Genomic DNA, 68,678 nt, shown 5'->3' on the forward strand with positions numbered 1-68,678 from the left:
CACATCTACTCGTTCAAGACCTCTCATGATTTTAAACACCTCTATCATATCCCCCCCTCAGCCATCTCTTCTCCAAGCTGAACAGCCCTAACCTCTTTAGTCTTTCCTCATAGGGGAGTTGTTCCATTCCCTTTATCATTTTGGTTGCCCTTCTCTGTGCCTTCTCCATCGCAATTATATCTTTTTTGAGATGCGGCGTCCAGAATTGTACACAGTATTCAAGGTGCGGTCTCACCATGGAGCTATACAGAGGCATTATTTATTTATTTGCAGTTTTTATATACCAACATTTGTTTAGTAACCTCACATCAGTTCACAGATAACATAATAAAATATGACATTTTCCGTTTTATTCACCATTCCCTTTCTAATAATTCCTAACATTCTGTTTGCTTTTTTGACTGCTGCAGCACACTACACCGATTTCAATGTGTTATCCACTATGACACCTAGATCTTTCTTGGGTGGTAGCTCCTAATATGGAACCTAACATTGTGTAACTACAGCAAGGGTTATTTTTCCCTAATATGCATCACCTTGCACTTATCCACATTAAATTTCATCTACCATTTAGCCCAATCTTCCAGTCTTGCAAGGTACAAAGGGACAGTGAGGGAGGAGTTTCAGCAGGAGATTAATTGGTAGCTGGTGAGTCCTCTCTAGCTAAAGTAAGCTGTCCTAACATTGATCTGTAAAAGGTATGTACATAAAACCTTCAGGGCAGATGCTGGGGCAAGCATAGCCTGCTGTATACCTGATGCAGAAAATGTATGCACACGTCAGCTATTTGAATATGGACCTATTTGAAATGAAAATGGTTTGTCATTGGCCTGAACAATTGTTTATTTGAAGAATGCAAAAAATAAATGAGCATAAAAACTATTTATTGCACATCTGCATGGTTTATAGAGTTGGTAGAAAGCAGGCTCTGGGTGTAAAAATTCCATAGTCCATTTTCCATCTGGGCACCCTATGAAAATCTGAAAGCAAAAGAAAAAAAAAACCCAATTATATACTAGGACTTCAATGTTCACAGCAGATGTCAGTATGAATCACACAAAGCTGTCAAACACGAGCCTGAAAACCGAGTTGAGCTTCCAGGATGACACCAGCATTAAGCAGGCACAACAAAAATCAGGCCCTAGCATGCAACAAATTGCCTAGCATATGCTCCTTATTCCTGCCTACACCTTGCAGGTTACAAGCTCAGTGCAACATCTCTCAGCTTGCAGAGTACCACATCCACTATTTCCTGCAGTAGTCAGTTGAGATCTCACAGCCAGATCATACCCAGCACTGAATCCACTTTCAGCCTCTAAATTTCAGACGCTCAGAATTCAAGACAAACTGATGTATATATTTTCACACTATCTAAGAGATACAACTTCAAGAAGAGTATATTGCCAGTGTGAAAAGAGTGAAAAAGCCGAGCATGATGAAGTAGAGACATCCCGAGGACTGTGGAGTGCAAAGTGCCACCTGCATCACCATTGCAGGAAATATACAGTGCATTCAGAAAGTATTCAGACCCCTTCACTGTTTCCACATTTAAGGCTGAATTTTAGAACAGCCACACACGTGTAAAAAAAAACCAGGACTTACATGTGTGGCTACGTGCTGTGCGCATTTTCAAAAGGGCCAGGGACGTGGTCTGGAGGCCATTAGCTGCTGTCCCGGGGAAGCACACGCTGGCTCTGCTCGAGGGGAACAGTAAGAAAAAAAAATAAAATGTTTTCTGGTAGCGGACTGGAGAAGGCCTGATTGCGTCGCTGCACATAATTTACTAAAATTCACCCCCCTCCCCCTGCCATATGCACCGCCTGCACACGTGCGTGGCCAACATGCACGCGCCGGGAACCGCGCACACATGGACGCACAGGCACTTAAAATCTAGCTCTGTTACTTTATAAGCCTTATTCTAAAATTAATATGCATTTTTTCCCTTCTCAGTCTACACCCAATACCCCATAATGACAAAACAAAATCAGGTTTGTAAAAATGAGTTCAAATTTAAAAAATTGAAATATCACAGTTACATAAGTATTTGAGTTGAGCTCAGGTGCATCCTGTTTCCACTGAGCATCCTTGAGATGTTTCTCCAACTTGGAGTCCTCCTGTGGTAAATTCCACTGATTGGACAGGATTTGGAAGGGCACTCACCTGTCTATATACAGTAAGGTCCCACAATTAACAGTGCACATCAGAGCAAAATCAAAGCCATGAACGTGAAGAAATTATCTGTAGACCTCTGGGACAGGTTTATGTCGAGGCACAGATCTGGAGAAGGTACAAAAAACAAATTGCTGCAGGTCCCGAACAACACAGAGGCCTCCATGATTCTTAAATGAAAGAAGTTCAGGACCTTTCCGAGAGCTGGCCACCTGCCCAAACTGAGCAATCTGTGGAGGAGAACGGCCTTGGTCAGGGAGGTGACCGAGAACTCGATGGTCACTCTGACAAAGCCCCAGAGTTCCGTTGTGGCAACAGGAGAACCTTCATGAAGGACAAGCATCTCTGCAGCGTTCCTTTATGGTAGAGCGGCCAGACAGAAGCCTCTCCTCAGTGAAAGGCACAGGACATCCTGTTTGGAGGTCGCCAAAAGGCACTTAAAGGACTCAGAACATGAGAAATAAGATTCCCTGGTCTGATGAAACCAAGACTGAACTCTTTGCTCTGAATGGCAAGTGTCGTGTCTTGAGGAAGCCAGGTACTGCTAATCACCTAGCAAATGCCAACCCTACGGTGAAGCATGGTGGTGGTTTTCAGCTGCAGGAACTAAGAGGCTAGTCAGGATCAGGAGAAAGATCAAGAGAGCAAAGTACGGAGATCCTTAATTAAAACCTGCTCCAGAGTGCTCTGGACCTCAGACTGGGGCAAAGATTCACCTTCCAACAGGACAATGCCCCTAAGCACGGAGCCAAGACAATGCAGGAGTGGCTTCAGGATAACGCTGTGAATGACATTCAGTGGCCCAGCCAGAGCCCAAGTCAAACATCTCTGGAGAGACCTGAAAATAGCTGTGCATCAATGCTCCCCATCCAACCTGACAGAGGTTGAGAGGACCTGCAGAGAAGAATGAGAGAAAATCCCCAAATCCAGGTGTGCCAAGATTGTAGCATCACACCCAAGAAGTCTTGAGGATGTAATTGCTGCAAAAGGTCTTCAATAAAGTAGTGAGTAAAGGGTCTGAATACTTATGTAAATGTGATAGTTCAGGTTTTTTTTTTTATTTTTTTAATTTGCACAAATTTCTACAAACCTGATTCTGTTTTGCCATTATGGTGTATTATGTGTAGATCAAGGAAGGAAAAAGTGCACATTCATTTTAGAATAAGGCTATAATGTAACAGAATGTGGAAAAAGTGGTCTGAATACTTTCTGAATGCACTGTAAGTCTCAGAATAGCTATTCCTAGGACCCAGGTACCATTCTAGATCCAACTTTTCTCTGCAGAATGTGCATTATCCAACCTTTCGTCATTACGTCAAACTAAAACAACTGTATCCAAAGGAACATGAACTGCTGTTAGAAAAACACGTCTTACCCAAAGAAGCCAATCAGCTCAGCGTAACCTTCTGGCCTCACGCTCTGATTCCAGCAGTGTCAGGACATCCCCCTCACGCACAGGGCCCTTCACATTCCGGATAATCGATCGGTTACTGTCATCCATGAACTCTACGCGTACCTACAGGAAATGAAGCAATTCATTATCTGCAGGAAAAATGCCCCAATGAATCAATCACTCCACAGATTATAAAAAAAACAAAGGATCATACAAAGCGGCAAAACTACCAGGAACCTCCTATTCTACAATCCAATAAGGTAGGAAAGGGTGCCCCAAGGAAAGAGCTGAATGCATTGTCCATATAGCATTCTAGGGTTATTTTCTATATTTGCTCTTTAAAAGAAGTTTCCTTAAAATGCTGTAGTGTCAATTTTCACAAGTTTAAAAAAAAAAAAAGCACCAGTTACATTACAGCCAGCAAAGGTACTCAGATACCTGATCCATATAAAGCTGTGGACCCAAAAAGCATATCGGAAGCCGATCCAAGATTGCTGTGTAGCAGTAAAACACAGGAGGAGATCGGTGTATGTAAGAGACCTTTACTGAAATCTGCCAGACTCTGGCTGAGTTTCGCTCTTTGTCAAGAGCTGCCTCAGGGGCTATGCATGTCTGCAGGGTGGATATTGTGAAGTTATTCTCCCGCTCTGCCTTTTGAGCTGTACGATTCAAGTGTTTGTGCTCCAATTTGATCCTTCTCAATACTACAGCTGCCTGTGTGATCCGGATCATGTCACTGCGTTAGCCAGCTTGAACTGTATTGATCACAACTCCTTACTCAAATCTGAATTCCATCCGACTGTTTAGAAAAGATCTGTGTGATGGAAACCCTCTTACTGGATGCGATCTTTTTCAATTTGAGGAAAAAACCTACGGTGTGTGTCCATTAGGTAATGCCGCTTTCAGATTGAAAAAGATCGCATCCAGTAAGAGGGTTTCCATCACACAGATCTTTTTTCTAAACAGTCCGATGGAATTCAGATTTGAATAAGGAGTTGTGACCCTAGCATGCCACTAACATGAAGGCCTCGGCGCGCCACAGCACATGCTCTGCTCGCCGCGAAAATGAAGGCCCCCAGTGCAGCGGGATGTGCGCCACTCGCAGCTAAAATGAAGGCCCCTGTGAGAATGTGTGAGAACGGGGCGGGTGAGAGAGCAGGAAGAGGGGATGCTTGAGTGGGTTTCAGAGAGAGGGAGCCTATATGAGGAGATTGGGAGCACGTATATGAAAAACGGATCATGTGGACGTGAAGGTGCTGGCCTGTGTGAAGGGATTGTGTATGTGCGAGACAGAGCCTGTGTGAAGGGGTGCGTGAGAGAGAGACATAGGTAGCCTGTGTGAGGATGTATGTGTGAGAGAGAAAGGGAGCTTGTGTGGGTGTGTATGCAAAAGAGAGGGCCCTGTATGAGGGGGATGTGTGTGAGAGAGTGAGGGAGCCTGTATGAGGGTGTGTGTATGTGTATTAGAGAGAGGGAGCATGTGTGTGACAGAGGGAGCCTGTGTGAGGATGGATGTGAGAGAGAAAGGGAGCTTGTGTGGGTGTGTATGCAAGAGAGAGGGACCCTGTATGCGGGGATGTGTGAGAGTGTGGGAGCCTGTATGAGGGTGTGTGTATGTGTATTAGAGAGAGGGAGCATGTGTGTGACAGAGGGAGCCTGTGTGAGGATGGATGTGAGAGAGAAAGGGAGCTTGTGTGGGTGTGTATGCAAGAGAGAGGGACCCTGTATGAGGGGGATGTGTGAGAGAGTGAGGGAGCCTGTATGAGGGTGTGTGTATGTGTATTAGAGAGAGGGAGCATGTGTGTGACAGAGGGAGCCTGTGTGAGGATGGATGTGAGAGAGAAAGGGAGCTTGTGTGGGTGTGTATGCAAGAGAGAGGGACCCTGTATGCGGGGATGTGTGAGAGTGTGGGAGCCTGTATGAGGGGGTGTGTATGTGTACTAGAGAGAGGGAGCATATGTGTGTGAGAGAGGGAGGGACAGAGAGGGAGCCTGTGTGAGGGGTAGTACTGAGAACGGGGTCAAACTCTGGGACTGGTGATAGAGTGGAAGGGGTTGAGCCTAGAGGTGGAGAGGAGAGATACTGGCAGGTGGAGGAGTTGGGGCCTGAGAGGGCAAAGTGGCCAGGGGAGTAGGGAGAGCGAGTGGAAGGGACACTCTTACAGTGAATTTCTAGGGAAATTCTGCTCAAAATATTTTTTAAAAATCCTCTTTAAGTAATAATTTTCTTGTATTCATTTAAAATGTAATTACTTAAACTGTCCAGTAAATTGTGCTATTTTAACCAATATTTGAAGTTTTTGTGCCCAGAATCCCCCCCCCCCCCCCTCCGGGAGCAAATAGTGCACAAGGAGCACTATCCGGGAAGGCACTAGGAAACGCTTAGGGAGGAGTCCCCAGCAGTACCCGCCATCCCCCATGGCCGGGCACACATGGGTAGGGGCCCCCATGAGCCGCAATCCCAAAAGGGGCAAAGAGGAGCCTGCAGGTCAGGAAGTGGAAAGTGCAATACGCATCCAGGGAGGCCCACTAAAGGGGCTTTACCAGCCTTCATCTGCCGCCCTCTCTTTTATCTCCAGGAAACAAAAAGTGTCATTTGCAATCGCTAACGAACCGCCTGGGAGCAATTAGGCAGGCGCGGGCAGAACTTATCCTGCGTAAGCTCGGACGGCCCAGCCGCGATGCCAAGCCCAATGCTGCGCGGGTGCTACAAAACCCCACAACCCCGGGCCCCCGGCCCCGCCACATCCCAGAGCAGAGCCGGTCCCCAGCCCGGCCCAGGGCGCGGGATCTTACCTGGGTGCACTGGCCCTGGGAGCCAGTCCTGCCCAGCACCTTGGTGACCTGCGGAGGGAAGACAACGGCGTTAGGAGAGACAGAAGCCCGAGCTCCGCCACATCACCACCACCTCCTCCTACCTGCCGGGGGCCTGGCCTGGCCTAGTCCCCGGCTTCCTCGCGGCCTCCCCTTACTCTCCCGCCGCCTTCTCACAGTTCGACGCGGTTATAACCCCCCGGCCTCGTGACTTGCAAAGCCCGCGCGCACTCACTCGCGCCAGCTTGATGGGTTGCACGCGACTCGCTTCCATGATGGCGGTTTCAGCGGAAAAAGAGAGTCACGTGGTGCGAGAGGCCTCTTATGTACCGTTACGTGAGGCATGGGTGGGGCGACGTCGACGGCCGCCGTTTATTACGTAGGCGCTGTAGCCACGTGACTACATTCTGACCTCCTCTCCCCAACGGCGTTGCCGCCATTTTTGACGCGGGATTAAAAAAAAAAAAAAAAAAAAGTAAAACGAGGAGACCACCATGCAGAGATAAAAACAGTCAGAAGATCCTTTATTATAAATGACCCAGCTTAAAATTGTATTTTAACGTAACAAAACTGACCTGGCGTTCTGTGTTTTTCAGTGGGTCACAGACTTCGCCATGAACATTTCAAACATTTTCTCTTGACGATCTCACAGGTGTTAGTTTTTTTTTTCTTTGCCAGACTCAAAGATGGCGTGGTCACGTGGTCTCCATTATAGACGTATCCGTGCCCTTTCGCGTCAGGGCTCGGAGTTCCTCCAGGCCAGCCTCCTTCCCAGGCTGCACCGCGGCTCCTCCTGCCCTTGACAACAAAGATGGCGTCGGCCACCAAATTCATCCAGCGACTGCGGAACTGGGCTTCGGGGGTAAGAGACTCGCGCAGCGGGGGCGCGGGGAGGCCGCAGGGGTTTTCCTGGGAAGAGGATGTCGGGGGTTAGCGGTTAACCTGGAGCTGGGACACGCCGGACAGGTGCAGCCGAGCCGCCACTCATCCTCTGGGCCAGTCCCGGTTTTAGAGCTTCCATCGAGTGCATTGCGGGGGGGGGGGGGTTTGTAATCCCTGCGCCTTTCTGGAGCGAGCACAGCAGGCATCGCGCTGGCCTGGGGCTGGGATGCTGGAAATCCAGATTTGGCCTTGAGATAACGTGGCAACGTGTGACCCACTCCTGTGGCTCTTCTCTGGGCGAGCCGCGCGACTCCAGGATGCAAGAAATCTGCGAGACGCTCCTGCTGTTTTTACACGGGTTAAGGTCGGGATGAGGTGTGATGGAGGTCTATGAAATCTGGAGTGGGGTGGAACAGGTAAACACGGAATGGTTATTTCCCTGTAGGTATCCAGATCAGTCCAGACTCCCGGGTTTTGCCTCCCTTCCTGCAGATGAAGACAGAGAAAGTTTTACAGGCACCGCCTTATAACCCGGTGTGTCACCGGCAGCTCCTCGGTATTTCTCTGTTTCCAGCAGATGGAGGTGGTGCAAAACCTGCAGTTCTGAACCCAAGACACGCTAAGGCAGTTTTTCAGTGGCTTCTGGCCTCCCAGGGGGTTGGCACTTGGCAGGTTCTGGTGGGACCACCCCCCCTGGTCGTAGGCTCATGGAACCCCAAATTTGCTCTTCAGGACACCAGGGGTGACAGCCGGTTGTCCAGCTCCCTCCCCTTCAGTGAGGGTTTTGAGCAGCCTTTGTTCCTTCTTCAGGGAAGTATCCTTTGACTTTTGCCTTCTTAGTAAAGTTAAAAAAAAAAAACCAAACAGCCGAGCGGAGGCTGTTTTTCTGACTGCCAGCCCAATCGAGTTTCTCAGTGAGTTGGTCTTCTCTCAAACTTTTATTTCTCTGCTCTCATTCTCAGCGCGCTTCCCTCCCTCCCCGCAGTTTCCGGCACCTGCCCCGTGGCCCGAGTCGGCTGTGTCATGCCTTGTGCGAGCCATTGCTCGCGTTGCGGTGAGCATTCCCTGAGCCTTGTGCAGGCCGGCCAATGTCTCTGCTGCCTTCCCGGCAGGGGAAGGATATTCGGGGGGATGCCGCAGTGGCAGCCCAGCCCTAGACGGTTGCCGGCTGCAATGGAGCATCAGGCCGACACGTTCCCTCTCAGTGCAGGAACGGCAGCCATTTTGGGAGCTTTTTGCGCCACGTAATTTAGAGAGCACCACCACCAATTTAGAGAGCAGCGCCGTATCTGCATTCAAGTGAACGTCCAGCTCAATTAGGGGTAGCAACCACTGTAACAAGCAGGCCACACCCTTACCCCATACTCTTACCCACCCCGGTTTTGTTTTTTTTTGAGATAGCAGCCCTCCATCCTTCCGCTCCGTGAAGGTAGAACACCAACTACTGGCCACTGGCATCCCGCTCCACCTTCACGGAGCGGAAGGATGGAGGGCTGCTATCTCAAAAAAATAAAAACAGGGGTGGGTAAGAGTATGGGGTAAGGGTGTGGCCTGCTTGTTACAGCGGTTGCTACCCCTAATTGAGCTGGACGTTCACTTGAATGCAGATACGGCGCTGCTCTCTAAATTGGTGGTGGGGTGGAGGGGAATTAGGGCTGGAGGGTACTGGAAGCCAATAGTAACAGGTGGGAGAGAAAAAAAAGGGGAAAAAATGGATAAAGTGCGTAGCATGCTGGGCAGACTAGATGGGCCGTTTGGTCTTCTTCTGCCGTCATTTCTATGTTTCTATGTAGGAAAAAGCAGTCAGTGCAGGCGGGAGATCCCTGTCCTCTTCTCCTGCTGATTTCGACCCTGATGATGTCTGGGGGGCCTCAAGGGACCCGTCTGGGGACGATTCTGACACCCAGGAGGGGGATCTCGGGGGCCCTTCAGGTTTTTCCGCCAACTTCATACTCCTGATGCACCAGGCCTTCTTGGCCAATAAGAGGGGTGCTTCCTTACGTTTCTTGAGGTCTGCCTAAGAAAGCGCCCAGAGGGTTGGATCTGCCAGTGGCTACCAGGATTTGTAAGGTGCAAGCCCTTGTGGTGCGGTGGGTCATGCAGGGTATCTCCTCGGAGGTGTCTGACCATGGAGATTGTCATCAAGAGGTTCCTCCTCCCTCAGATGGTCCTGATCAGGCAGATGAGCCCGGCCAGCTTCCTTCTGTCGCAGAGGATGATGCCAAGGTGATTCGCTTGTTTCAGCATAAGGAGCCGGCTATCTGATCCTGCATGGGATTGCGGATAAGCTAGCGGAGCCGAGCCAGGACACGGTGGGGCTGGTCATGGCAGGCTTACGGGATCCGGCCAAAACCTTTCCCTTTCATGAGATGGTGAAGCAGCTGATAGTATGGGAGTGGGATACTTCTGAGACAGGGCGAAGGGCAGGCTCTGTCCCTTGCCTCAAGACACTCTGGAGCTGCTGGAGATCCCTAAGTTGGATGCGTCCATCTCAGCAGTCACAAAGCGCACCTAATCATTGGCCCAATCTGATCAAAATCCTTCTTTAAGCCTAGATTTATCATTTTGCTATAAATGTAGCGGAATGATGAGCTGCGGCCAGAAAAGGGGGGGGGGGGGGGGGCGGTGGTGTGCACCTAGCCGCATTGCGGCAGTGCATTTTTGCCTGCCGCGGTTGTGGCCACAGTGCACACTATCGCCCCTGTACTGCCAGTGGGAAAGATGGTGTTATTTCCAGTGCTACTGCTGGCAATAATGTCTAAAACATTATCGCCCGCAGCGGTACTGTAATCAAAGTTTTTCTAACCCCGCCCTAACTCCACCTCTTTCCCTCATATAAATCTTAACGTTGCGATGCAGTAGTTATCGCGTTTTAATGAGTGACCCTGTTAAATAGATAGGCAGCAATGAAAAGGTTACAGTCGCTTTAGAAGACTCATCGCACGGAGGAAATGTAATTTCCCTGTTAATTACAGTAGAAATTCTGACCAGGTTTTGCAAGAGCATCTGTTGTAATTATGTTAATACGTAGCTTTACTTTATTTTTTTCAGCATAACCTTCAGGCCAAATTACAGCTTCGGTATACAGAGATATCTAAAAGGTAATTTGTAGTTTTGATGTTCACAAACAACCTATTATAAAGAGATGCATGCTCTCAGCTGAGCTCGAAAACACGAAGTGCAATTCTGTATACGTGCTCTAGTCCAGATTCAGAAAGGTAAACGCGCTCAGTGGTACAGCACACGTTTGTGCCACGGAGATTCTGTCTGAAATCCATTAAGAATATAAGAACTGAACTGATGTGCAAATCCCGGCTGTTCCAGCATATGGAATACATACATCATCTTCACTAGAAGCCAGCTATAATAAGCATTTTCCCGTAGATACAAAATGGGAAAAACCTTTTAGTACATCTGGCCCCTAGATCAGGGTTAGGCAATTCCAGGCCTGGTCTGCCAGGATATTCACAATGAATATGCATAAGGTATATTTGCATGCATTCCCTCCATTATAGGCAACTATACACATTCATTACAGATGTCCTGAAAAACAAGACCGGTTTGTGGCACGCCAAGACTGGAATTGCCTACCTATACCCTAGATCTTGCATATGAGGGATTCTTCCAGACCTGAGATTCTCCAGGATCAGTTTGCCCAGCTGCTCTTCTGCAGATTGGCCCAAGAGATCATATGAGATTTCATACATGGTTTGTGCTTCCAGAGTTCAAACATCAAGGCCCTGCAGGAGACCAGAAAGAATTCTGGTCACCGCATCTCAAAAAAGATATAATTGCGATGGAGAGGGTACAGAGAAGGGCAACCAAAATGATAAAGGGGATGGAAAGCTCCCCTATGAGGAAAGACTAAAGAGGTTAGGACTTTTCAGCTTGGAGAAGATACGACTGAGGGGGGGGATATGATAGAGGTGTTTAAAATCATGAGAGGTCTAGAACGGGTAGATGTGAATCGGTTATTTACTCTTTTGGATAGTAGAAAGACTAGGGGGCACTCCATGAAGTTAGCATGGGGCACATTTAAAACTAATCGGAGAAAGTTCTTTTTTACTCAACGCACAATTAAACTCTGGAATTTGTTGCCAGAGGATGTGGTTAGTGCAGTTAGTATAGCTGTGTTTAAAAAAGGATTGGATAAGTTCTTGGAGGAGAAGTCCATTACCTGCTATTAATTAAGTTCACTTAGAGAATAGCCACTGCTATTACTAGCAACGGTAACATGGAATAGACTTAGTTTTTGGGTGCTTGCCAGGTTCTTATGGCCTGGATTGGCCACTGTTGGAAACAGGATGCTGGGCTTGATGGACCCCCGGTCTGACCCAGTATGACATGTTCTTATCAGACGAGGCTCTGGAGTATGACAAGGGCCCAGCAGGGATCTGAGAGCAGCTCCCAAAGCACAAATGCTTTGATAAGGCCCAACCAAAGGTCAGACGACAGTTCTGAGATCAGAGCACAAGCCCTCTGATAGGGCCCAGATGGGTTTATACACTTCACCTAACTGGGGGATCAAACAACAGGTGACAGAGCACAGACATCTCATTAGGCCCAGAAGGGATCAGAGAACAGCTGAAAGCAGCACATCATGGTAACATATGGGAGGGGTTAGAGAGCTGTAGTGAGATAAAACACTTTGCATTACTTTTATTCTCAGAGGTAGAAGTAAGTGCCCTCTCTACCCTCATGGACTCATTTATCAGTAAAGCAGCCTTCGAGATGGCTATTAATGTTGCTTCTCCCCTCCCATTTTCCCTCTTTAATCACCACACCCCAGATGGCACCAGGATCTCTTGCTGAATTTGGGGTCTGGAGGGATGTCTCTTGATCCCTCAGCACCACTCTTTTAGGTCGATATTCAGTGCCACTTAGCCGGTTAAGTTCCTGCTTAGTTAGCTAAGTGGCACTGTTTGAATATTAAGCTGTGTCTATTTATCCAGCTAAGTTAGTCAAATAAGTGCGGATTTTCAGTCTCATCTCGTTTAGTTTGCTGGATAAGCCTAGGACAGCTATTTGGCTCTCCTATAGTTAGCCAGATAAACTTATCCTACTGACTATAATAAAGTCATGGTGCAGCCCCTGATTATCCGGTCAGCTTGCTCAGCTGATTATTGGCCTCTTTATGGTTAGCAGCAGAGGCCACAACGGTAATATCGGCTGCCTTCCCTCCTCCTAGGGAGTAAGAGTGTCACTTCTCAAACCTATCCCGCCTTAACAGACTGCAGACCAGAGCCTGATCCATGGGGCTGCCCCAGTGTCACTTTAATGTCTATTGAAGACCTACAGTCAGACCCGGTTTCTTATTCCACTCATTTAATTTCATACCATTGTGTCTCATTCTAAGTATTGATGTTTGCTTAGGACTCAGTCTCCACCCAAGCTTCCTCTGGGCCCCAGTCACAAGTTTGCCGACAATTATTACTGCACACGTGATGGCCGGCGGGAGACGTACCCACCTATCGTTGTAATGTCGCCACAGAAAGCGCTCGCTTCTGGAGCCCCCGCAGCCAGGTACGTGCCCTCCGCAGACCCTCTAGCAGGAAGAGAACTGTGCTCTTTCTTAGTTGTTGCAGATTAAAGGTGTGAGCGAAGTGCACTTGTTCTGGTGAGCCCGTGCAGGGCAAGGAGCAATGTGCTCTGCCACTGGATAGAAAGCATTAGCCTCAGAAACATTTTGAGCCAGATAAATAAGATTCTGGAGGAATGGACGATCTTCCTCTCTCTGTTCCTTCTGTTCACCGTGGAGCACTATTGCAGAGGTGGGCGGTGTTTGCGTGAAATAACAAGATGTTCCTGATGGTGCAGAGTTAATTTGGATGAGTGATCCATAGCAAGGGGTGACCTAGTCAGCCTTCAAAGAGCTCATCAAACGTTGCTCCATTCCTGGAACAAAACCGACGTTTTGGGAGGGGGTCAGTGTCTGCCTTACCCCTGCAGCACTGAAAGTTGCTAGCTGGCATCTTGTTTCTGAGACAGGGGGTTCTTGAAATAGGAAATGTGTTTCTGAATATAACCTCCTCGCCTGCACGATGGACGAGAGCCCTTGGACTAGAACCTGCCCCGATGCCCATGGCAGAAGCTGCTGGTGAAAGCCCCTTCTTGAACATACCCAGATCAGACCAGACCAGTGGGTTGTGCGTTCCTACCAGCAGATGGAGACAGAGAACAAAGACGTTTGGACACTGCTACATAACCGAGAGCGCCCCCTGCAGCCCCTCAGTATTTCTCTGACTCCAGCAGATGGTAGAGATGCAAATCTGCAGTCTTGTTAGTTAATAAAAAAAAAAAGGTATTAGGGGAAGGTTTTTTTCCTAGGTTAGGCTAGTTAGTAGTTAGTAATGCAGCTTCCTGAGGTGTTAGGCACCTTCGTGGGCCATCCCTCAGTTGAAGCCGGGCGTCCAGGGGGATTGGATACCCCTGCCTGCGTCTCGCCCGCAGCGGTCCAGTGTCTCGATAGCCAGGGGCTCCTGGTTTCCTCGACCACTGAGGAGGCTCCTCCTTTCCTCAGGCTCCAGCAGGGCCAGTATAAAGTTTCAAAAAGGAAAAGGAGCTGAAGTCTTTCAAGGTAGGCGGAGTTGCTTCGGGGGACGGGCCATGCCGTTTCATCGGCAGGCCGGTCGGAGTGGGGAGCTCGACCTCCGCGGGTCCTAACGACGGCCCGGGGCTCCGGGTAGGTCCTGGGGAGGAAGGCCTTCGCGCACGTAGTAGGCCGCATTTTTTTTTTGCGCCGGCAGCTCTCCTCAGAGCAGTTTCGCGCCTGCAGGGAGTTTGCTATTTTTAGCTCCTGCAGTTGTGCAAAGGCTTCCCGGCCTGACTTTTTTTTCTTTTTTCTGATGACCGCGTGGCTGCTCGGTCTGGTGTATGGCACTCAGACCCAAGATGGGGACTTGCTGTGTGTGTGGGACGCCAGGGCAGGCCCTAAACGCTGGTTCCCTTTGTTCTGCCTGTTCCATAGGGCAGGAGGGAACTTCCTCGGGCGGAGCAGCAGGCAGACAAGGGCTCCGGGCCGAGGTCCTCCTTGGTGGGGGAGGGTGGCTCGCGGCGGGTGCTGCAGGAGGAGGAGGAGGCCCCTCCCATTCTATCCCCGGTGGACCAGATTCCCATTTTTGGGGGTGACCCTGGGCTACTGGACCCTCCTGCGGGGGGGGGGAGGGGGGTTGATTCGGGGGAGTTCTGGCCTGAATTTGTGCTGCACCAGGCGTTCCTGGCTAGGAAACAGGAGATCCTGAAGAGAGCAGCGCAGCCAGACCCTTTGGTGGTCCCCAGACCACCATCAATCTGCAGGAGCTCGACAAGGGGCTCCAGGTGAGGACAGGCTGCCAGCCCCACTCGGGGATCCCTCGGACCCTGGGGACGGATCAGGATCCGGGTCCCGGTTAGGTCAGTTAACTTTGGGGAAGATGTTTCCAGTAAGGCCCACCCAGTGGATCTGAGCATTGATCCTAGGGGATTCAGGATTATTAATTAGTTTATGGACGAGCAATGCAAGCTGAAATTTGATTTGCCAACGTATCGGGAGCCAATGCAAGGACTGCAGTACAGGGGAGAGATGCTGGCGCAAACCCATGTCCAGAAAAGAATATAAGCTGCTGAGTTCTGCATGATCTGCAGGGAACAACGTGAACCAGCTGGAAGGCCAATGAGAGGAGAACTCTTATAATCCAGAGGGGAACATCAATGCTTGTAACATGGTTCTAAACATCTACCTGCTTATGAAATTTGTGAAATGCTGATTTTTATCAGGGCTTTAAAGTGGCCTCACATTGACAGATGCAAATCTGGGATAACTCTAAATTTCACACTTGAGATTGTAATCGTAGCTCACAGCTTTCAAAGATGAAGGCTTCAGGATTGTTCGGTGATGGAGGCCTACTTCAGGTTTGTCAGTGTTGAGAGCTTAGCTTATTATGGAATAGCCAGCGTTTAACTGAAGATAAGCAAACTGAAATAAACTCAATAAAAGTGGAATCCCATGACACATCACTGGAATGAAAAACTGAATTCCTGGAATCGTAACTAGCTTACGTAATGCGGTGAGGTAGATGTGAAATGGAGCTGCAGGGAGCGCCGATCTCTGCGGGACGCCAGAAGCAAAGGGTACACCAAGCGGAAGCCATTTTCCCTGTTGTGTATGCCCTGAAAGGAACGACTTTAAACCAGCATAATACTTACCCTGCAAGTCGGGAGGTTAGGAGATGGAGATCAATGGTGTCTAATGCCGCCGAGGTTGAGTAAAGCCATTAGGTATTGTGTCATGCTGTGGAAAGCGCCTTATGTTAGTGCTAGAGAGAAGCAAGATTTCATTCAGTGCTATAATATGTGAGGAAACCAAAGTATTGAGGATCAGAAATACCATTCTCTTCCACGGATTCAATGAGTTGTTGGTAAACAGCTTTGACGGAAGAGAAAGTGATGAGCTGGGGAAGTAATTATCCAGTTCTGTGTTTATTTTAAAGATGCCCGTTTTAAAGTGCTGCACAAGAATCCTTGCTGGAGGGAACATATTTACCAAATTGGTGTCTCTCTTCTTTCTGACACTGTGGCGGGAATAAAGGGAGGCTTGTTCTTTTAAGAGCTCTGTCCATGCATCATATTTATGCCATGAGAACGGAGAGTGTTGGCTTACATCAGATATGTGTTTAGTGCCACAACTATCATGGTTTCTGGGAGGATTTTCCATAGTTTAAATGTTTCATTTGTTCTCTTTTGTTTATGTCTCTCTTCATGCTGGTCTCTCTGTTACGGTTTTCTTTTTCTTTTCTCTCTCTCCCCATCTCCTGTCTCTCTTGCTTGCTGCGCCCATTCCTGTCTCAGCCCCAGCGTTACAAGAGGGTCTTCCAGAACGGCAGCCCCTTCTCAGAGGGGTCCCGTGCTGCCTGGTACTCTGAATCTTCAGGCGAGCGCAGGACTCTGACTAAATGCGGATCTGATGAGGTCATTAAGTAAACGGGACCGAGGGATGAAGAGGGGACCAGCTTTTTTCTGTTTGGGACCCATTCTGGAGCTGCAGTAGGACCAAATCACAGCGCGCAGTTACGAATGAAATCATTAAATCGCTGTTTTATCTTTTTATGTTGGAAAATTCAGAATGCTCAGTTTTGCTGACAGGTTTTGATTACGTCCTTCTGCCAAAATTTGCCAAATCCTAAATTTGAGGCCTGAGCTACATCGTAGAAGCCACTGGGTAATTTGATTGGGGTAGATGATTCACACAGTGACACGAAAGGAACTGTTCTGTACAAAACCACAAGGCTATGACTAATACACAAGAGGCAAAAATAAAAGGTGGAAATTTAAATTTGAGAATGAGGGGTCTGGGGGGACTCTGGAGCAGTAGTGTGCAGTTTCTGGATTCAGTTCCTCAGGTCTTCTGCTCCCTGGCAATGACTGGTGGCCAGATTTAGGGTCCTTGAGTGCAGGGTTTGGGAAGGCACCCTGGTGCATGGCTTCTGTCCTGGACTGGCACTGGGAGGGATATAAAATAGGGGGAAAAAAAAAACCTCTTGGTAGTTACAAATGAAGGCTCATGTCATCAGGATGAGCTTGAGAACCCAAAGAAGCAGGAGCAAACTGCTGGGTCAAAAAAAACAAAACGGAATAACGCAAGGAAATATTTCTTCGCAGAGAGGGCAGAAATAGTATTGGGAATTCAAGAAATCCAGGGAGTGGCAAAGAAGATCATAAAGCATGGGAAGAACCAGAGACAGATGATGTAGGATTTGTGGTATTTCACTAGATGGAGAAAGAGGGCCTGTGAGATGGACCTGCTGCTGCCATATTCCAGGTTTCTCGGTTTAAACTGACCTAATGCCTTTTTTTGTTTCCTTTTCCTTTCAGCTCAGAAACCGCTGTGGCCACATCAGCAAAAAAGCCTGTTACTCCAGGAATGCCTCCACCAAAGTGGGAATTGTCAAAGGACGAGCCATATCTGTGAGTGGATCAGAGGAGAAGAAGGGTCATAAAAATCCTCTTTAAACTTGGAGTCTTGATTGAGAATACATGGGACTTTCACCTTGGAAAGAAAAATGTTCTGCTGTGTTACTGTTTAAATATATTGTTAATAAGTCTCTCTGGCCTGGTTTGCGTTCATTACTATAAGTGTTTCATGTCAGAATTCTGGCTAGCCTTCGAATCACATATGAAAGGTCTAGCAAAAGGGAGTAGACTTCAGAACTCAAATGTAATATCCCTTTTTGTGTTGGGGAGCAGAATGATCCTTTACATGACCCTCAAGATGCAATCCCGCCTAGGCATAACAGAAGGAGATGCAAATGCTAGCTAATTGGATAGTGTCTGTTTGGCAATGCCCAACCTATTGCTATCAAAAGAAATAAAAAGTTGGGTGGACTGTCTATGTGCTTCTGTCTATTCCAGATAGAAGGCTGAAGCTTGCAGTCCAAATGGTGCGGTGCTCATTCACCTTGGTGGGAATGGGGCCTGGGAAAAAAATATTGGCAGGATGATTGACTGATTAAGATGGAAATCCATCAACACCTTAGGCAGGAACTTAGGCTGTGTATGGAAGACCATCCCGTCATGATAAAACTTAGTGTAAGTTGGATAAATCACTAAGGCCTGGAGCTTGCTGACCCTGCACACTGAAGTAACTGCTACCAAAAATATGACCTTTCAGGTCAGGTATTTGAGGTCACAGGACTGCAGTGACTCAAAAGGAGATTTCATCAGCTGAGCTAACACCATGTTGAGGTGTCAAGACACAGTGGGAGGCCTTAGGGGAGTCTTTGACACAGACTCCACATGAAACATACAACTATAGGCTGTACAGAGATGGGTGTACCATCTACACCTTGGTGGTATGAGCCAGTTGCACTAAGATGAACTCTAATGAAACTGGTTTTCAAGTCAGCTTCTGGTAGTTGTAGAAGGTAGTCAAGCATTTTTTGTGTGGGGCAGAACGGATCTAGGGCCTTCTGCTCACACCACATGGAAAACCTCCTCCACTTCAGTCCCTCAGACTTTCTAGTGGAAGGTTTCAAGAAGCTACCAGGTCTCGAGACACATCCTCTGAAAGATCAAGTGGCTGCAGAATTAACCTCTCAACATCTGTGAGCGACAAAGTATGGAGGTTGGGATGCTGCTGCCTGCCTTGGTCTTGTGTGATGAGATCTATGGAAGTCCCCAGACTGATCGGTCTCCAGATGGACAACTCCCATAGGAGTGGAAACCAGACCTGTCTCGGCCAGCGACGGGGCTATGAGAATCATAGTCCCTCTGTCCTCGCGAAGCTTCAAGGGTGTCTTTGTCACTAAAGGAATCAAAGGACAAACTTACAGAAAACCCTTGCCTCAATGACAGTCAAGGGTGTCTGAGGCTGATTTGCCATCTGACCTGTGTAAGGAGCAAAACAGAGGCACCTTCCTGTTGCTGGGGGACGTGAACAGATCTACATCTAAGCTCTCCCAGAGGCGGAATATCTGATTCGCTATCCCCTGGTCCAGGGACCACTCGTGGGGTCTGAAGGCTTGACTCAGCCTGTCCACTACCACTTTCTCCATCTGGCCAGGTACATGGCCCCGAACACTGTCCCTTGGGACAGGGCCCAAAACCATATCTGGACCGCTTCCTGACACAAGAGGTAAAATCCCCGTGCCTCCCTGCTTGTTGACATACCGCATGGCTACCTGATTGTCGGTCTGGATCAGGACAACTTTGATGGACAGTCGCTCTCTGAAAGCCCATAACGTGTACTTGATCGTCCAAAGCTCCAGGAAGTTGATTTGACAAGAGTGTTCCTGAGCGGTCCAGAGTCCTTGAGTACCAAGGCCATCTATATGAGCTCCCCACCACAGGGTGGATGCATCCATGTTTAGTACAATTTAAGTAGGGCAACTCCAAAAAGGGATCCTCCTTTTCCAGATTTGAAAGTACCCGCCCCCAGGCAAGGAGTCCCGGAGAGACGGGGTGATGCCGATGCAAACCTGGAGGCTCTGAGTGGCCTGGCACCACCGCAACCTCGGGATCCATTGGGCTCTGCACGATTGTAAATGTGCCAAGGGAATAACTTGGACAGTTGCGGCCATATGGTCCAAAAGCCTCAACGAGTGCCAGGCTGACACCTGCTGGCGCTGTTGAATCTCTGTTGCAAAGGCTACCAAGGTGATGGCCCTCTGGTGAGGCAGAAAAGCCTTGGCTTGAGCCTTGTCTTGCAGGGCTCCTATGAAATCCAATTGAGGTAATGGGCTGAGTTTGGATCGGGTAGTTGAGAACAAATCCTAGGGACTCCGATACCTGCATGTTCAAGTGCATGGACCTGACGGCCGCAGCCTGAGATGTGCTCTTGACCAGCCAATCGTCCAGATATGGGAAAACATGCATGCACTCCCAGCCTGTGGAGGTGCACGCCACTACAGACGCATTTTGTGAAGACCTGTGGGGCAAGTGCAAGCCTGAATGGCAACACCTGGTACTGGAAATGCTAATTTCCCACCACAAATTGGAGATACCTCCTGTGACCGGAGAAGATCTCGATATGAGTGTATGTATCCTTTAGGTCGAGGGAGCATAGCCAGTCTCCTTTTTGTAAAAAGGGGATCAAGGTGCTCAGGGAAACCATCTTGAACTTTTCTTAGAAACTTAAGTCTAGGATGGGACAGAGTCCTTCTGTTCTCTTTAGAATCAGGAAGTACCTGAAGTATAATCCCTGCCCTCTTTGCCCTGCTGGTATGGGCTTGACCGCTCTGGCCATTAAGAGAGCTCCGCTAATAGTACCTCCTGATATGCTACCAGCCCTCAATATGGGCACGGAGGGCAATTTGGCCAGACACCCAATAGATTCAATTGGTACCCTTGGCATGCGACGGACAGAACTCACTGGTCCGAGAATATATTGGGACAGTGCTTTGCAAAGAACCGCAGCCTGCCCCTAACCCGAGGATCCATCATTCCTGTATGGGCAACTGGCTTATGCTCCCTGCAGCCCAGTAAAAACCCTGTCCCTGGAGTTGACTGAGAAGCTGGCTGGGACATGGGGGCGCTTTGTTGCTTGGGACGGCTGCAGGAGCCTTGCTGGTGTTGGCAGGAGCGAGGAGTCAGAGGATAGTATTTCCTTTTGGTGGGTACCTTCATACCTCGCTGACTTTCTAGTGCACACAGGAAAATGGAGAGTATGCATGTATTTTTAATAATGAGATACACACACATTCTCCATTTCTGCACAAGTATTTCCATGTTCCAGGTCGCGCCATCCTCTTGGATGAGGAGGATGGGTCCAGAGTACGGGCGGCGAATTGTTGGAGGGTTTCATGGTGGTTCCGAAGTTGGGCCACAGCATTCTTCACCTTAATTCCGAAGAGATTCTCTCCAGTACACGTCAAGTCAGCAAGAGATCCGAGATCCTCAGCCATGCCATTCTGTGGGCCCCGATTCCTGCTACAGAGACTCTCAATGCCGTCTCAAAAACCTATTAGGTTGCATGGACCTCATGTCTTCCGCACTCCAGGCCCTTAAGCACCAGCAGCATGAGTGAGTCCTGCTGCTGTTGAGGCAGATGCTCTTCCACCTGCTTCCAGATGTCCCACGAGTACTGGCTCATATAGAGCTGGTAAGGACATAAGAAATTGCCATACTGGGTCAGACCAAGGGTCCATCAAACCCAACATCCTGTTTCCAACAGAGGCCAAACCAGGCCACAAGAACCTGACAAGTAACCAAACACCAAGAAGATCCCATGCTACTGATGCAAATAATAGCAGTGGCTATTCCCTAAGTAAACTTGATTAATAGCAGTTAATGGATTTCTCCTCCAAGAACTTATCCAAACCTTTTTTTGAACCCAGCTACACTAACTGCACTAACCACATCCTCTGGCAACAAATTCCAGGGCTTAATTGTGTGTTGAGATGTGGTGACCAGAATTGTACACAGAATTCACGGTGTGGTCTCACCATGGAGTGATACAGAGGCATTATGACATTTTCTGTTTTATTAACCATTCCCTTCCTAATAATTCTTAACATTCTGTTTGCTTTTTTGACTGCTGCAGCACACTGCGCCGATGATTTTAAAGTATTATCCACTATGATGCCTAGATCTTTTTTCCTGGGTGGTAGCTCCTAATATGGAACCTAACATCGTATAACTACAGCAAGCTACACTTGCGGTAGGCGGTAATGTGGGCAGTGAGCATGGCGCTTTGAAATACTTTCCTCCCAAGAATGGCCATTGCTCTATGGTTCTTCCCTGTGGGTGCCCAGGAATGAGTCCGAGAGAGCTTGGTCATCTTGAGGGCAGATTCAACCACCACTGACTGGTGGGGCAGCTGATGCTTATCAAATCCAGTAGCCTTCTCTTCGAGGTTAATCCCTTTTGCCGCATGATTGACGGGAGGCACTGTGAGGGGATGTTTGCATATCTTCAGTAGCAGCTTCCTAAGGATTTCATGTACGGGGACCGCCACGATCTCCTTAGGAGGCGCCACAAACTGGAGGATATCAAGCATTTTGTGCCTGGCATCCTCCGTCAATAACTGAAAAGGGATGGGTGGCTTCCGCCATAACCATCACAAACCCTGCAATGGTTAAGTCCTCAGGCAGATACTTCGTTTGCTCTTCAGGAGAAGGGTCTGAAGGGAGGCCCTTGGAGAACTCTGAGGAGGACTCTAAAACATCATCCCTCTAGAGGTCATAGGGTTCTTCATCATCACTGTAGGTGACAGGGGATGGGTCCCTAGGTGCTCGGCCTACGTCCAGAGGCGCAAGCACCGGTAGAACTGGATGGGGGGAAGCACCGACGTAGAAACATGCAGATTTCAACTCATTTGAAGGAACAATTGAATCAAGTTGTTCTTATAGTTTATGCTGTGCTGCATAATTATATGCTGCTACTTACAAATCTACACCTAACCAGGACCAAACGTTCATATGCAAAGTGGACACACAACCAGTGTGACATCAGCTTTGCAGCCATGCAATAAGTCCTGCTAATATCTTTTGCCCCTGAGGCAGCTCTCCACTAAAGAGCGAAACTCGGCCAGAGTCGGGCTAATTTCAATAAAGGGCAATTACACACACCGATCTACGCTTTCTTTCTTTCTTTATTTAAAGGCTTTTATATACCGGAGTTCATGCACTTGTGCATACCACTTCGGTTTACACAGAACAAGGAACAGAAAATTACATCAAACAGATTGAACAATTAAACAAATATACAATTACATCCAACAATTGGGTATAAATAACATGGCTAACTTAGTAGGAACTTAGAGTTTGAGGTAAAGGAGAGAAATAGTACCAAGTGGTAACAGAACAATGTTAATGGCTAAATAATAAATATAAATAGTAAATACAAATTCTTATAATACACAGCTAACTGGATCGGCTTCCGATTTGTTTTCTGGGTCCATTATTATTTGATATACAGGACCGAAGTCAGTGCTCTTTTTTGGTGTTTTGAAAATCTGGAGCCAGTTGACCACTCTACTGCCACTCTAGCCTCCAGCGAGCTACTAACAATCAGCTATGCAATCGCCCAACCCTGACAAAAATATTTTCCCAGCACAACAGGGAAATAAAGTAGCTCAGTCCGACAACACTGGACCAAGCAGCGCCAAGGGACCGAGTCTGCAATGAATTAGCCAATCAAACCGCTCCTTTCGCCCTTTTGTAACAATAATGCGCGCCAGTTTCATCTGCACCCAATAGGCATTCAGCGACAGCGGCCACGTGAGACCAGGGAGGCGGGCGCGCGCCTGGCGACGTCATGACGCTCAGCGGCCGCGCTCCAGCAGTGACAGCGGGGCGGGTCCTAGGCGCGCACGTGCGGAGGTCAGCATGGACGCGCTGCCCGCTTGCTGGCTCCTCGCCGAGTTCTTGTGCGCCCTGTTAGCCTCGGAGCGAGGGGTTTCCGGTAAGTGCGGCCCTGACCTTTCCGTCCCCCCTTTCTGTGAGCGCTGCCCTCCGCCCCCCGCTTTTAGTGGCCCGACGAGCTCCATTCATTGCGGCCACCATGCGGACTCCTTGGCGCCCCGCCTCCCGGGATCCGCTATTGGCCGGAAGCGGAATTCTGCCCGTCCCCCCTCTTACCCGCTAACGGGGCTGCTGATTGGCTTTTGTCTTGTGAGCTGATGCTAATTGGACGGCCCATGGGTCAGTCTGACAACGCCCCCGTGCTGTCTTTGCTGGGCCGGCGGAGGTCACTGCCTGGAAGGGGGAGGGGGGCTGTTACCGCGTTGGAGCCGGAGTTTAGTCCCGGGAAAGGCACGGATTACTAGATCCACGGGTTGGAGGGACGGTTACCTTTGTGGCTCGGCTTGGGTTAGATGGGTGGTGATGATGACCTCCTGTGATGGGCTCAGGAATGAAAACTTCACTTTCTTTTGAATGTGAACTTTCGTTATAATTCTAATGTGAAATCTTGTAAATAAGTTCTGCATGCACCATGGTTGGATAGGCTTATAAAAAAAAAAAAAACCCAACCCAACCCTGAATATTTTCCTGAGTGTGTGATATATTAATGGATGTGGCAATGTCATCTGCTGCTGAATAGATCAGCAGCAGACAGTCCCAGAAGGCGGCTTTCTTTGGGACTGAACATAGTGGAGACACATTATATGACTGTCAAACAAAGGCAGGGTAGTATCTCGGTGAAGAGGTGGGCATTCCCTGCCATATCTCAGCCTATCCTTTATACCTGCACCTGATAAAATGTAATGAAAGATGATTATAGAAGCACCTGCCCCATCCCAGTTCTGGCCACTGCTGCCTTTGAATCAGCAAACTGTTGCACATAAAACTTTTTATATTCCTCAAATTCCAAGACAAAGGTGAAGACTGAATTAAAGCAGCATGATGACCTTGCAGCACTGCAGTTTGTATGGAAGAGCCACTGCCAGTGCTGCAGGATTGACACATTCAGACTTCCAACCAGGCTGTGCTCATCAGAATTTGTTAAGATATTGATTTTGATAACATGGAATAGCTCTTGCATATATGCTTTTATCTTTATCAAATCAGCCTAATTCTTTCTGTTGAAATTCAGGCTGATTTGATAAAGATAAAAGCATATATGCAAGAGCTATTCCATGTTATCAAAATCAATATCTTAACAAATTCTGATGAGCACAGCCTGGTTGGAAGTCTGAATGTGTCAATCCTGCAGCACTGGCAGTGGCTCTTCCATACAAACTGCAGTGCTGCAAGGTCATCATGCTGCTTTAATTCAGTCTTCACCTTTGTCTTGGAATTTGAGGAATATAAAAAGTTTTATGTGCAACAGTTTGCTGATTCACAGGCAGCAGTGACTGACAGGCAGCAGTCACTTTGGGTCACACCAAAGGTCCTTCCAACACAGTATCCCATTTTCTATAGCAGCAAGCACTGAGTGCTTAGAGGTCATATATAAGAAACAAGGCATGTGCAACGTGATCATCCTTATCTTGCCATCTCTTTTCTTGCAGCCATTGTTTAGGATTGCCCTGAACCTTGGGAATACCTCTGACTGTTTTAATAGCCTCTGATTGATGATTGGCCTGGCTTCCATGACGTTGTCTAATATTTTTTTACTCTATGTTTTGTTTTCATAATATAAAACAGCAGCAAGATAATTGGTTTCCAAATAACAGGTGTTGGAAGGCAGCTAAACAAACAACCTTTATAAGCAATGAGTTTTAATGTATCAAGGCAATCCTCGGCTTTAAGGGAGTGGAGGAGTGGTTAGAGTAGCAGGCTGAGAACTCACCTTGAACTCCTTTGGAAAGGCAAACAATGAAATCTAAAATCCAAGTAAAAACTGTAAAGCCCATTCAGTTTCCATTTTCCCTGCCTACTGAAATGCAGCTGACCCTGCTCGAATCCTCTGGGCTTATTTCAGGCTTTATTGAAATTTGCTACTGCTGCAAAGAACTCTGGCCCTGTGTTATGTCTGAGTCTGCCTTTATTTCTGGATTTGTTTTGATATTGTGGCACCTCATGGACATTTCAGCATTATCCGGTACTTAGGCGTGGAAGTGATGATGGTGGATGATGTGCCTTCTGTTTTTTGTCTATTACCCTCAGCCTACTTGTCCTTTTCTTGTTTCTTGGATTTGGTGTAGTAAAGCTGATCTTTCTCTTTGCTGCTTTTTTTCACGAATGCTCCTAAATCATATGGCATTTTGTCTCCGTAATCCTGTTTTGTTGAATAGGCCCAAGCATTCCTTGTTTGCTTTTTTTTAAATCTATGACATTTCTCGTCCCCTTGTTAGTTCATCTCCCACTCCACAATTTGTAATCAAAGAATCAAAATAGTAAAACAAATTGTAGTAAAACAAATAAATAAGTAAAACATACCATTGTGCATGTAATAATGTTTACTTGGAGTATAGTGTTCATGCCTTAGATGTGTCATAATGACCTTTAGGCCTTGAGTTGCTGAGTTTTGTGGTCCTCCTTTGATTTCAGCTGTTTGTTTGCCACAGTGTGCTGTGACATTGAATTGTGCATATTCCGTCAAGAAGAGAGATTTGTGTTCTGGCCGGCCCGCCACCCGTTGCCGAATTTTTCCATCCTCTTCCAGGCCCAGCGCCATTTCCCAAACCCGCGCAAGTTAAATTCTCCTTATTTTTTGTCTCTGTTTTTCTTTCTGCTCAGGGTCTCCTGTGACAACCTGCCTGTCGCGACAGTACGCCTGCAGAACCGGCAGGTGCATTCCAGCAATCTGGCGCTGCGATGGGGATGAGGACTGCGAGGATGGCAGCGACGAGGCTGAATGTCGTAAGCTCTTGGACTCCAGCACCATAAGAGCTGGCAAACTGGCGCCCTTTAATTAGGGACAGTACAAATCTCTGAATATTGAATAGTGTTGGCAGAAATTATTATACTGAGGGGAGGGGCGGGCATGGGGTTTGTATAGAAAAGTAAAAACGGTCCCACCCAGGCTGCCAGCTCTCGCTGTGGTGTAAGGGGAGCTCGCCACCTGGGCCACTACTTAAATTTAAAACAGAATCATTCCTCGGATCCAGTTCAATTAATTGGGACCGAGGGAGTGAGCTGGTGGTTAGAGCAGCAGGCGGAGAACGAGGGAAATCCCGCCTTTTCCCCCCCATGTTGCTGCTCCTTTTGCCTTTGAGGAAGTCGCTTCACCCTCTGTTGGGTCAGGTACAGACGTAGATTGTAAGCCCCCTGGGTCAAGAACTTGCCTGAATTGTAACTCGCTGTGAGCACAGGATTAGAAAAGTGAGTAATCAAATGTAAACCTTTGCGGGTTGCATACCTCCTGTTAGCCTAAGATAAGAATTATTCAGAGATGTGGTTTACTTTTTTTTTTTTTACAGGAAGTTTAATTCTGGTTTGGTCAGAGTCCAAACAGTTCCCTGTCCCCCAGTGGGTTTAGGTGATAGGATGTTTAAATGTACGGCCTTTTGGCCATATGAGGTTCTGAATCTCGGCCAAAAGGCCGTATAGCTTGTGGCTATTGCTGTTGCAAGCATCTTATGGTTAAGCGTGTGTGTGTGTGTTATGTGTATGTGTGTGTGTGTGTGTGTTATGTGTATGTGTGTGTGTGTATGTATGGGTGTATGTGTATGTTCTGCGTGGCAGATGCACGGAGCCGACTCGGAACAGCTGCAGGGTTAGAATAGCTCGGAGCCTCAGGCGACTGCTGCAGAAGCAGTCTGTCTGTCTGTCTGTCTCTGCTCACTGTGCGCCCGTCTGTTACAGGGGAGGCCGCCTGCTCTGGGTTCTTGTGCTCTAACGGGCAGTGCATCGAGAAGAAGTGGCGGTGTGACGGGGAAGCAGAATGCGAGGATGGATCCGACGAAAGGCCGGAAATGTGTGGGAAAGGTTTGTAGTTCGACGTCGTGCGCCCCTATCCCTGGAAATGCGTGCACCACGGCACAAGGTATGAGGACATTCGTATAGCACGGTGCACACCGCACTGTGGTCTTTATAGTGCACTGACCGCCTGTACGTGGATTTCTCAGTAAAGCGAGATTTAACCAGTTAACGTGGATCCAGTATCTGTTCATAGAATCTAATTCCTCATCACGCTGGTCTTGATTTGTTAAAGCTCTTTTCCTCCATTAAATGGCTGACTTGGCAACCTTATTCCTCCATGTCCTTACAGTGTTTAATCTGCAGTTCTTACACGAAACATCTCATGTGCGTGGCATGAACATCACCTGCTCTTGCCTTGTGCGGTTTTGTAACGTTTGTGTCTTTTGGGCTGTGTTTTTAGGGAACGCCACGTGCACGTCTGCACAGTTTCACTGCCGCAACGCGGAGTGTGTGCCCCGAGCGCTGGTCTGCGACGGGAAGGATGACTGCGGTGACAACAGCGACGAGAGTTCCTGTCCGTCCCCCGGCTGCAGGGCCCAGGAGTTCCGGTGCCTGACCGCGGGCCTCTGCCTGCCCGCAGCGGTCTCCTGTGATGGGAAGGAGGACTGCCCGGATGGATCCGACGAATCGCCCGGGCGCTGCCGGGCCTGGCGGCCCCTGCCCTGTGCTGACTCTGAGTTCCAGTGTGCTCCGGGCCACTGCGTCCCAGATGCCTGGAAGTGTGACGGGCACACAGACTGCGAGAACGGAGCCGACGAGGCAGAGTGCGACGACCGTGACGCCGACGCTACAGAGCACCCCTTAGTGAGATGGGAGGTGGCAGCCGGTAAGAGACAGCTCGCATCGCTGAATGTGTGTCTGAGAGAGAAGGATCAACTCGGAGCACTGAGGGGGAGAAAAAAGGGGTGGGCTAAGGGGGGATCTGAAGTTCTGTGCATGTGAAGGAGAGGAGAGGAGGGTAGCCCAGGGCATTGAGCGAAAGAGGGACAGCCAAGGGTGGCAGAGAAGGAACCCACTGGTACTGAGAAGAGAGCGACGAATGAGCAAGGGCACTGAGGTTGTGAGGGGTTAGGGGGCAGCACAGGGTGCTGAGAGCAAGAGGGAAAGAGAAGGTGCAATAATAAAAAAAACATTTCCAGCGCTAAGCTGCCCAGCCTGCTCCCGGGGTAAAAGTTCGTGTGTATGTCACTAACACACCTGCTTTCAGCTGTGTGTGGTTTTTGGAGGAGTTCCCAGGGTGGGGCTTTGATTATTGCTGCCACCACGGGTATTTTGGATTTTCCATCCTTTCAGTTTAATTACTTTCCTATACGGCCTTTCCAATACAAATCACGGTGGTTTCCGGAGTTGTTTTAGTTTTGTGCATTAGTCTTCACCATGAAGAAGGAAACTGTTTATTGTGCGGTGAGCGCGTTCTGGCCGCTCCCTGGAGTTTGTTCTGACCTGGAGAAAGTCTTGCAGCGCACGTGGAGCTTTCTAAGAGTCCCCGCACGTGGCTGGCGCAGCAGACTCTAGGCCCTAGTTTCATATCCAGAGCTGCAACTTCCTGGCACGGGTCCTGACTAGGCCTCAGCCAGCCGCCCTCCCTGGATCTGGGGAGAGGAGGCAGGGCCCGGCACCTCTGATTGTGGGCAATGAATCTCAAGGAGAAGTCCCAAGGGAGCTTAGTAAAGCGCGCCCCCTCCTCAATACTCCCAGCTGCTTCCTAGCCGTCACCCCCCCCTCCTCAATACTCCCAGCTGCTTCCTAGCCGTCGTCCCCCCCCTCCTCAATACTCCCAGCTGCTTCCTAGCCGTCGCCCCCCCTCCTCAATACTCCCAGCTGCTTCCTAGCCATCGCCCCCCCTCCTCAATACTCCCAGCTGCTTCCTAGCCATCGCCCCCCCTCCTCAATACTCCCAGCTGCTTCCTAGCCGTCGCCCCCCCTCCTCAATACTCCCAGCTGCTTCCTAGCCGTCGCCCCCCCCTCCTCAATACTCCCAGCTGCTTCCTAGCCGTCGCCCCCCCCTCCTCAATACTCCCAGCTGCTTCCTAGCCGTCGCTCCCCCCTCCTCAATACTCCCAGCTGCTTCCTAGCCGTCGCTGCCAGTGCCGAGCGGTGGTGGGTGCGGCCCGTGGCTTTCCGTGGTAAAAGGGGAGCACAGAGATGGGGCCTGAGGTACCCGCGGGGGGTCTTACAGGGGCTAGCGCTGAAAACCAAGCAGCAGGGAGGTGCTCTGGGGACTTGATTAGAGCACGGGATGGTGTCCTGTGTGTGGGGTCTCCTTTCTCCAGAGCTCCTGGGTCAGAGGAATTGTACAGAGCTAATTACTGGGGCTGGGGATCCTCTTCCCGCCCCGTGTCCCTGAAGCTGCCTTTTGGCCCTGCTCGTTTTTAGCCTGGGAAGAAGAGATCCAGGCTGTTTGTTTGTTTGGGAGGCAGGGTCGGCCTGTAATTTCTTGCTCAGTTGGAACAGGCCTCTCTTGGGCTATGATGCCGTGAGTCTATCTACAGATTTATTTTTTCCCTCCCACCTCTGCTCAGTCATTTCAGTGAACGTCCAAGGCTGATGGGCACGCACCTTTTGTAGTCCCCTGTAATTCTGGACCCTAAATCTAGGTCACCAGGTATCACCATTAAGCAGTGACTCACTGGGACTTCCTTTTCCCGCCCCCCACTCATCCCCAGGGACCGTGAGCTCTCTCCTGTTCCTAGCGCCAGTAGATCCCATGAGGTTGGAAGGACCCAGCCCTGGGAATCAAACCCTTATTCTGCGCACGACCTCTGAGCCAGAGTCTTGCAGGGGTAACAGCTTTTATTGGACCAATATAAGAGTGCAGGTTTTACTGGGGTAATTCTCGTACACTGATAATAATACGTACGGAAGACTGAAAAAAGTGCCTTTCCTTCGCAGCGTTCCTAGGTCTGGTTCTGCTGTCCTGTCTGGTGTTATGCTGCATCGTTCAAAGGAAGTGGAGCCGTCCGATGGCAAACATCCTGGAAGTTTCTAAAGAGCATCTGATGCCCATGCGGACAGGCCCTGGCTCTTCCTCCTACACGGTCAGGGTCACTTTTCTTTTTATGGGGGGGGGGGGGAAATCAGGGGAGTATTTGGGGAGTGCTGTCGGGGGGGGGGAATCGGGGGAGTATTTGGGGAGTACTGTCGGGGGTGGGGAATCGGGGGAGTATTTGGGGAGTACTGTCGGGGAATTGGGGGAGTATTTGGGGAGTACTGTCGGGGGTGGGGAATTGGGGGAGTATTTGGGGAGTACTGTCGGGGAGGGGAATTGGGGGAGTATTTGGGGAGTACTGTCGGGGAGGGGAATCGGGGGAGTATTTGGGGAGTACTGTCGGGGAGGGGAATCGGGGGAGTATTTGGGGAGAACTGTCGGGGAGGGGAATCGGGGGAGTATTTGGGGAGAACTGTCGGGAAGGGGAATCAGGGGAGTATTTGGGGAGTACTGTCGGAGGGGTGGGGAATCGGGGGAGTATTTGGGGAGTACTGTCGGGGGGGGGAATCGGGGGGAGTATTTGGGGAGTACTGTCGGGGGGAATCGGGGGAGTATTTGGGGAGTACTGTCGGGGGGATTCAGGGGAGTATTTGGGGAGTACTGTCGGGGGGGGGGGGAATCGGGGGAGTATTTGGGGAGTACTGTCGGGGGGGGGGGGAATCGGGGGAGTATTTGGGGAGTACTGTCGGGGGGTGGGGAATTGGGGGAGTATTTGGGGAGTGCTGTCAGTCTTAACCGCTAGGGGTGCAATCAGCGCTGCAGAATGGGGTGGAGCAGGGGAGATCTCGTTGGATTTCGTCGACGGGACATGGTTTCTTTGATGTATTTAGTTTGTTGGGCATTGACCCTGAGTATGTAAGGAGGCGTGAAGCTAGGTAACTCCCCCACGTGGGCCGCATCATCTCCCCACCCCCTTTACCCTCCTGTCTCTGGTGATGGGATGTTGGGCAGTGTGGGGAGGTCTGTGGCCTGTCCTGCTCTGGGGATTTCAGGGGCAAGGCTTCCTTAGCCACGATTCATCGTGCAGTGAAGCAGAGCTGTGTGACGTGGGTCTCGCTGAAGAAGGATGATAAGTAATGCAGAACCTAGCAGGTGGAAACTCAGCAACTCCACCCCCCAAATCCTATTGTAGATCTTTGATGGGGGGGGCCATATTTTTGTTATAAGAAAGGGGGCTGGTGTGCTCTGTCTTCAGTGGCTGTCGCAGTGTGAGCCTGCCTCCCGTGTCCCCACAGTATCACATCTTTTGGTGCCTCGGTTACCTCAGATTGGGCAGCCGCACAGCCTGGGCTATTCAGCGACCACCCTCCGGTTCAGCGCTGATGCTGTCTGTAGATCTGAAGACGGGCAAAGGTAGAAACCAACTGGCAAGGTCCACGGTTGTGGGCGGCAGCAGCTTCCTGGGTGGTGACGTCACTGGTGATGTCACAGTGCTGTGATGTCATAGTCCTGTTGCTGTGGTTCCTCTGTGTGATATACCGGGTGCTCACTGGCACCAAACCCCTAGACGCTCCCCGGTTTGGCTTCATTGAGCAGGTCATCTGCTGCCCGTGGGAACCTGGGGCTATCCTTAGAAACAGAGGGTGAGAGAAAATGGATTTCTTAGCATTCGGCCAGGTTAATCCACACCAGCGAGTTATGCACCTCTACCAGCAGATGGAGACAGAGCAAAGCTGACGTCATCTGCACCGACATCATCCTGCCAGTATTCTTAGCCTTCAGCAGATGGTGGACATGCATCTCCCTACTGGGGATTGCTTATAAAAAAAAAAATAATAATTTTTAGAAGGAGAAAGAAGGAAGTTTAATTTGCCCACTCTCCTGTGGTGGTCCCTCCCTCCGTCGAGTTTTCCTGAGGTGATAACTGCGGATCCCTCCCTCAGTAGATGGCCTCAATCCAGTAGCTGGTTTTCCGGCACGGACTTAGCTGTAGAGAGAGAAACAGCTGAGAGACTAGCGGGTTCAGGAAGCTGAACGCGACGGTGAAGGCCTTTGCCCTCTCCTCCCCACAGCTGGAGTCCAACTCCGTACTCAGCGGGGACGGGCTGAGCTCAGGTGAAGAGTAAATATGAGAAAAACAAGGGGAGTTACTTTTTAGGGATTCCCCTTCTGGTCTCTGAGCTCGGCGTGGCGGTCCAGCGTCCACTCCCGTCTCCGGGGGAGCTTGGGGAGTTGTGGCAGCTTGGCGGGTTGAGCAGCCTTTTTGGCTAGGCCCTGCTCTCGGGCTTCGTTTAGATGGCAGGTGGTAGACCGCGGCGGCATTCACGCGCTTTTCTACGCGCAAGTCTGCCGCGAAACGGTGTCTGACGTTGGTTTGCGCTTCTGCACGCTGGGCGTCAATTACTTCTGCCCCCGAGGGTAGGTAAGCTTTAGGAGGAGAGGGGAAGGAAGGTTAGGGTAGGGGGGTTAGGGAAGATCCCTCCCAGTCCGCTTCTTAATCGGAGCAGACGGGGAGGGAACGGGAAAGGCCCCCGATGCGTCGCTGCGCAGAGTTTGCGTAAATTCACTGCCCCCTTGCACGCGCTGCCACATACACGTGCGGATTATAAAATCCTGCGTGCATGTGTGCACAGCCCACGGATTTAACACGCGAGCGCATGTTACGAAGTCGGCGCGTTCGTGTGCGCGCGCGCCAGGAGCTGCGCGCGCGTGTTATCAAATCTGGCCCTAAGTGTCCAGTTGTACGCGTGTATTCAGCAGCATAGCCGGGCCGCTGAGTATTAATCATAACAGCCGTCCGCGGTGGCCGCTGAACGTGGGCGCATATTCAGCCATTTTTGACTGTTGACCCCTAGGGGGTCTAGTGAAACTGAGAGCCTACATAGAGGCACGTAGCTCTAGTAAATCTTCAAAAGGGCTCGTTTAGAGGCCTAATTCGCTTTGAAACTTTGCTGGATTTAAGGGTGAGATAAAGGAGGGAATGTGGCAAGCCCTGCGCTCCCGAGTGGTGCTGCGAAGGCGTCCTCTGTAAATGGGGCTGCTGACCGCGGGCCTAAGGTTGAACATCGGTGAGAGTGTGACGGGGTTTGGGCTGTGCATTAACTCCTAAGGTCAGGAGTCGATCTTTTTCCAGCCGCAGGATAACTCCCCAATTCTTCTTCCATTGCAAGTATCCTGGGGCAGAATGACAAGTCGGTTTGTCTGCCTCAGAAACTACTTGAGCCTGATGGGGGGGGGAGGGGGACGAATCGGTTGTTAGGGCCCCTGAGGCCCTACTAGACTTTGGTTTGGAGAAGGATTTCCCTTTTGCTAGCCGGTTTTACCGGCTGTTATCTGTCTGCAGATGGACTGGCGCCAGCCCTTTTCACTCTTGGTGGACTGAACCTGTAAGGAAAGGCCATGGCAGCTAGAGCCTGGGGTTGCAGGGGAGCTGGGAGCAGCCCTGTATGTCTTGCATTTTCAGTAGCTTAAAGGGAGGAGGGGGGAGTGTAGCACATTCGGATTAGAAGGTAAGCGAGGCTGCCTTGGAGCGTGCTGTGGGCTAAAACCGTCCTGCAAAGTTTTAGTTGGACGGTGGCGGGTGATATTCTCTAGGGATGTGCGTTCGTTGGCATTCGTTTCGCAGTATGTGCTTACCTGTGCTTGTATAATGCGAAACGAATAAAACGAATGCCAACGAATGCACACCCCTAATATTCTCTGCACAGAAGGAAGATGCCTGATGGAAAGGAGCAGCTGGCCAAGCTGATTCAGGATTTTGGCTTTTCTGCTCTGTCAGTGGCATCTTGGCCGACACCCCCCCCCCCCCCCCCATGAGGTTTGCCGTAAGACATCGGGACAATCCTGGGAGCGTGCTGTGCTTTTTTTTATACCCCCTGCCTGTGTTGTTTCTTCTGCAGCTGGCCGACAGGAGGACGAGGGACGGTGAGGACTGAGCCCAGCCCATTTGCTCTCCAGCTGGCCCCCCTTGGCTGTGCTGATCGAGGGAGGACTCTGCCTCTGGACCTGCTTCACAAACTCCGGATCGATTCATGGTTTTGGGTTTCTTTGAAGAATCGCACTGCGGGGGGAGTATTTGGTGCTGGTTAACGTGAGAACCCAGATTTGTCTTTTTATCACAAGGGGCTGAGGGTTTTTTTGTTTTGTTTTTTTTTTGAGGCAAACGATGAACATGTGAAGGGCGAGATCAGTGCTGTTGTAGTTGATTCCGAGAGGACAGGAATTCGTCTTCCAGCTTTTAGTGCTTTAGAGTTGAAATCTGGCGGCGGGCAGCGATGTAATGAGTTTGTTAGTGTCGCCCGTCACGTCCTGTAGTTGGGGGGCAGGAGTGGAGACGCCAGACTCCTGTCAGGGCTCCTTCCTCTCTCCGTGCTGGGATCGAGATGAATCTCCTTCCGGGCTGGGCTGGCACTTCAGGACCAGAACATACACTTTTTTTCACTTATTTATTGCTACAAAAGTTATTTATTTTCCAGGTAATAATTCTGCATAGAGAGCAGGAGGAAGGCAGGGTTATTTCATTTTTTTCTTTACAGGATTGCTCAGTGGCATGGGCGGGGGGTTACCTCGTGTCTGTGTAGGAATGTCTCGGTCACCCACCCTCACCTCATCCAGCTGTGCACCTGCTGGTCTCTCTCACGGCACCGCTGCAGGACGGGTGTCGGGTGTGACCAAGGAGCCGCACTGTCGCGCGCGCGCGCGCACTCCGGGTCTGAGACACACAGCCCGTGCGATGGGCCTGGATATGGTGGGAGGGGAGGGCTCAGCACGGGATTATCTAGCAGGGTTTCCACAGGGCCCGGCTTCTTACCAACTCCCTCAGACCAGCGGGAGGCCAAGTGACCTGGGCGCTTTTAGCACTCCTTGCTGAGAAGCCGGCGTGACCCAAGGCTGCCAGCACTGACGTCACAGGGGCCCAGCGGATGAGCGCCGGACCCTAAACGTAGCCACGCTCTTCCAGAATTGATATATTTTTTTTCCCGAGCACTGGGGGGTAGGTAGGTGACCCTGTCTGTGTCTTTACATTTGGTGTGACCCTTTTCAAGCCTCGGCGTTTTTAACCGTGGACATTCCTTGCTCAGATGCGATGAGCGCAGCGACCTGTCCTGCTTATCCCCTGCTGGACCCTCCCATCTGCCCCATCCAGACTTCTGCCCGGCCTCCCGTCTCCCAGTGGGAGACCTCCAGTCTCCCACTGGGGATGCCAATTTCTTTAAAAAGAAATAAATTATTAAGTTTAAACTTTTAGGTGGGTCCATATTTGGAAAGCCAGGAAGCGAGTAAGGGATCGAGTTTGCGGAAGATCTGCTCTAGATAACATTTTGTGCAGACAAACGGTGTGGGCTTTTAAAAGGAAAGATTTATACGGGCAAAATTAATACATCCTCTCTGCCCCCTGTCCCACCACGGGGAGCCGTACCCCGTGCCAGGGAAGGGCAGGTCAGCCGCAGGTCTCTCTCTCACCTCGCCAAGGATTAGCGACTTTCCTTGCGTATTTAATGGTTAATATGTTGCATCACTCTGGTCCCCCGCACGTGTTGTCACGCTGGCCCTGCAGGCGGGTCTCCGGGTCTCGTAGGCGTGCAGCCTGCTTTTCTAGCCGTTGTAAATCAGGTCTTCCACGTTACCTTGTCATTGATTTTCTTTGGATAAACGGAAATAAACGCAATGTTCCTACTTGGGTTGAACTTTTTTTCTCTCGTCTCCAAACCTCTGCCGCAGGACCTGTCTCTTTCCCCCTGCTACAGGCACGGATTCCTCCTGCTGCTGTGCGTCCGCTACGTGGAGCCTGCCAGGTCGAAGGAGCTCCGAGCCCTGCTTTAAGGGAGGGTAGAAGAGATTTTACTTAAATTTAATTAGAAAGGGGCCTGAACTGTGCCAGTGACGAGGGGGTAAAAGCTGCTAAGTGCATTGGATTTTACTAGGGGTGGAGAGGGGGGAGAATCGCGCACATGGAAGTGAGGTGTTGCTTGGGGTGCACAGGTGCGAGGGCTAGAGACGGGGGTGACTGGTACGGCCCGAGAAGGAAGGAGGATGTCTTTCACGAGGCCCATGGGAGGAGGAAGGGAAGGGACATGCCAGCCACCCAGCTGGCAGGGGAAAATTAAAGTCGAGGGCTGTCCTGTACCCACGTTTCATCGGGGTTTGGGCCAAGCTGCGCTCTCGCCGCCTCCATACATGAGACATAGGAAGGAGTCTCCAGCCAAACTCTCTGAGCACGAATGCCCAGCGCAAAGGGAAGGTTGCAGTATTTCTCTCCTGGTGAATGTATTTTTACAAACATCCTCTGCACTGAACCTATAACACTGATTTAAAAAACTGCGTGATCTGCACTGTGCAAGTCATCAACCACAGGGTCCACCTTCAGTGAGGGGAGTCTGGAGTTCATCCTCCCTGCATCTTGTGCTGCCCCAGGTGTTAGCTGCTGTTGACAGGGAAAGCAAACATTAAACCCCCCTTTCGTTTTGACTCGGTAAAAAAGTTCAAATTTCGTAGGGAACAACTCCAGCAGAGGTTCCTAAGATGCAGGAAGGGTCTAGGAGCGTGGAGCTGAGCCAGGTTACTGGCGTAAGTGTAACGTGCAGTTATTTGCTGTGGGGCAGGCAGGGCCTGGGCCCAGGAAAGGAACGACAGGGCCCCTCGGCACCTGCGTGCCTGAATTAGAGCTTCTCTGAGAGCCACACGATTACAGATGAAGCTTTCAGGGACCGACAAGGCTAATGGTACGTTAGGAAAAGGGAAATTGGGTCTTACCTGCTCATTTTCATTCCTGTAATACCACAGATCAGTCCAGACCAGTGGGGTATGCACTCCCCCCCCCCCCCCCCCCCCCCCAGCAGATGGAGGCAGAGAAAAAAAAAACCTTGAGGCAGCGCTATATATACAGCACTAGTGCCACCTGCAGCTCCTCAGTATGGGTCGATCCCCAAGCAAAAAAACCACTGGAACCAACCTGGGGTCGCTAGGGCCACACTATACCAACCAAAGAACAGGGGTGGTTTACACCTGCCTAACCTGGCCTGGTATTTTTGTGCAGCTCAGCTGCGTGCGCTAGTTAACCTTACATCGTTCCCATGACCCCCCCCCCACCATGGGTGCGGTTAGAACAAGCATTGTTGGGGACCTTCCCAATAGCAGCATTACCCTGGCAGCCTCACTCAGTATTTTCCTTGCGCACTACACACTACTCTTAGGATTTGACATCAGTGGAAAGCTACATTGGAGGGGACCGTGCCATCCTCCTTGATGACTTTTTTTTGCATTCTAATTCTGTATACCCCCACCTCTGACATCTCTGTGACTACGAGGCAATGGGCTCAAGCGGGAATTACTGGATTAGACCATGTTCAACAACAGGGTACCCTCATGTCTTGTACACAAATCTGTGCTCAATATTCACTTGCTGGTACTGACTTTTTGCATTATGCTAAGTTATATCATTTTGTCCACAGAGGGGTTGAGAAGGGGCCATCTCCGATTGACCGGAACGTTATTTGAAAACTTTTGTAAACATGCCACAACAATTAGAGGTGTTATATCCAAAATCTATGCCCTTCTTATTGGCAAGCACCCTGACGAGCCCAAACATCGCACATCCTGGGAACTAGATTTTCAGACCACTTTAGAAGAAAAGGATTGTTATATATGCTATGGCTCATAAATGCTCCGTCTCCACTGGGCCTACAGGAAAACTGTTACACGTTACTCCAGCGGTGGCACTACACTCCTGTAACTTTACATAAATTCAAACCTTTTCCAGAGGAGTGCTGGAGGGGGTGCGGCCACATTGGTGCATATGTTCATATTTGGTGGGCATGCCCCAAGATGGCAAAATAAGGGGAATGGAACAGCTCCCCTATGAGGAAAGGCAGAAGAGGTTAGGACTTTTCAGCTTGGAGAAGAGACGACTGAGGGGGGATATGATAGAGGTGTTTAAAATCATGAGAGGTCTAGAACGGGTAAAGCTGAATCACTTATTTAACATAAGAACATAAGACATGTCATATTGAGTCAGGCCAAGGGTCCCTCAAGCCCAGCATCCTGTTTCCAACAGTGGCCAATCCAGGCCATAAGAACCTGGCAATTACCCAAACATTAAATAGATCTCAAGCTTCTCTTCCTTACTGATTAATAGCAGTTTATGGATTTTTTCCTCTAGGACCTTATCCAAACCTTTTTTAAACCCAGTTACACTAACTGCACTAACCACATCCTCTGGCAATGAATTCCAAAGCTTAAGCAGGTGCTGAGTGAAAAAATATTTTCCTTGATTTGTTTTAAATGAGCTACTTGCTAACTTCTTGGAGTGCCGCTAGTGCTTTTATTATCCGAGAAAGTAAATAACCGATTTACATTAACCTGTTCAAGTCCTTTCATGATTTTAAACACCTCTATCATATCCCCCCCCCCCTCAGCCGTCTCTTCTCCAAACTGAAAAGTCCTAACCTCTTTAGTCTTTCCTCATAGGGGAGCTGTTCCATTCCCCTTATCATGGAATACTGGGATAGTTGCCTATTAGAAATCAAACACCTCCTTAACAGCCTTAACCTAATCCTTAATGCGTCGAAAACGGAATATCTCCTTATAGCACCTGAAAACAACAACACACTTTCAAAGCCTCCAACCATTCTACAAACCACACATGTAAGAGATCTAGGAGCCATCTTAGACAACCGTCTTAGCCTCAAACCATTCATTAACAAAACTACTAAAGACTGCTTCCACAAATTACATATCCTGAAAAGAATAAAGCCACTTTTCCACGCGCATGACTTTAGATCAATCCTACAAGCAATAATCTTCTCCAAACTAGATTATTGCAATTCTTTACTACTAGGCCTCCCAGCTTCCTACACCAAACCTCTACAAATGGTACAGAACACTGCAGCCAGAATCCTCACAAACTCCAGGAAAATTGACCACATCTCCCCCATCCTCAAAGACCTTCATTGGTTACCGATCCACTTCAGAATTATGTACAAAACCATCATGATTATCTACAAGAACATCCATCAACACACTCAACTGGACCTACAAATCCCTTTTAAAAAACACACATCTGCCAGACCCATCAGGGAACACTACAAAGAATCACTACAGGTTCCACATGCCAAAACCTACCATCATAAATCCTACAGCTCAAGAGCTCTCTCATCTGCAGGTCCAATCCTTTGGAACTCCATCCCCCCGGACTTAAGACAAGAACCATGCGCTCTAACTTTTAGGAAAAGACTAAAAACTTGGCTTTTTAAAAAAGCATTCCCAGATCTGGATTAAATTCTCCACCCATCAGCATAAACACAAAAGTTAGTGAACTGTAACAAAAACCCACTAACTTCACACGCAGTGACAACAACATATTATTATACTTCACTACAATTCATATTTGGTCAATCTTTCCTACCCATCTATATTTTATAATTTTATACATATTTATTAATTGATACAGTTGGCTAAAATGTTAATATTCTTTCTTTAATTTCCTCCCCTTTCAGATCCTAGTTATTTTTCCTTGTTTTTTGTAACTTCCTCACATCCTAAATATTGTTACAATGTTTTTATTTGTTAAGTTTCTTATTATATTTGATGTCGAATTGGGAAATGTTTCTACCATGTTACTCTCTGCAGTTATTCACATTGTTAATTGTAAACCGGGTTGATGTGATTCATATCATGAAACTCGGTATAATAATAAATAAATAAATAAATCATTTTGGTTGCCCTTCTCTGTACCTTCTCCATCGCAATTATATCTTTTTTGAGATGTGGCGACCAGAATTGTACACAGTATTCAAGGCGTGGTCTCACCATGGAGCGATACAGAGGCATTAGCATATCTACCGTTTTATTATCCATTCCCTTCCTAATAATTCCTAACATTGTTTGCTTTTTTGACCGCCACAGCACACTGGGCTGATGATTTCAATGTATTATCTACTGACGCCTGCATTTCTTTCCTGGGTGGTAACTCCTAAGATAGAACCTAACATTGTGTAACTATAGCATGGGTTATTTTTCCCTATATGCATCACCTTGCACTTGTCCATGTTAAATTTCATCTGCCAGCTTCCAATCTCACAAAGTCCTGCAAGTTATCACACTCAGTGAAGTTAGCAAGTAGCACATTTAAAATAAATTGGGGAAATTCTTTTTCACTCAAAGCACAATTAAGCTCTGGAATTCATTATCAGAGGATGTGGTTAACGCAGTTAGTGTAGCCGGGTTTAAAAAAAGGTCTGTGCAGGTTCCTGGAAGAGACGTTAATAAACTGCTATTAATCAGGTTGACTTATGGGAATAGCCACTACTTATTACTGGCATTAGTAGCATAGGATCTGTTTAACGTGTGGGTACTTGCCAGGTATCTTTAAGCTGGATTGGCCACTGTTGGAAGCAGGATGCTGGGCTTGATGAATCCTCCTGTGGCAATTTCCTATGTTCTTATGCATTCTGCACTCTGTTACTCCTTTGCAGGATCTGTATTTATAACTTTCTGTCTCTAGAGCAAAAGAGCAGTTCTCTGTGCTCAAGCTGCTGCTACCCCTACTACACACTGCTATAGTGCTACATGACCTATGCAATGACAGTCCCTGCTCAGTAGAGTTTACAGTCTAATAAAGCCTGATGAAAGCAACGAGCGGGCAGCACAGCACGGTGCATCATCCTCCAGACGCCATCCTCCCAGGAGCAGGACGCGGCTCACTTCAAACAGTTAATGCAGCCAGCAGGCAAGGGTCACCCCTGGCACCGTGGTGGCAGGATATGTTCTTTACACGCTCGGATGTATTCCTGCACAGCAGGCAGCCAGAGTGGACGCTGCCGCCGCCGAGTGACTGGGGATAGCTCCAGGGCTGCGTACAGGACAGGAAGCGGCCGAGCTCCTGGACCTTTTTCAGGATGTCTGTCCTCTGGAAGAAGCTTGGGAGCTGTGGCAGAGGCTTGGAGGTGTGAAAAGTGCACAGGCCAGTCGGACAGGGGGTGCCTTCACGTGGCCAGGGGCCACTGTCCCCCCCCCCCGCACACCAGCTTTAGTGTGGATAGAAGAGAGGGGGGGCAGGGCAGAGACAGAGGTAGGGAGGGGGAAGGGCAAGGAACAGGCAGGGAGATTGAAAGAAAGGGATAGGGCAGACCAAGAAACTAGGAAGCGAGACGTTTTAAAGCAGGAGCCTGAGGAGGGCTCAGCAGACTCATTGGGCACAAGTAGCCCTTTTCTTTGATTTGTTTTAAATGTGCTACTTGCTAACTTCATGGAGTGCCCCTACTGGTTTTATTATCTGAGAGAGTAAATCACTGATTTGCATTAACGCCCCCCCCCCCCCCCCCTCACAGACCTGTAAAGAGGACGGGTCTACATCCGTTCAGATATGGGGGAGAGGCAGGGAGAAGAGCCGAGATGTCATAGTGAAGAGAGAGAGAGAGGGCGCAGGTAATGGATAACAGCCAGAAGGGGGGTGTTCAGGTCCAATTAGATAGGGAGGATCCTGGGAACCGAACGGAAGCTAAGCTGATTTTTGGGGCCAGATTTTGCGTGGGTGAGAGGGGGGAGCTGGTATAACGCTAGCTTTTGGGGGGGGCCCTGAGGTGCAGGTGAGTTGGCAGGGAGCAGCCGGAGGAGGAGGACAGACCTTCAAGCCTGGAGCATGACTGGGATTCCCGTAAGATTTGCCTTACCACCTCGCATGGGATTATAACGATGCCCCTTTCATGCACAACACTCTGCTGCCTTTTTTTTTTGCCCTGCTTTTTCTTGAAAGTTCAGTCACAGCGTTAATCTCTCTTACGTTTTTAATTTATCTGCCTGATAATCCGCCTTTTCCAGGGCTGAAAGTGGCGTTACATGAAAAGGTCGCCTGAGGAATCTGAAACAGTTCTAAGAGCATAAAACATTTTTAATCCATGGCAGCGCCTGTTCATTTAATAATTCCCGGGGAGGGGGAGGGTGGTGGTGAGGGTGTCCTCCACGCCCGGGCTCACAGAGGGAGGGGGGGGGGGGGGGGAGGGGGAGAGCAGGCCTAGTGCTCGGAGCAGAAGATGGAGAAGCAGGGAAGAGCAAGAATCGAATCCCACTGCTGCCCCTTGTGACCTTGGGAAGGCCATTTTTCCCTCCCTTCCCCCCCGGGGTGCAATCTCCCGTTCTGTGCGTGTGTACGGGGGGAAAAGTGTTTTAGTGAACGAGGGGGGGGACGGGACATGGGGAAGTTACCCGCCGGGCCGGGAACGGGCGTGCGCTAAATCTAAAGAGATGAAGCACTAATCTCTTCCTTTTGCTAATCGTCTCACAGATCTTTCCTGGAACGGGAGGGTAAAACCTCCTGGTCCGTGGTGACCCTGTGCTTGCAGGAAGGCGCTGACGGCACCGCTGGAGCCCACACCTGGCCCAGCAGTAACAGTTTAGCGTCCCTCCAGCAGCCCTGGTGATTTTTATATAAGGTTTGGTTGCCAGATGTCTCCCATGTTCTCTCGGAGGCCGCTGTTATGCTTAAACCCGTTTTGGTTGAAAGCCTTCACTTCCTGCATTCATTGCTATCCCATGTGGCCTTCCAAAGCGGCTGTGGGTTGGTAGCAAAGATATTTGCCTTTCCTTCTCCTGGGTGCAGGCCGACCGACGGGTGCAGGACCGCAAGTCTCCAGGAGCACAGGAATCGGATTAAAATATTTCTGCAGGAAAATCCGGCCCCCGTTACCTAACTATTAGGAAGCCTGTTAAGTAAAGCCTCTTATTTTCAGCAGGCTCCTTATTTAGTACATCTGTGGTTTAATACATTCATGCGATTGTGCATTTTTATGTCATTAAGACTTGTGTACCTGCATTTTCTATCGTATGTTTTGGTTTTTATCATGACGTCTTTTATTTTTATTACTTCTTCTTGTTATATTCTTTGGTGTTATCGTTTTGACGATTCATTATGTGTGTGGGAAATCTATTAACCGCCAAGTATTTTGGATTGAGCGGGTTACAAATTATGAAATAAAATCACCAAAGGGTTAAGACAGCATGGGGAGTCAATCTTATTACTGACTTAAGAAACTGGAAGCTCCTACTTGAAAATCTCTGCATCTTGACAGTAATTACTAAATCTGTCTCTTATAATCCCAGTGTTTGCTCGGGGCTGGAGATTTGGTGACGCAGGGACACAGCGCACAGCAACGTCCCATGCGAAAAGGGTGTCCCTTATGTCCAAGGGACGATACACAGCAGTGTTTGCGCTGAACGGTTGGACTTTTAAGCAAGTACAAGACAACGCTGGGAAACCAGGACTCACCCCCGCTGCCCTGAAAATCCCCCTAAGCACAATGAAGGGATCGGTAAGGAGACGATCGAGTCTCTCCGCAAACCTGAAGATTGGTGAGCGGGCGAGGGCAGAAGGAGATGACCGCTCCTTTCTGTTTGCCCAGGCAGGCTCAGTAAAGCCCTGGCGGTCCACGCAGGACCTGGAGGAAAGGGCCCGGGAGCAGCCTGGTGCGCCTTCGGCGTTTGCCAGGGCCAGCCCCGGCCTCCTCATCCTCAATGTGGGAGGCGTCGTCTTCCAGCTGGATTCCTCTGCCGCTGCTCGCTACCCCCGCACGAGGATTGGAAGGCTGGTGGCCTGCACGGATCTGAACGGGAAGTTAGGCCTCTGTGACGACTTCTCTTTCGAACGCAGCGAATATTTCTTTGATCGTGATCCGATGGTCTTCCGTTACGTTGCTCGCTTTTACTGCAGTGGGGTCCTGTGGGTCATGGACGAGCTTTGCCCGACCAGCTTCATGGAAGAGATTGAGTACTGGGGAATCCCTCTGAGTTACTCGCACAGCTGCTGCCACAGCCTGTTCGAGGAGCACCAGGATGAGCTGGAAGAGCACCGTAAGGTCCAGAGGGAGCTGCAAGCCGAATTGGAGCCCCTGGCCCAAGAGGAGCACTTTGAGGGCAAGTGGTTCAGCGAGCTTCGGAAGAAGATCTGGAATCTGGTGGAGAACCCCCGCTCTTCGGCCCCTGCCAGGGTCGTGGCCATCCTCTCCAGCATCTTTGTCCTGGTCTCCATTGTGGCCATGTGCCTGAGTACCGTGGAGGAGCTGCAGCAGCTCAGGGTCAGCGGCAAGTCTTGTATGGAGCACGTGGAAGGTCTCTGTGTTGCCTTCTTCACCGCAGAGTACCTGGTGCGACTGCTCTCCGCGCCGGACCCGAAGAGGTTTCTGAAGACGGCCCTGAACTTCGTGGACCTGGTGGCGATCCTCCCGTTTTATGTCCAGATGGTGTTTGAGCACTTTTTGGAAGAGGTGGACCTGCACCTCCGTCACAATGACATAGAGAAGATGGAGAGGGTGGGGCAGCTGGGCAAAGTGCTGAAAACCGTCCGACTCCTGCGCGTCTTACGGATTCTGAAATTGGCCCGGCACTCCACGGGCCTGAGAGCGTTCGGCTTCACCCTGCGGCAGTGCTACCAGCAGGTGTTCTGCCTCTTCCTCTTCATTGCCATGGGCATCTTCGCCTTCTCGTCTCTCATGCATTCAGTGGAGCATGATCACCCAGGAAGCCATTTCAGCAGCATCCCTGAGACCTGGTGGTGGGCAGCGGTCAGTTTGATCCTGTGTCGTTATTCCTGATACTAATTTCTCAAACCCCCCCCCCAGAGCCTTACAAAGGAATATTAATGCTGTAATAGTGATCATTTTAGTTTATATTTCATTTAAGTAACTGAGCTGGAGTTTTCAAAATGTATTTGATGTGGAATTCCATGAAATGATATAATGGGTGTTAAATACCATTTCAAAGTAGCTGAGGTTAGGATAAGGTAGCAAGTGAGATCATACAGGGATCTGTGTTGGGTTGAGGTTCAATATTTTATCTTCGATCAATGATCTGCAAGAAGTAAGTAGCAACCATACTGCCAACTTTTTTTGCAGATGACACCAACTCTAATCTTGTAAGCAGCTGCAGTGGTTTAGTCTCCATGTTTACCCAGTTGACTGACCAGTCCATTTCAGCTGCCCCCCCTCACCCCTCCAGCTGATCTCCCTCAAATGGGCTCATTTGATGCTATCAGAAGAATCCTTTTTGCCCTGCAGCAGTCGTCAAGCGATGGCAGCAGGTCCATGCTCACTGGAGGAAGTAGGGGACTCGATGTCCTCACTGCACGCTCTGCCCCTGCTGACACAAAATGGATGCTCCCAATAGCAGCAGAAAGGCCTCGTCAGGGTTTGCTGGGTCAGGACCTGCAGGTACTCCCGTGCCCTTGGCTGCCTAGAAACCTGAGTTTGAGAGACTCAACAAAAACAAAGCGCAAGGGCATCTCCTCAGCCTGGGGGGGGGGAATAGATTTTATCCCCCCCGCCACCGAGGCAAGAATTCTTTACTGCAAGAAATAGGAGAGATGTTAGGAGTGGAAATGGGCATTAGTGACCTGTGTGAAGGATAATATGGTTAGACTCCAGGGGAAAAGGCAGATCCAGAGACATAAACAGATTGCCATATTTGGGGTCCAGAAGAAAGTTTCTCATTACTGCAGAACTGGCTGTAGATACTCACTTTTCTTGTTCAACTTCCTCTTGATTACCAGAGAGAGAGAGAGAGGCAATCAGAAGAGGCCTGGACTCAATAGACCTCTGGTTTTCCATCCTAACCTGTTATAGAACAACTAGCGAAACGTGCCCAGCGTTGCTTGGGTATAACAGCCTGTGTGTGTGTGTGTGGGAATTGTGTGTGTGTGTGTGGGGGGGGGGGATGTGTGTGTGTGGGGGATGTGTGTGTGTGTGTGTACCTCTGCCTGAGCCTGTGTGTGTGTGTGTGGGGATGTGTGTGTGTGGGGTGTGTGTGTGTGTGGGAGACTGTATATGCATGTTCCTTTGTGTGTGTGTGTGTGGGGGGGAGGACTATGTGCATGTTCCTTTGTGTGTGGGGGCGGGGAGACTGTATGTGCATGTTCCTGTGTGTGGGGGGGAGGACTATGTGCATGTTCCTTTGTGTGTGGGGGCGGGGAGACTGTATGTGCATGTTCCTGTGTGTGGGGGGGAGGACTATGTGCATGTTCCTTTGTGTGTGTGTGTGTGTGTGTGTGTGTGTGGGGGAGGACTATGTGCATGTTCTTTTGTGTGTGTGTGTGTGTGTGTGGGAGGGGGGAGACTGTGCATGTTCCTTTGTGTGTGTGTGTGGGAGGGGGGAGACTGTGCATGTTCCTGTGTGTGTGTGTGGGGAGACTATGTGCATGTTCCTTTGTGTGTGTGTGGGGAAGACTATGTGCATGTTCCTTTGTGTGTGTGTGTGGAGAGACTGTACGTGCATGTTCCTTTGTGTGTGTGTGTATGGGAGACTGTATGTGCATGTTCTTTTGTGTGTGTGTGTGGGGGGGGGGGAGACTGTATGTGCATGTTCCTTTGTGTGTTGTGTGTGTGGAGACTGTATGTGCATGTTCCTTTGTGTGTGTGTGTGTGTGGGGAGACTGTATGTGCATGTTCCTTTGTGTGTGCGTGTGGGGGGGGGGCACTGTATGTGCATGTTCCTTTGTGTGTGTGTGTGTGGGGGGAGACTATGTGCATGCTCCTTTGTGTGTGTGTGTGTGGGAGACTATGTGCATGTTCCTGTGTGTGTGTGTATACCTCTGCCTGGGTATGTGTCTCTGCCTGAGCCTATGTATGTGTGTGTGTGTGTGGGAAGACTGTATGTGCATGTTCCTTTGTGTGTGTGTGTGTGTGTGTGTGTGTGTGTGTGTGTGTGGGAAGACTATGTGCATGTTCCTTTGTGTGTGTGTGTGTGTGTGGGGAAGACTATGTGCATGTTCCTTTGTGTGTGTGTGGGGGAGACTGTATGTGCATGTTCCTTTGTGTGTGTGTGGGAGACTGTATGTGCATGTTCCTTTGTGTGGTGTGTGTGTGGGGAGACTGTATGTGCATGTTCCTTTGTGTGTGTGTGTGGGGGGGGGAGACTGCATGTTCCTTTGTGTGTGTGTGTGGGGGGGAAGACTATGTGCATGTTCCTTTGTGGTGTGTGTGTGTGTGGGGGGGGGAGACTGTATGTGCATGTTCATTTGTGTGTGTGTGGGGGGGAGACTGTATGTGCATGTGCCTGTGTGTGTGTGTGTGGGGAGACTGTATGTGCATGTTCCTGTGTGTGTGTGTGTGTGTGTGTGGCGGGAGACTGTATGTGCATGTTCCTTTGTGTGTGTGTGGGGGGGGGGGGGACGACTGTATGTGCATGTTCCTTTGTGTGTGTGTGTGTGGGGGGGGGGGGACGACTGTATGTGCATGTTCCTTTGTGTGTGTGTGGCGGGAGACTGTATGTGCATGTTCCTGTGTGTATGTGTGTGGCGGGAGACTGTATGTGCATGTTTCTTTGTGTGTGTGTGTGGGGGGGGGAGACTGTATGTGCATGTTCCTGTGTGTGTGTGTGTGTGTGTGTGGCGGGAGACTGTATGTGCATGTTCCTTTGTGTGTGTGTGTGGGGGGGGGGGGGGGGGACGACTGTATGTGCATGTTCCTTTGTGTGTGTGTGGCGGGAGACTGTATGTGCATGTTCCTGTGTGTATGTGTGTGGCGGGAGACTGTATGTGCATGTTCCTTTGTGTGTGCGTGTGGGGGGGGGCACTGTATGTGCATGTTCCTGTGTGTATGTGTGTGGCGGGAGACTGTATGTGCATGTTTCTTTGTGTGTGTGTGTGGGGGGGGAGACTGTATGTGCATGTTCCTGTGTGTGTGTGTGTGTACCTCTGCCTGGGTATGTGTCTCTGCCTGAGCCTATGTATGTGCCTGTATGTGTGTGTGTGGGAGACTGTATGTGCATGTTCCTGTGTGTGTGTGTGTGTATGGGAGACTGTATGTGCATGTTCTTTTGTGTGTGTGTGTGGGGGGGGGAGACTGTATGTGCATGTTCCTGTGTGTGTGTGTGTGTGTACCTCTGCCTGGGTATGTGTCTCTGCCTGAGCCTATGTATGTGCCTGTATGTGTGTGTGTGGGAGACTGTATGTGCATGTTCCTGTGTGTGTGTGTGTCCTTTTAAATTTATTTACTTATTTATTTTTAAATATCTTTATTAAATGTTTGATTATTACATAAATCAAAAATAAAGAAAAAAAGGTCCAATACAACCCCATAAATCCACAGCAATCAAACAAAAGGTAAATTATCTGTAATCCTTTTCAAGTCCACATGAAGGATTAGGAATGGCTGGGAAGGCAGGGACAGGAGGCCAAGTCCTTATTAAACTCGGTGATGCCAGAGGCCTTGACCACATCCTCCGGCTTGATTGTGCATGGAGTGAAAATATACTTTCTGCGGTTTGTTTTAAGTCTGCTACTTGTTAGTTTCACAGACTGTCCCACTACTCTTTGAAAGGGTAAATAACCATTCCTTATTCACCTGTTCCACCCCGCTGGTGATTTTATAAACCTCTATCCTAGCCATTGTCAGCCCTCTCTCTTGCAAGCTGAAGAGCCCTGACCTGTCAGCCTTTCTTCATAAGGGAGCTAATCCAGCCCCTTTATCATTTCCCTTGGCCTTCTCTGTAACTTTTATTAGTTCTGCATCTTTCTTGAGATGGGGGTGGCCTAGAATTGCACGCAGCGCTCACCGCATGGCTGCACCAATGCATCTGTACAGAGCTAGAACGGAGTCACGGGGACGCCGATTTATAAAACGTCCAGGAGAGATTCAGCGAGGAGCAGGAGGTAGAAGCGAGGAGCAGGAGGAGAAAGTGAGCCCAGGGCTGACCTGGATGTACAGGAAGTGAGAGGGCTAGGGATGGGGTGCAGGACCCCACTCTGCCCCCTCCCCGCGAGGATGGCCCTGAGTGACATGCCAGGGGTAAGGGGCAGAATCGCTGGCAGAGTGGGATTAGAACTCGCGCAATAGGGGGGGGGGGGGAATGCTGCTCTTGTCATGAAAAGTTGGCAGTAACCCAACCTTTTCAGCAGATTGAAGGGTGGGTGGGCCGCTGTCTCAGAGGCGAGCTCCTGTCTCCTAGCAGCGGCGGAGGTTTCCTTTCTCTTGGAGGTTGGGTGCAAGCGTTCAGGGACGGAGCTTCCCTCTCAGAGGGGTGGGGCTGGCTCGCTGCCCTTCCAGAAGACACTGGGAGCTCATGGATGGGAACTGCGACCTGCAGAATGGGAGGGGCCAGCGCTGCTGTCCCTGGAGGACTTGGCAGAGTCTCTGTCCCGTGCTTGAGGCGAGCTACGACGGAGGATACGGTAGCTAGGTCTCTGCCCCAGAGGGTTTCCAGTCCCGGGGGGGGTGAGCTTATAACTGCCTGCACTGGTGTAAAGCCCGCAGGTCATTTGCAGCCGCAGATTTTATGCTAATTTTCCAAGGTGAACTTATGGGGATAACCTGACTTTGAGAATTGCCTTGGGAAGAGCATGCGCCCGCGTCTGCACCCGCTCGCTGACGTGCAGGGTTTACCTGAAAGAAAAATGTGTTTGAAATTGAAAAGTCCCGAGCTCCACCCCTGCAACCTCCTTTCCAGAATGCGAGGAGGGTGAGCAGTTTTGTACTCCATGGGCTATAGCAGTGGTTTAAAACTGCTCTGTAAGGTGGGACCTGAGGCAAGGGAGGCTGAAGCGAGAGTTGCGCAGGGTCACAAGGAGCAGGAGTGGGGGTTCGGACCCCCCATCCCCTCCAGCTGCTGGCACTGCTGCCTGGGGGCGAGGGGGGGGGGGACCCCGAGACGGAAGGGCCGCTGCCTTGCAAAGGACGGGGCAGAGCTGCCTTTTTCCTGCCGTGGGAGCGGGAGCACCGTGCTGAGTGCTGGAGACTGTGAAGCAGTCCAAGGAAAGGCAGCCAGGATGGGGTGTGGCCTGCAGCACGAGCCATAGCAGGGGAGGCTGAAGGACCGAAAGAGGAGCCCCCTGGGGACACGATACAGACATTTACTGTAGATACAGGATGCATGGAAAACCAAGCCTTTTCCATTGTAAGTAGGGGTCAGGACACGAAGCTCCAAGGAGGCAGACTCGGGAACACTGCCAGGAAAGATTTCTTATAAATAGACCAATACACAGAGGGGTAGGGTTTTAAATAAATGCATGCACGCTACCCAGCGCGTGCACATGGACGTGCACACATGTTATAAAATTAGTGGCGGTGACGGGCGCTGGGGGGGAGGGCGTCGATTTTGTCCATTTTCGCAAGGCGACACTTCAGGGCCTTCCCCAGTTCCCTCCCAGTCTGTTCCAATTAAGGAGCGGACTGGGAGGGAACTTCCCTCCCCCTCCCCCTATCCTACCCACCCCCTATCCCAGGGCCCCCCCCCATTTTGTTTGCTCCTGCAAAGGAGCTGTAGTAAGTTGCGCGCACCGGCACGCGATTTCCCGGCCCAGTGACGAATGGCTCTAGCCCCGCCCCTGCCTCGCCCCCTCGCTCTAGCCCCGCCCCCTCTGCCGAGGCCTGGCTCTTGTGCGCGTAACGGGGTCACGCGTGCGGCCAGGCCCCTTTTAAAATGTGCGGGGTGCGAGTAAGGCCCGGCCACGCATTAAATCGATGTTAAAAAAAAAAACCAAAAATGTTTTTTTTCCCCCAGTGATGGCAGCCAAATGGCTTTCTGCAGCGTTAGAAATTGTGGTTGTACGACATTCAGCCGGGTGCGCTGTCTGAGGTATTTTCCCCCCTTAATTTAACAGTTTAACAATTTCTGATTCACATCTCTCTCTTCTTGATAACGGCCTGCAGACGGGACCTCTGGCTCTGTAGATGTCAGTATGGTAAACAGAATTAAAACAATTTTTATTTGATGATCTAAAAAAAAATGCTAACAATTGATAAAAATCAGTGGATAGGTTTTTCTGCATGGACGGGTGAGGGGTGCGTGTTTTCTTCATATACGAAATATTTTGTCACAGAGAGAGCAGCAGATGCAGGGAGCATTTCCCAGGTACAGGTGGTTGAAAACTGCAATGAAATTCATAAGAGCTTGGGATAAGCACGTAGGGTGGAAATGAAGAGTTAACCTGCACGGCGCCGCAGTTGCTACATTAACAGAATCTACCTTATAAATGGGCTCTGACCGACGGCCCGCAAATGCGCAGTAGAGAGCAGCTGTACCGCGCATGTGTGGGTGAGCATGTCAGTCAGAGCCGAGCGTGCCCAAAAAAAAAATGGCGCTGGGGCCGCAGGAGCAGTGGAGGTGAGAAGCAGGAGCGGCGGTGGTGAGGAGAGTAGCAGCGGCAGCGAGCAGTAGCGGCGCCGCGCACGCACGGGAGGGACCCCCCCAGAGATCTTCCGTCTGCCGGTTGTGGATGATCTGAAAGGGGAGGGGATTGAGAGAGGGGGAGTGACTGAGGAGGAGGAGGAGAGAGAGAGTGAGGGGAAGGGGAGGGGGGAGGAGAGAGTGAGGGGGGGAGGAGAGAGGGAGGAAGGGGGAAGGAGAGAGGGAGGAAGGGGAGAGGGAGGAGGGGGAGAGGGGGAGAGGGAGGGAGAATAGAGGGGGAGGGGGGAGAGGGAGGAAGAGGGGAGGGAGGGAGAATAGAGGGGGAGGGGGGGAGAGGAGGGAGGGAGGGAGACTAGAGGGAGGAGGGAGAATGAGGGGGAGGGAGTGGGAAGGAAATGGACCGAAAATTTTTTTTGTTAATGTAGCACGTTGTTACGGGCTTAACGGCTAGTAAAGGAATAAATAAAGCTTGCTGGGCAGACTGGATGGGGCACCCCACCCTGGGGTGGTTTCTGTGTTACTCCCACCCAGTGAGTGTCAGTCCGCACGTTAGCACCCGGGACTGCAGAATCTTCACTTCTAACCACTTTGGGTCCTATTCTCAAATACATTCAATGCGGTACCTCCGCACAGACAGACAGACAGACAGATACTAGCATGCGATGCCGGGGAGCGAAGCTGTAAACTCCTCCCGTCCTCTGCTTGCAGGTGAGCATCTCCACCGTGGGCTACGGCGACAACGTGCCGGAGACCGTGCTGGGGCGGGTCGTGGCCTTCCTCTGCATCTCTTTCGGCATCATCCTGAACGGCATGCCCATTTCCATCCTCTACAACAGGTTCTCTGACTTCTACGCCAAGCTGAAGGCGCAGGAGGCCCCCGCGACCCAGCAGCCCGGGGCGGGAATCCGGCTCCGGAAGCAGCTGCGGAGGAGGCTGGGAGAATGCTGGAGCGGAAGAGCAGGGACGCGAGGCCTGGGAAGCCCCAGGCAGGGGCGGCCTCACCAGCAGAGCCTTAAATAGGGCTGGGCGAGGGTGGCAGCTGAGGATTGGGGTTAATTACTGCCCCGTGTCGACTAGCAACTGGAATAAAAAGGCCCGAAGAGAAAAAAAAAAACGTAATTGTCGGCCCAGAGACAGAACAACTGGGGCTGAGAACGGCATGAGAGTGAATTCCTGATAGGAAGGTGCCAAGAAAGCTACAAGAACAAAAGAAGTAGTGAGCAAGCATAATATGTGATGTCTGAGAGGCACATGAAGGAAAAGTGCCAGCCATCGTAGGGGATGAGACAGGGGGAGGGAGGAAGAATGTGCGAGCCACGTTTAACAGTGGATAAAAGACGAATGCAAATCTTAAAACGATGAGTAGACTGGCGCTGCCTGGTGCGCAGTTAATTCTGTGATACCTGGCACCGTTTACTCCCTTAAGGAAAACACAGTCTTGTTTCCTTCGGTTTCTGCCATCGAGTTTTGTATGTATGGAAAGCAAACAATGCCGGCGATGATAGATCTCTGAGCTGCTTAATAAATGTTGTGTTTTGAAACTGAAAGGCTGTTTCATCCCTGGCTTTGTGCCCTTACCAGGCGGGGTAAGTTTCAAAGTTTCGACACAGCGGCCCAGAACGTGTGGGGGATGGGACGTGGGCAGACGCCGGGAAATGCGGTGGATAAAAAGCCAGGAAGGATGCAGCTCTCCTCTCTCTGTCTAGGTTGGAGAGGAAGAGAGGACGAGGGATCAGAGTGGAGGGAGAAAGGCAGGGCCGGTGCAGCATTTGGCCCCCTTAGGCGAACCTTCGGTCATGCAGACCCCTCCCCCTTTTGGTGGCAGCTCCAGCACGGCGCTCCCTTCTCTGGCAGCTTTGGGATTTTGCTGTCCCCAAAATGCTGGCGTTCTAGGTGACCGCCTGGTTTGCTTAATGGAAGCGCTGGCCCTGGAGGAGGGAGTGGAGAGGATCAGGGTAGAGGCGGCGTTTGTGTGTGAGGGAAGGCGGGAAGTGGGTGCCTCGGCCAATAAGTGTCCAGTTAGGGCTCTGATTACCATTCTGTAATTCCTCGCTACCTCTCCTCCCTGATGTCTCCCCACACTCTTCCTCTTGAGGAGGGCCCTCCTCCTCCTCCTCTATCGCCCGCGCCAGGTTCTGGGCTTTCCACCTTCCTGCTCCTTACACCTGCTCCAGGTTTCATGAGTCCATGCATGTAAAGCTGCTTTTAACCTTTCTTCCCTGGTTCTTTTGACCATAGCCTTGTTGGTGATTTCCCTCTGTTTGGAGCTGTTTGTCTTGAATAAATTGTTTAGATCTGCAGAGAAGGGACTGGGGATAATTTTGAAAGCCATTCATGTCCATAAACCTGGTTTTGCCTGCGTAAAAAGCCGGTCTAAACCCGACGAGCTCAGCCTATGTGTGAAAGTTTGCGCTTCACTCAGTTTTGCACAATTCTCTGCTGCGCACTGAGGAGAGAGTTAAAAAACCCAAGAGATAATTATGGGGCAGATCACGCTCCATGAGGCCCAGTATCCTGCGTCTTACAGTGGCCAAAAAGTAGAATTATTTCTTGTTCCTCAACTCCCAACTTACCCAGTACAAGCTACGCCCTTTTTGGAGGAGGTGTAACTGTGCGCGAGGTAACTTGTGTGCGTTCTCGCCAGCCGCCCAAGGATTTTCAAAACTGACTTACCTTAAGTTCACTTTGAAAATCCTTGGTAAAGTCTGCATGCTCAGTGTACCACTGTGTGGGCTGTTACAAAAATGATCTTCTTTACATGTAATTGTACAGCACTGCATATGTATAGAAGCACTATAGAAGCGATAAGCAGTAGTAATAGCAGGGATCTCATTTGAGACGGTGGTGGGTGGGGCATTGCCGTGGGATCTCACGTTACTGAGACGGTGGCGGTTGGGGCATTGCCGTGGGATCTCACGATACTGAGACGGTGGTGAGTGGGGCATTGCCATGGGATCTCACGTTACTGAGACGGTGGCGGTTGGGGCATTGCCATGGGATCTCACGTTACTGAGTCGGTGGCGAGTAGGGCACTGCCGTGGTATCTCATGATACTGAGACGGTGGCGAGTGAGGCATTGCCATGGGATCTCACGATACTGAGACGGTGGCAAGTGGGGCATTGCCGTGGGATCTCACGTTACTGAGACGGCGAGTGGGGCATTGCCATGGGATCTCACTTTACTGAGACGGTGGCGGTTGGGGCATTGCCATGGGATCTCACGTTACTGAGTCGGTGGCGAGTAGGGCACTGCCGTGGGATCTCACGATACTGAGCCGGTGGTGAGTGGGGCATTGCCGTGGGATCTCATGATACTGAGACGGTGGCGAGTGGGGCACTGCCGAGGGATCTCACGATACTGAGACGGTGGCGAGTGGGGACACTGCCGTGGGATCTCACATTACTGAGACGGTGGCGAGTGGGGCACTGCCGTGGGATCTCACGTTACTGAGACGGTGGCGAATGGGGCATTGCCGTGGGATCTCAGAATACTGAGACGGCGAGTGGGGCATTGCCATGGGATCTCACAATACTGAGGCGGTGGCGAGTGGGGCATTGCCGTGAGATTTCACGTTACTGAGACGGTGGTGAGTGGGGCATTGCCGTGGGATTTCACATTACTGAGACGGTGGCGAGTGGGGCATTGCCGTGGGATCTCACGTTACTGAGACGGCGAGTGGGGCATTGCCGTGGGATCTCACGTTACTGAGACGGTGGTGAGTGGGGCATTGCCGTGGGATCTCACGTTACTGAGTCGGTGGCGAGTAGGGCACTGCCGTGGGATCTCACGATACTGAGCCGGTGGTGAGTGGGGCATTGCCGTGGGATCTCATGATACTGAGATGGTGGCGAGTGGGGCACTGCCGAGGGATCTCACGATACTGAGACGGTGGCGAGTGGGGCACTGCCGTGGGATCTCACGTTACTGAGACGGTGGCGAGTGGGGCATTGCCGTGGGATTTCACGTTACTGAGACGGTGGCGAGTGGGGCATTGCCGTGGGATTTCACGTTACTGAGACGGTGGTGAGTGGGGGATTGCCGTGGGATCTCACGTTACTGAGATGGTGGCGAGTGGGGCACTGCCATGGGATCTCACGTTACTGAGACGATCGTGAGTGCGGCACTGCCGTGGGATCTCATGTTATTGAGACGGTGGCGAGTGGGACATTGCCGTGGGATCTCACGTTACTGAGACGGTGGTGAGTGGGGTTGAGACGGTGGTGAGTGGGGCATTGCCGAGGGATCTCACGTTACTGAGACGGTGGCGAGTGGGGCATTGCCGAGGGATCTCACGTTACTGAGACGGTGGCGAGTGGGGCACTGCCGTGGGATCTCACGTTATTGAGATGGTGGTGAGTGGGGCTGAGACGGTGGCGATTGTGGCATTGCCGTGGGATCTCATGTTACTGAGTTGGTGGCGAGTGTGGCATTGCCGTGGGATCTCATGTTACTGAGATGATCGTGAGTGCAGCATTACCATGAGATCTTACAAGACAGATGTAGCACTGTCACTGGATCTTATATCACTGCAGTCAAAGGCACCCCAGCAAACTTTTCTTGGTTTTACGACATTAATTTGTTTTTTCAGGTTTTCCCTCATTCATTTTTAATCTCAGTTTTGCTTGATTCATTTAATTTTTTTTTTTTAATGTCAGGTTCCTCCTCCTTCTTTGAGGTTTCCAACACAATCAGAACTAGCTCCTGCTAAGGCACCGTAAATCTTCATTCCCAGCTGCCTGGAGCTTTTCCCCATTCTTTCTGACGGTCTGTCCTGCTTCCACTAGAGGGCACTGCAGGATAATCTCCATGTAATCCATGCACACAGGGTGATTTCTGCATCCTCAATGTCTGGATAGTGCTGTGGATGATGGGCAGATTAGCTGAGAGTAATTAACTAGTGGGTCCCGTGGCAGGATTGTGCCTGCGTTGTACAACACATGATTAGATGGCGAGAGCAGTGACATACAGGCAGCTCGTTCAGCTTCTGCCAAAATATTCATGTACATAAGTCATAAGAGAGACTTTCAGAGAGATGGCGGACAAAATGAGGCTCCACACGTACAAACCTGCTGGGAAAAGTTAATAACCCCGAGAATGAGGCAGAAAACAGTGCAGTTTCCTCCCGCTCCTTTGAGCTTGCAGCTCAGTCGGATCCAGGGGTTGAGAGCTGGTGCCATGAGCCCAGTAGTTGCAGTTGCAGTCTCTTAACTGGGGTGCATGCACCAGGCCTCCTTCCTGAGCTCTGAAACCCTGGGCTCTGAATGCAGCCACTAGGGGTCACCGTTGCACAATGATTGATTTTTATTTCTGCATTTAGATTAACTTTATAAGCTGCCTGAATCAAAGCAAGCTCTACGTAGTGTAAAAGAATGTACAGATTCAACATACAATAGTAAAAAAAACCAAAAAACCAAACTCAAAAATAAACCACAAAATGATGACAAAGAATCTAATAAAAAAACAAACGCAGATTAGCCAAATGATCCTACTTCAGGGCAAGAATCTGAAAAGAGTCATAAATAATACAAGAGCCCTATAACTCCCTCCCCATCTCTTCAGGGGCTGTGAACACTGCCTCCCCTGCGACCCCCAACTCTTCACATGGCACCACTGTCACTGGGGGGGTGGGGAGTGCAGGCTGAAGAACCAGAGGGGTCTTGATGATCTAGCGATAGACTGGGCAAACTGCTGGACTGGTTATTTCCTCCACGTGCACAGGTTCTAAAATGTGCTCACATGCGTGTGCAGAAGCCAACGAGTCCTAAGGAAAGAGACGCGAATAACATTTTCTCACCTAACCGTTTAAGATTAGGAGCACACGTGCCCGCGGCTTAGGTGTATTTTATATTATACGAACGCACACCCCCGGGGGAAATTCGGAGCTACTGCAGAACGCAGAATTTGGGCGGATGTCCCCTCTTGCACAGAATTTTCCATTTTCTGCGCAGAATTCGGAGCAGGCCTGGTGCGTCGCGAGCGGAACCCCCATCCCGCTCGCGGTGAAGATGGCGAAGGCCCCAGCGGTTGCAAGCAAAGCTCATTCTGTTTGTGGTGAAGTTGGTGCAGGCGCTGGTGAGAGTGGGTCTATATGTAGAGGTGTTGTGTATATGAGAGAGAGAGTGCGAGGCTGCGTGTAGGTGTGCTTGTATGTGTGTGTGTGTGAGAGAGAGCCTGTATGCTTCAACATTGCTCTCTGCTTCAACGGCAGGGGGAAATGTGGAAAAGAGGATTTACATTCAGACAACATCCAACAAGGCAAGGATCTGTGCAGTCTGGGTAAATAAGCATCGGGGTAACTTGCTTGATGCGGCGGTTACTACCCTTAACCATTAAGCCTTGTGTTCATCTTTGATGCAACTCCAACATTACTCTCTGCATCAATGGCAGGGGGTGGCAGGAAATTTGAATCAAACAGTTACCAACAAGGGCCCTGAACTTGGTGGTCGGTGAAACAGATAAGTATGGGAAAATAAGTGTGGGAGCTTGCTGGGCAGACTGGATGGGCCGATTGGTCTTTTTCTGCTATCATTTCTATGTTTCTATGTATGTATGTGTGTGAGAGTGCCAGAGAGACTAGGAGCCTATGTGGGGAGATTGTGAGGGAGTATGTATATCTGCAAGAGACTGGGAGCTGGTGTGTGTCAAAAAGAGATTGTGTGTATGTAAGGGAGTGAGAGTGCTTGTTTGTGAGAGAGGGAGCCTGTGTGAGGGACTGTATGAGCAAGAGAAAGAGAGAGAGCCTGTCTGAGCATTTGTGCTCGTGAGTGAGAAAGAGGGAGCCTGTATGAGGGTGAGGGTGTATGTGTGTGTGTGAGAGAGAGGGGGAGCCTTTAGGAGGAGGTGTGTATGTGCATGAGAGAGAGAGCCTGTGTGAGGGTGAGGGTGTGTGTGTGTGAGAGAGGGGGAGCCTTTATGAGGAGGTGTGTATGTGCATGAGAGAGAGAGCCTGTGTGAGAGTGTGTGTGTGTGTGTGTGTGAGAGAGAGGGGGAGCCTTTATAAGAAGGTGTGTATGTGCATGAGAGAGAGAGCCTGTGTGAGGGTGTGTGTGTGTGTGTGTGTGTGTGTGTGTGTGTGAGAGGGGGAGCCTTTATGAGGAGGTGTGTATGTGCATGAGAGAGAGAGCCTGTGTGAGGGTGTGTGTGTGTGTGTGTGTGAGAGGGGGAGCCTTTATGAGGAGGTGTGTATGTGCATGAGAGAGAGAGCCTGTGTGAGAGTGTGTGTGTGTGTGAGAGAGGGGGAGCCTTTATGAGGAGGTGTGTATGTGCATGAGAGAGAGAGCCTGTGTGAGGGTGTGTGTGTGTGAGAGGGGGAGCCTTTATGAGGAGGTGTGTATGTGCATGAGAGAGAGAGCCTGTGTGAGGGTGTGTGTGTGAGGTCAGTACTGAGAGAGGGGTCAATTTCTGGGAACGGCGATAGAGTGGTAGGGGTTGAGCCTAGAGGGGGAGGGGAGAGATAGTGGAGGGCGGAGGAGTTGGGGGGCCTGAGAGGGCAAAGTAAAAGGAGACTGGCCAAGGGGAGTGGGGAGAGTGAACTTCTAGGGAAATTCTGCACAAAGTATTTTAAACGCTGCATCTTTAAGTAATACATTTTTTCTGTATTATATTTTAAATCAATTACTTAAAGACTGTCATGGATATTGTGTTATTTTGAGCAATATAAAGTATTTATTTATTTATTTATTTATTTAACATTTCTTTTATACCGATATCCGTTTGCACATCGTATCGGTTCACAGTGAACAAAAAACCATTGGGCAGTGCCCGTACATATAACAGATAACATAATATAATATGATGAACTAGGCAACATATAAATACATTTTTGGGAGGAGCCCTTACATATAAAGCACGCAGAACTTTACATTTTTGCGTGCAGAATTCCCCCAGGAGTAGCGCCTGCACGGAGGATTTAAAATTCCAGCGTAGGTGGGTGCACGCACGCTCGTTTGAAAGTTAGCGTCTCCGTGAATTTTCGGAGGGGTTGGGAGGACTTGGGCGTTGCTGAAGCTGCAGAGAAACGTTACGTGTGCAGACAAAGAGGAGGTTTTTGAAGTGGGTGCACATTCGTGAATTTTATAGCCGGACTCCCCTCGCGTGCGCACGTATTTTTTTACGCCTTCTAAACGTGTCGCGGGATCCGTGCCTCCGTGCGTAAACAGAGGGTGATTAGGTGCACACGCTACAATTATTTAATGTGTAAAATGTCTGCACCTACTTATACAGAACAGGTGTGGAAACCACGCAGACCCCTGCATTAAAACGCGTGCATCCTAATTTCGGGGCGGTGATGCACGGTAAGATAACGCGCGAGCGCAACGGGGCCCGCCTCCTCAAGCGCGGCCATGCCGAGTTACGCACGCTCCTGCACGTGACCCCTCCCCCTGGATGGTGTGAATCCACTCAAATTCTAAGTGGCCACAACCAGGAGGCGACCCGAGTCTTCTCACCGACAGCCCGTTCTCCCTGGACGGTCTCGTGCATCCTGAGCTGCTTGGGTGTCCAGATTGCTCGGGGTCCAGCCGCCTCCCTGCCCGCGCTTCCTAATTCCGTACCAGCGGGAAGACGGAATTTGCCGACATTTTGCAAGCAGAGGCTGCCACTGTTAAGCTAGGCAACTCCTACCACAATTTATTGCAATTCTCCCCCCCAAAATAAGATTGGTAGAAATCCTTTTTGCCCAAAAGTCTGCTATTGTCCTGTAAAGCCAAAGATAAAGTGATCGTGTAAGTTGAATGTAACATGAGAAACCGAAATGCCTTTTGTCTGACAAATGTCTTGGTGTTGCTGGGAACGGGGGTCACTGTTTGTCTCTGCTTGGTTCTGATGTGCTGGCGAACGAGGAGATCAGTTCTGGCTCCCTGAATATTGCTTTTCCTCAATACGGGGCATTCCCAGGAGTCTGTTTAAGTCATAGGAGGAAAGGTCCACATGCAGATGACATTTTCTGATCTTCACATGGAGTTTTCCAGCAAAATGCAAACCAGCGAAAGGCACGCTGCAGGCGAACACGCGTTCTTTGTACCTGTGGCGAATCTCAAAGGGGAAGGAGACGAGTGCCTTTGCTCTGACCCAACTGGTGCCAATGTACGGTTTGAAAATCACCTCCAGAGTTCCTTCTAATCCTTCCGGTTATTTCTAAAAGACTCCTGTAGCATCCTGAGGCTGCAAGTCTCCTTGTTAGGCCAATAGGAAGGGCCCCAGCAATGCCAATTCTAGTCTTAAGAAAACAGAGCTGGCTCGGCAGGGCAGGATTTTAAGCCTCACTTGTTTCTGGGGTTTGCCATCCGAGCCGGGCCAGCCCTGGGTTTGCCCCTGTTGCATCCAGGCATTTGTGGTTTCCCGCCTTTGCTAGAGAAACTCGAACTACAAGTCCCCTAATGGAGTGCAGGCGAAAGCAGGACTGGATCAGCCTCTGGGGGCTAGCCTGGCTCAGGAGATGGACCTTTCCTTACCTCACTGGGGCTGATTCTAGCTGTCAGATTCTGGGCTTCCTCGCTAATCCTGATCTGTGCTTAGCTGCAGTCGTTGTATGAGCGGCAGCCCGTGCAGGGTGCGATCCTCAGCCACTACCTGACTGCTGAGCTACCAGCAAGACTGGGGAGAGCGGACTCATTTTAGGAAGTGACAACTCAGCCACCTCATTCCACAGTGCTGTGGATGTAGTTGATGGTCACGTCCTTTGAAATAAAATTATGGGTGAGGTTGCATAAAGAAACCCCGCCATTTTTGCTCATTACATGAGCTAGAATTAAGAAATTAGAAAATTTGGGAAAATAGTCAAAAGTGGCATCATGGGCTGGAACAGAAGGCTCACAGTGCATCGTGGGAAATGTAGTTTTGAAAGCCTGTCCAGCGGGCCAGTACTCCGAACTACATCTCCCATGACATTCATGCTGCTGGCAAGCAAGAGAAGCCGATGCTGGCCACATCGTGACCGGAAAGAAACATAAGAGAGTCATGGGAGGCCTCAACTCCATGACTCTAATACACAAAACTGCTGCGGCTGGGCAGGTGGGAGCTGATACCCAGTCCTCAGCGAAGAGAAAATGGGTTTTAGAGGAGGGCGGGGGGAAGGGGACAGAAACCTGGGAGGGGGAAGGCGAAAGGAAGACAGGAGCTGAGAAAGGGAACAGAAGCCGAGAACTGAGAGGGGAGAGGAGCAGGCAAGGTGGGTGTTGTGGAAGGGGCGTGAGGATGTGCGATTCTGTGTCATGCAGGGCCATGTGTGAGCGGGACAGAATGAAGAGTCTATGTGTGCCAGACAGAGAAGGCAACGCGTGTGGGCTTGAGAGAATGAGGGGAGAGAGGAGCAGAGGCTGAGTACTGAGAGGGGAGAGGGGCAGGCAAGGTGGGTGCTGTGGAAGGGGTGTGAGGATGTGCGATTCTGTGTCATGCAGGGCCACGTGTGAGCGGGACAGAATGAATGAGTCTGTATGTGCCAGACAGAGAAGGCAATGCGTGTGGGCTTGAGAGAATGAGGGGAGAGAGGAGCAGAGGCTGAGTACTGAGAGGGGAGAGGGGCAGGCAAGGTGGGTGCTGTGGAAGGGGCGTGAGGATGTGCGATTCTGTGTCATGCAGGGCCACGTGTGAGCGGGACAGAATGAAGAGTCTATGTGTGCCAGACAGAGAAGGCAATGCGTGTGGGTTGAGAGAACGAGGGGAGAGAGGAGCAGAGGCTGAGTACTGAGAGGGGAGAGGAGGAGGCAAGGTGGGTGCTGTGGAAGGGGTGTGAGGATGTGCGATTCTGTGTCATGCAGGGCCATGTGTGAGCGGGACAGAATGAAGAGTCTATGTGTGCCAGACAGAGAAGGCAACGCGTGTGGGCTTGAGAGAATGAGGGGAGAGAGGAGCAGAGGCTGAGTACTGAGGGGAGAGGGGCAGGCAAGGTGGGTGCTGTGGAAGGGGCGTGAGGATGTGCGATTCTGTGTCATGCAGGGCCACGTGTGAGCGGGACAGAATGAAGAGTCTATGTGTGCCAGACAGAGAAGGCAACGCGTGTGGGCTTGAGAGAACGAGGGGAGAGAGGAGCAGAGGCTGAGTACTGAGAGGGGAGAGGGGCAGGCAAGGTGGGTGCTGTGGAAGGGGCGTGAGGATGTGCGATTCTGTGTCATGCAGGGCCACGTGTGAGCGGGACAGAATGAAGAGTCTATGTGTGCCAGACAGAGAAGGCAATGCGTGTGGGTTTGAGAGAACGAGGGGAGAGAGGAGCAGAGGCTGAGTACTGAGAGGGGAGAGGAGGAGGCAAGGTGGGTGCTGTGGAAGGGGTGTGAGGATGTGCGATTCTGTGTCATGCAGGGCCATGTGTGAGCGGGACAGAATGAAGAGTCTATGTGTGCCAGACAGAGAAGGCAACGCGTGTGGGCTTGAGAGAATGAGGGGAGAGAGGAGCAGAGGCTGAGTACTGAGAGGGGAGAGGGGCAGGCAAGGTGGGTGCTGTGGAAGGGGCGTGAGGATGTGCGATTCTGTGTCATGCAGGGCCACGTGTGAGCGGGACAGAATGAAGAGTCTATGTGTGCCAGACAGAGAAGGCAACGCGTGTGGGCTTGAGAGAACGAGGGGAGAGAGGAGCAGAGGCTGAGTACTGAGAGGGGAGAGGGGCAGGCAAGGTGAGTGCTGTGGAAGGGGCGTGAGGATGTGCGATTCTGTGTCATGCAGGGCCATGTGTGAGCGGGACAGAATGAAGAGTCTATGTGTGCCAGACAGAGAAGGCAACGCGTGTGGGCTTGAGAGAATGAGGGGAGAGAGGAGCAGAGGCTGAGTACTGAGAGGGGAGAGGGGCAGGCAAGGTGGGTGCTGTGGAAGGGGCGTGAGGATGTGCGATTCTGTGTCATGCAGGGCCATGTGTGAGCGGGACAGAATGAAGAGTCTATGTGTGCCAGACAGAGAAGGCAACGCGTGTGGGCTTGAGAGAACGAGGGGAGAGAGGAGCAGAGGCTGAGTACTGAGAGGGGAGAGGGGCAGGCAAGGTGGGTGCTGTGGAAGGGGCGTGAGGATGTGCGATTCTGTGTCATGCAGGGCCACGTGTGAGCGGGACAGAATGAAGAGTCTATGTGTGCCAGACAGAGAAGGCAACGCGTGTGGGCTTGAGAGAACGAGGGGAGAGAGGAGCAGAGGCTGAGTACTGAGAGGGGAGAGGGGCAGGCAAGGTGAGTGCTGTGGAAGGGGCGTGAGGATGTGCGATTCTGTGTCATGCAGGGCCATGTGTGAGCGGGACAGAATGAAGAGTCTATGTGTGCCAGACAGAGAAGGCAACGCGTGTGGGCTTGAGAGAATGAGGGGAGAGAGGAGCAGAGGCTGAGTACTGAGAGGGGAGAGGGGCAGGCAAGGTGAGTGCTGTGGAAGGGGCGTGAGGATGTGCGATTCTGTGTCATGCAGGGCCATGTGTGAGCGGGACAGAATGAAGAGTCTATGTGTGCCAGACAGAGAAGGCAACGCGTGTGGGCTTGAGAGAACGAGGGGAGAGAGGAGCAGAGGCTGAACTTGCGTGCAAAGGGGAAAGACGAGGATTATGCTAGCTGCCTCTGCATGTAACAGGCTGGGCATGACAATTTCCGCTTTCTCCTTTTGTACCGTAGTCAACGGATGCCGTAGCTCGAAAGCTGCACGCAGAGCTCGCGCACTGATCCGAGGTAGCGCTCCTTGCCTTAATAAACGACTTGCTAAATTCAGCCTTCCCGTGTATCCTAGCTGAGGGCACAGGCTGGGTCTGCTCCTCGTGGCGCGTCTCCTTCTGCCGCACGATCGCTCCCATTTCTGGACATTGGCAGTGTGTGCAGGCCTTGAGCTCCCGAATTCTGCCGCCTTGCACCTCCTTCTGCCTCTCCTCGCTCACTCCTCGCGATGGCCCGAGCTCCACCGCCGTACAGGCTGTGCTTACACGAGGGGGAGAGACTTTCTTTAACCGGTCTTTTACTGAAACAGAGCATGGGATCCCTTACATTGCCACAGGGCGAGACAGACTAGCGCGTCACCGGGTGCCTCGGGCAAGCATTTCTCAGCCCTTTGTGTGCCCGGTTTGCTACCTTCCTCGGATTAATTGCACCGGTTGCCGTGCTGACCAGGCGGTCTTTAAATCTCATGGGTTAAGCCTCGCAGCCGGTCTGTATCATTTTAAGAAATGTGCTCTTATTGAAAAAAAAAAAAACAACAAAAATAAAATCTCTCTCTTCCTCTTTCCTTCTTCAGCAAACAGCATTGTGCTCAGAAAAGGAGCCAGCCAGCCATCAGATGATCATAGGGGAAAAATTGTCTCCCCTGGCTCTTTCCCTCCCCTATCCAGTCAGCCAGGACTAGGTCATTACTTCTCCCCCCCCCACTGCCCTCCCCCCTGCCCCATGGTACAGATCTTACTACTACTACTAGAGAGGCCCAGTGTGACTGAGGTCGAGTTGGGTGCGGAGGCCCCCGTCCCCTCCTGACGCCCGGGCAGCCTGAGAGCAGGACAGACCCCCGCCTTACCCTCCTGCCAGCTCATTAACCTTCAGAGACCAGGGCCTCAGCTGGGATAAAAAAAAAAAAAAATCGTCCGCAGGGCGAGGGTTAGGGACAGGTCCCTGCCGGCCGTGGCGCAGGGCGCAGAGCAGCGGGCCCAGCTTCCTCCTCATCCTCCCGCCATCGCCGTAGCTCCCCCCCCCGCACCGGCAGAAATGCCGCTGGCGACTGGGGCTTAGGCTGGGCACTGTGAAAGGAGACCTGACCTCCTTCAGCTTGGAATCGGTCTGCAGAACTGCCTTCTCTTTTTCCTCACGCCCTGAGCAGTGAATTCTGCTTTTTTTTTTTTCCCCTTAGGCATTCCCTCTTGCCTGCTTTTCCACGTCTCACCGGAGTTTCCCCACCCACAGAAAGGAAAGCAGGAGATCCCCATGAGATGCTGGAGACTTGGCCAGTGTGTGTGTGTGAGTGTGAGTGAGTGTGTGTGTGTGAGTGAGTGTGTGTGTGAGTGAGTGTGTGTGTGTGTGTGAGTGTGTGTGTGTGTGAGTGTGAGTGAGTGTGTGAGTGAGTGTGTGTGTGTGTGTGAGTGAGTGTGTGTGTGAGTGAGTGTGTGTGTGTGTGTGTGTGCACAGAGGGAGAGGAAGCGATCGCGCGCGCGCTGTCCACACAGGTGCTTTCCTGTTTATTCACAGTTGTCCTATTTTTACAGTGTCCTGCTTCCACAGCAGCCTTTCTGTTTCGGTTGCTGTGCTGCCTGGGCGCAGGCTTCACACTTTGCATAGTTTCCGTGCTTGCTGTGGTATTGCCAGCTGGCGGTCAGCCTGCACCTTCACGAGTTCCGCTGCGTTCGGTACAACTGACTCAGAAGGGTTAACTGTGACTGAAAGCAGGGTTGCCTGGGGGTTTCCAGCCTGTGGTTCTCTCTCATCTCTGGTCAGTACTAGTCAGGCCCCTGTGAATCGGCATCTAACCCGGCCAACCCTGCACAATTATTTCCATTTTACCTGTCCATATTTCAGTGGCCCACTCTACACTGGTCACTGTTATCTTCAGTTCATGCACAATAGGACTGTTTGCTTTACTTGTTAATAAAGTTTTTGGATGAAGAAGTGGCCTCTATCTGGAAGTAAGGACTGGGTTAAGCTACCTATTAAACCTGTGCACAGGAAATGCAAAGCACAGACAGAATAGTGTGTAAGCGAAGGGGCATGTATGGAAGAGGAAGGAGAATATATATATATAATATATATATTTTTTTTTTTGAATTCTCTGTTTTATTTTCAAAAGAAAATTACAACAAAATTTACAATACAGTTGAAAATACAGTCCTATAAGTCAGAATATAAAGATCTTTACAAAAGCAATATATTATTTAAGGGAATATTTTCCTGACTTTATTATAAGACTTATATAAGGCAATAGAAGTGTCTTCTCTTTAATTGAACGGTCTTAAGGTAACAAAACAAAACATGAAATTTATGCATTCAATCCCTTAACATTTTTCTATTCCGGTCATTGCATTGCCAGAAGATCCTTTAATCCTTCCGGATCGGTAAATGAATAGTTATTACCGTTCAGTTTAATGATACATCTGCATGGATATTTCAAATTGAAATATCCACCCTTCTCCAAGATTTTTCCCCTATACTGTAGAAAATTCTTTCTCCGGATCTGAGTTATCTTTATTAAATCTGGAAATATCCAAATTTTCTCTCCATAAAAGGTACTTAACCTATTTTGAAAGAAAGATCTCATTACAAGGTCTTTATCTGTGGAAAAAGCCAGTTGCACTAGTAGTACCCCTCTAGATTTTATTACTATCTCATCTTGAGATTTTTGTAATAGATCTGACAGATCTATAGTTACTAACTACTTCCTGTTCATTATCTACATCTCGTTTCTGATTCTGATCTAATTTTTTCATTTTATTCATTTTCCCTCCTAGATAATATGCCTTTATGATGACCGGGAGGCATTTCTCAGAAATTTTTAAGATCTGTATCAAGTAAGCCCTAAACAGTTCAATAGGATTCATCTTTCTAATTATAGGGAAGTTATTAACCCTTAAATTTAGCGATCTCACGGTATTTTCTAAAATCTCCAACCTTTTATTTACATCCTCTCCGGAAACAATCTGTTGGGTTTGGATCTTTTCTGTTTGCAATACTCTTTTTTCTAGTATATTTAAATCCTTTTTCTGTTTTTCCAGCTCAGCGGTATTGGATACCAGTGAAGTGGATGTCTGCATTACCACTTCTGTTAATCTATTGATTGAAGAATCGAATTTTACCATACAATTCCACAATGTTTCTAACGTAATGCATGTCGGTTTTTTTTGAAACTTTTTCAACATCAATGACTACCTTGATACTTTCTTTCTTATCTTTATCAAATTTACCATCTTTTGGTGTACTATACTCCTTTGGGGGGCTTTGCAAAAAACTAGCTTGAGGTCTCACTATATTTTCCAAATTTAACTCAGATATACCCTTTAACTGAACGGTTCCATTCTCCACCTCTGATATATTTAATATATCTCCTTGACAACCCCCTGTCTGCGTTGGGGTTATTCCACCCTCTCTAGCAGGGGGAGATGGTCATGCCGGAGCTCCCGGGCTTAAAGATGCCTCTATGGCCAGAGGATAAGCACCCCGTTCCAGTGACTCTCCTTCAGCGGCCAGCCCACATGGGAGATTTTGGGGATCTAACCATTCCAGTACTGTTTTCTGCCCACCCTCTATATTAACCACATCACTGGAAGGCCGTACCTTAGCCTTCCTTTTAGTGTGTGGCATATCAAGGGTAAGATAACACACACTTAGAGCAGAATAGGTACTGGAAGATGCATAAATATATAAACAAAAGAAATAAACACTTCTTGGAGATAAGAGAATATCTGCAAACTTCAGTACTTAACAAACCATAGGACAAGGTCCAGCATTCCAGCGAATCCGGCGAAGCCCGGCAAAGCCCTACTTCGCGCGCCCCTTAAGCGCGCGCGGCTTTAGCTGCGCGCCGCTGCTAAGTAGGAATTTATAGGTAAGAGTCCGGGTCCCGCCTCCTCCCGGAAGCAGGAAGCACCCCTCGTCCAGCAAACAGCAAACAGCAAAGTTGTTAAAGTTCCGTTGGGGCAAGCCTCCGCTTACCCCCGGGCAAGCTGTACAGGCAATAAAAGTTGCTTTCGCCTCCTACCTTGCAGGAGAATATATCTATGTAGCAGGAGAGAGGGTATGTGGTAGTAGGTATATGAGTTTGGAAGTAGATGTGTGTGAGGCAGTTGGTATGTATACAGGGCAGATGGTACATGTGTGAAGCAGTTGGTATGTGTGTGGAGCAGTAGATGAATATGAGGCAGTTGATACATGTGCAGGGCAGATGGAACAAGTGTGAAGCAGTAAGTATGTGTTGGGCAGTAGATGTATATGAGGCAGTTGGTATGTGTACAGGGCAGATGGTACATGTGTGAAGCAGTAGGAATGTGTGTGGGGCAGTAGATGTGTGTGAGGCATTTGGTACATGTGCAGAGCAGATGATACAAGTGTGAAGCAGTGGGTATGTGTGTCAGGCAGTAGATGTGTGTGAGAGTGTTGGTGCCTGTGCAGGGAAGATGTTACAAGTGAGAAGCAGTAGGTATGTGTGTGGGGCAGGAGATGTGTGTGAGGCAGTTGGTATATATGTAGGGCAGATGGTACAAGTGTGAAGCAGTGGGTATGTGTGTGGGGCAGTAGATGTGTGTGAGGCATTTGGTACATGTGCAGAGCAGATGGTACATGTGTGAAGCGGTAGGTATGTATGAAGGACAGTAGATGTGTGTGAGGCAGTTGGTGCTTGTGCAGGGCAGAAGGTACAAGTGTGATGGAGTGGGTATGTGTATGAGGCAGTTGATACATGTGCAGGGCAGATGGTATAAGTGTAAAGCAGTAGGTATGTGTGTTTGGCAGTAGATGTGTATCAGGCAGTTGGTACATGTGCAGAGCAGATGGTACATGTGTGAAGCGGTAGGTATGTATGAAGGACAGTAGATGTGTGTGAGGCAGTTGGTGCTTGTGCAGGGCAGAAGGTACAAGTGTGATGGAGTGGGTATGTGTATGAGGCAGTTGATACATGTGCAGGGCAGATGGTATAAGTGTAAAGCAGTAGGTATGTGTGTGGGGCAGTAGATGTGTATGAG

General features: G+C 50.1%; 4 protein-coding genes across 8 annotated transcripts; 3 read left to right on the forward strand and 1 right to left on the reverse strand.

Annotated features, from left to right (window-relative positions):
* Positions 1 to 825: 825 nt before the first annotated feature.
* Positions 826 to 6,738, reverse strand: RPS28 (ribosomal protein S28). Of its 2 annotated transcripts, XR_003858052.1 has the most exons (5): positions 6,611 to 6,738; positions 6,358 to 6,405; positions 3,545 to 3,685; positions 1,603 to 1,694; positions 826 to 980 (listed from the first exon to the last, which is right to left on the reverse strand). XR_003858052.1 is itself a non-coding variant. In XM_029610836.1 (4 exons), the coding sequence occupies exons 1-3, from the start codon at positions 6,647 to 6,649 to the stop codon at positions 3,563 to 3,565; spliced, it is 210 nt and encodes a 69-aa protein (XP_029466696.1). In that variant the 5' UTR covers positions 6,650 to 6,738; the 3' UTR covers positions 826 to 980; positions 3,545 to 3,562. The 2 variants fall into 2 exon arrangements, 1 of the variants encoding a protein (XP_029466696.1); XM_029610836.1 differs by lacking the exon at positions 1,603 to 1,694.
* A 342-nt stretch (positions 6,739 to 7,080) lies between these two features.
* On the forward strand, positions 7,081 to 17,338 carry NDUFA7 (NADH:ubiquinone oxidoreductase subunit A7). Of its 3 annotated transcripts, none has more exons than XM_029610837.1 (5): positions 7,081 to 7,237; positions 10,309 to 10,358; positions 12,631 to 12,780; positions 16,084 to 16,203; positions 17,107 to 17,338. In XM_029610837.1, the coding sequence occupies exons 1-4, from the start codon at positions 7,187 to 7,189 to the stop codon at positions 16,181 to 16,183; spliced, it is 351 nt and encodes a 116-aa protein (XP_029466697.1). In that variant the 5' UTR covers positions 7,081 to 7,186; the 3' UTR covers positions 16,184 to 16,203; positions 17,107 to 17,338. The 3 variants fall into 3 exon arrangements, with proteins under 3 accessions (XP_029466697.1, XP_029466698.1, XP_029466699.1); XM_029610839.1 differs by lacking the exon at positions 7,081 to 7,237 and adding an exon at positions 7,309 to 7,673; XM_029610838.1 differs by lacking the exon at positions 16,084 to 16,203 and having other exon boundaries at positions 7,084 to 7,237.
* A 5,646-nt stretch (positions 17,339 to 22,984) lies between these two features.
* LOC115096363 (very low-density lipoprotein receptor-like) lies at positions 22,985 to 35,643 on the forward strand. Of its 2 annotated transcripts, none has more exons than XM_029610841.1 (6): positions 22,985 to 23,133; positions 25,854 to 25,976; positions 26,922 to 27,044; positions 27,439 to 27,864; positions 29,931 to 30,076; positions 33,867 to 35,643. In XM_029610841.1, exons 1-6 carry the CDS (start codon positions 23,058 to 23,060, stop codon positions 33,900 to 33,902), a joined length of 930 nt encoding a protein of 309 aa, XP_029466701.1. In that variant the 5' UTR covers positions 22,985 to 23,057; the 3' UTR covers positions 33,903 to 35,643. The 2 variants fall into 2 exon arrangements, with proteins under 2 accessions (XP_029466701.1, XP_029466700.1); XM_029610840.1 differs by lacking the exon at positions 22,985 to 23,133 and adding an exon at positions 25,084 to 25,215.
* A 7,616-nt stretch (positions 35,644 to 43,259) lies between these two features.
* Positions 43,260 to 52,095, forward strand: LOC115097633 (potassium voltage-gated channel subfamily V member 2-like). Its single transcript, XM_029613572.1, has 2 exons — positions 43,260 to 44,519; positions 51,784 to 52,095. The coding sequence occupies exons 1-2, from the start codon at positions 43,260 to 43,262 to the stop codon at positions 52,093 to 52,095; spliced, it is 1,572 nt and encodes a 523-aa protein (XP_029469432.1).
* Positions 52,096 to 68,678: the final 16,583 nt, after the last annotated feature.

This window comes from Rhinatrema bivittatum, chromosome 8 (genome assembly GCF_901001135.1).
Source record: "Rhinatrema bivittatum chromosome 8, aRhiBiv1.1, whole genome shotgun sequence".
Classification (NCBI taxonomy): domain Eukaryota; kingdom Metazoa; phylum Chordata; class Amphibia; order Gymnophiona; family Rhinatrematidae; genus Rhinatrema; species Rhinatrema bivittatum.

Bases quoted from the DNA above. Each gene is read 5' to 3' on its own strand.
- NDUFA7 (XM_029610837.1), top strand. From the start codon at position 7,187: ATGGCGTCGGCCACCAAATTCATCCAGCGACTGCGGAACTGGGCTTCG. The intron at 7,238-10,308 runs GTAAGAGACTCG...TATTTTTTTCAG, and splicing joins TGCGGAACTGGGCTTCGGGG to CATAACCTTCAGGCCAAATT. The intron at 12,781-16,083 runs GTACGTGCCCTC...TTCCTGTCTCAG, and splicing joins TCTGGAGCCCCCGCAGCCAG to CCCCAGCGTTACAAGAGGGT.
- RPS28 (XM_029610836.1), bottom strand. From the start codon at position 6,649: ATGGAAGCGAGTCGCGTGCAACCCATCAAGCTGGCGCGA. The intron at 6,406-6,610 runs GTGAGTGCGCGC...TTCCCTCCGCAG, and splicing joins AACCCATCAAGCTGGCGCGA to GTCACCAAGGTGCTGGGCAG. The intron at 3,686-6,357 runs GTAAGATCCCGC...CATTTCCTGTAG, and splicing joins CCCAGGGCCAGTGCACCCAG to GTACGCGTAGAGTTCATGGA.
- LOC115096363 (XM_029610841.1), top strand. From the start codon at position 23,058: ATGGACGCGCTGCCCGCTTGCTGGCTCCTCGCCGAGTTCTTGTGCGCC. The intron at 27,045-27,438 runs GTTTGTAGTTCG...CTGTGTTTTTAG, and splicing joins GCCGGAAATGTGTGGGAAAG to GGAACGCCACGTGCACGTCT. The intron at 27,865-29,930 runs GTAAGAGACAGC...TTTCCTTCGCAG, and splicing joins GAGATGGGAGGTGGCAGCCG to CGTTCCTAGGTCTGGTTCTG.
- LOC115097633 (XM_029613572.1), top strand. From the start codon at position 43,260: ATGAAGGGATCGGTAAGGAGACGATCGAGTCTCTCCGCAAACCTGAAG. The intron at 44,520-51,783 runs GTCAGTTTGATC...CTCTGCTTGCAG, and splicing joins AGACCTGGTGGTGGGCAGCG to GTGAGCATCTCCACCGTGGG.